We start from the raw sequence: 72,089 nt of genomic DNA, 5'->3' as shown, positions 1-72,089 counted from the left end.
ATAATAAAAAGATTAAAAGACAGTCTCAGAGACGTCACTGATAACATTAAGCGTACCAACATTCGAATTATAGGCATCCCAGAAGAAGAAGAAAACAAGAAAGGGTCTGAGAAAATATTTGAAGAGGTTATAGTGGAAAACTTCCCCAACATGGGAAAGGAAATAATTCACCAAGTCCAAGAAGCACAGAGAGTCCCATACAGAATAAACCCAAGGAGAAATACACCGAGACACATATTAATCAAACTAACGACAATTAAACACAAAGAAAAAATATTAAAAGCAGCAAGAGAAAAGCAACAAACAACATATAAGGGAAAACCCATCAGGATAACAGCTGACCTTTCCACAGAAACTCTGCAGGCCAGAAGGGAATGGCAGGATATCCTGAAAGTCCTGAAAGAGAGAAACCTACAGCCAAGAATACTCTACCCAGCAAGAATCTCATTCAGATTTGAGGGAGAAATCAAAAGCTTTCCAGACAAGCAAAAGTTAAGAGAATTCAGCACCACCAAACCAGCCTTACAACAAGTGCTAAAGGAACTTCTCTAAGTAGGAAACACAAGAAAAGGAAAACACCTACAAATACAAACTCAAAACAATTAAGAAAATGGTAATTGGAACACACATGTCAATAATCACTTTAAATGTAAATGGACTAAATGCTCCAACCAAAAGACACAGACTGGCTGAATGGATCCAAAAACAAGACCCTTCTATATGCTGCCTACAAGAAACCCACTTCAGACCAAGGGATACATATAGACTGAAAGTAAAGGGATGGAAAAAGATATTCCATGCAAATGGAAGTCAAAAGAAAGCTGGAGTAGCAATACTCATATCAGACAAATTAGACTTGAAAGTAAAGACTATTAAAAGAGACAAGGAAGGACACTACATAATGATCAAGGGATCCATCCAAGAAGAACATATCACAATGGTAAATATCTATGCCCCCAATATAGGAGCACCTCAATACATAAGGCAAATGCTAACAGCTATAAAAGGGGACATCGACAGGAACACAATAATAGTGGGAGACTTGAACACCCCACTTACATCAATGGACAGATCATCCAAACAGAATATAAATAAAGACACACAAGCTTTAAATGACACATTAGACTATCTCGACTTAATTGATATTTATAGGACATTCCATCCAAAAACGACAGACTACACGTTCTTCTCAAGTGCACACGGAACATTTTCCAGGATAGATCACATCTTGGGTCACAAATCAAACCTCAGCAAATTCAAGAAAATTGAAATCATATCAAGCATCTTCTCAGACCACAACGCCATGAGACTAGATATCAATTACAGGAAAAAAATTGCAAAAAAGACAAACACATGGAGGCTAAACAATTCACTCTTAAACAACCAAGGAATCACTAAAGAAATCAAAGAGGAAATCAAAAAATATCTAGAAACAAATGACAATGAAAACACAACAACCCAAAACCTATGGGATGCAGCAAAAGCAGTTCTAAGGGGGAAGTTTATAGCAATACAGTCCTACCTTAAGAAACAAGAAAATGATCGAATAAACAACCTAACCTTACACCTAAAACAACTAGAGAAAGAAGAACAAAGAAACCCTAAAGTGAGCAGAAGAAAAGAAATCATAAAGATCAGGGCAGAAATAAATGAAAAAGAAAGGAAAGAAACCATAAGAAAAATAAATAAAACTAAAAGCTGGTTCTTTGAGAAGATTAACAAAATTGATAAACCATTAGCCAGACTCATCAAGAAAAAAAGGGAGAAGATGCAAATCAACAGAATTAGAAATGAAAAAGGAGAAGTAACAACAGACACCTCAGAAATACAAAACATCATGAGAGACTACTACAAGCAACTCTATGCCAATCAATTGGATAACCTGGAAGAAATGGATACATTCTTAGAAAAATACAATCTTCCAAGACTGAACCAGGAAGAAATAGAAACCATGAACAGACCAATCACAAGTACGGAAATTGAGGCAGTGATAAAAAATCTCCCAACACACAAAAGCCCAGGACCAGATGGGTTCACAGGCGAATTCTATCAAACATTTAGAGAAGAGTTAACACCTATCCTTCTCAAACTCTTCCAAAATATTGCAGAAGGCGGAGCACTCCCAAACTCATTCTACGAGGCTACCATCACCCTGATACCAAAACCAGGCAAAGATGTCACAAAAAAAGAAAACTATAGACCAATATCACTGATGAATATAGATGCAAAAATCCTCAACAAAATACTAGCTAACAGACTGCAACAGCGCATTAAAAAAATCATACACCATGATCAAGTGGGGTTTATCCCTGGGATGCAAGGATTCTTCAATATACGCAAATCAATCAATGTGATACATCATATCAACAAATTGAAGGATAAAAACCATATGATCATTTCAATAGATGCAGAAAAAGCTTTTGACAAAGTTCAACATCCATTTATGATAAAAGCTCTCCAGAAAATGGGCATAGAAGGAAATTACCTCAACATAATAAAAGCCATATATGCAAAACCAAAAGCCAACATTGTTCTCAATGGAGAAAAACTGGAAGAATTCCCCCTAAAAACAGGAACAAGACAAGGGTGTCCACTCTCACCACTATTATTCAACATAGTTTTGGAAGTCTTAGCCACAGCAATCAGAGAAGAAAAAGAAATCAAAGGAATCCAAATTGGAAAAGAAGAAGTAAAATTGTCACTCTTTGCAGATGACATGATATTATATATAGAAAAACCTAAAGACTCTACAAGAAAACTGCTAGCACTCATTGATGAGTTTAGTAAAGTAGCAGGATACAAAATTAATGCACAGAAATCCCTTGCATTCCTATACACTAACAACGGAAGAGCAGAAAGAGAAATTAAGGAAACTCTCCCATTCACCATTGCAACAAAAAGAATAAAATACCTAGGAATAAACCTGCCTAAGGAGGCAAAAGATCTGTATGCAGAAAACTTTAAGACATTGATGAAAGAAATCAAAGATGACACAAACAGATGGAGGGACATACCATGTTCCTGGATTGGAAGAATCAACATCGTGAAAATGTCTGTACTACCCAAAGCAATTTACAGATTCAATGCAATCCCGATCAAATTAGCAATGGCATTTTTCACAGAACTAGAGCAAGAAATCTTACGATTTGTATGGAAACGCAAAAGACCCCGAATAGCCAAAGCAATCTTGAGAAGGAAAAATGGAGTTGGTGGAATCAGGCTTCCTGACTTCAAACTATACTACAAGGCCATAGTGATCAAGACAGTATGGTACTGGCACAAAAATAGAAAGGAAGATCAATGGAATAGAATAGAGAACTCAGAAGTAAGCCCAAACACATATGGGCACCTTATCTTTGACAAAGGAGGCAAGAATATACAATGGAAAAAAGACAGCCTCTTCCATAAGTGGTGCTGGGAGAACTGGGCAGCAACATGCAAAAGAATGAAATTAGAACACTTCCTAACACCATACACAAAAGTAAACTCCAAATGGATTAAAGACCTACATGTAAGGCCAGACACTATCAAACTCCTAGAGGAAAACATAGGCAGAACACTATATGACATCCATCAAAGCGCCATCCTTTTTGACCCACCTCCTAGAATCATGGAAATAAAATCAAGAATAAATGAATGGGACCTCATGAAACTTAAAAGCTTTTGCACAGCAAAAGAAACCATAAACAAGACTAAAAGGCAACCCTCAGAGTGGGAAAAAATAATTGCCTATGAAACAACGGACAAAGGATTAACCTCCAAAATATACAAGCAGCTCATGCAGCTTCATACCAAAAAAGCAAATAACCCAATCCACAAATGGGCAGAAGACCTAAATAGACATTTCTCCAAAGAAGACATACAGATGGCCAACAAACACATGAAAAGATGCTCCACATCACTAATCATCAGAGAAATGCAAGTCAAAGCCACAATGAGGTATCACCTCACACCAGTCAGAATGGCCATCATCACAAAGTCTGGAAACAACAAATGTTGGAGAGGGTGTGGAGAAAAAGGAACTCTCCTGCACTGTTGGTGGGACTGTAAATTGGTACAGCCACTATGGAAAACAATTTGGAGGTTCCTTAAAAAACTACAAATAGAACTACCATATGATCCAGTAATCCCACTACTGAGCATATACCCAAAGAAAACCATAATCCCAAAAGAAACTTGTACCATAATGTTTATTGCAGCACTATTTACAATAGCCAGAACATGGAAGCAACCTAAATGCCCATCAACAAATGAATGGATACAGAAGATGTGGCATATATATACAATGGAATATTACTCAGCTATAAAAAGGGATGAGATGGAGCTATATGTAATGAGGTGGATAGAACTACAGTCTGTCATACAGAGTGAAGTAAGTCAGAAAGAGAAGGACAAATATTGTATGCTAACTCACATATACGGAATCTAAAAATGGTACTGTTGGACTCAGTGACCAGAACAAGGATGCAGATACAGAGAATGGACTGGAGAACTCGAGGTATGGGAGGGGGCCGGGGGTGAAGGGGAAACTGAGAAGAAGCGAGAGAGTAACACAGACATATATAAACTACCAACTGTAAAATAGTCAGTGGGAAGTTGTTGTATAACAAAGGGAGTCCAACTCGAGGATGGAAGATGCCTTTGAGGACTGGGGCGGGGAGGGTGGGGGGGGCTTGGGGGGGGCGTCAAGGAAGGGAGGGAAGATGGGGATATGTGTAAAAAAACGGGTGATTGAACCTGGTGTACCCCCCAAAAAAATAAATAAATTAAAAAAAAAAAAAAAAGAAAAAAAAAAAGGTGATTCCTTTAGTATTTGATATTTATTTATTTATTTATTTATTTATTTATTTATTTGCTGCATTGGGTCTTCATTGTGGTACACAGGCTTCTCATTGTGATGGCTTCTCTTGTTGCAGAGCACGCGCTCTAGGGTGTGCAGGCTTCAGTAGTTGCGGTGCAAGGGCTCAGTAGTTGTGACTCATGAGCTCTAGAGCACAGGCTCAGTAGTTGTGGCTCAGGGGCTTAGTTGCTCCACAGCATGTGGGATCTCCCTGGACCAGGAATCAGACTCGTGTTCTCTGCATTGGCAGGTGAATTCTTAACTGCTGCACCACCAGGGAAGTCCATTTGATAATTATTTTAGTTGGCTGATGTGAATTTGAGGGGGGCCTAAAGGACACATGCAAGAGGGAAAAAACCTCTCCTAGCTGCATAGCAGAAGTCATAGAGAACAGGGAAAATGACACATGCCAATTTGTACCCAGTGATTTGATCTTGAAATCACCTTGTGCCTGTTCTTAATCTTCATTTGCTCTGCAATAGTAAGTTTGTGTATTATATCCAAAGTGAGCATAAGTGTTTGGAAAATTAAATTACTGCTCCATTGACTCTAAAAAGAGTCAATCTAAGACAACTAAATTTTATGGCACTATGGAAAAAAAAGACTTTTTTCCAAAAGTTTATATTTAGAATTGGTAGGTTGTATTAAATAGTATTATAGTAGATTTATCCTAGACCAATGTGGAAATCCTCAATTAATTATGTGCGAGGATTCACAGTAAATATTAATAGTGAAAATAAACAACAGAAACTTAAATTGACAGTAAAAACCACACACAGCAAAACTACAAAATTTGAATGGAGAAATTTGGATTTGATAGATTTATGTCTGCAAAAGAACACTTGAAAAGGCAAAAACTACAAAGTATAAAAGTGGATAGGACTTCCCTGCTGGCGCAGTGGTTAAGAATCTGCCTGCCAATGCAGGGGACACGGGTTTGAGCCCTGGTCCAGGAAGATCCCACATGCTGTGGAGCAACTAAGCCCGTGTGCCATAACTACTGAGTCCATGTGCCGCATTTACTGAAGCCCGAGAGCCTAGAGCCTGTGGTCCGCAACCAAGAGAAGCCACTGCACTGAGAAGCCTGTGCACCACAACAAAGGGTAGCCCCTGCTTGCCACAACTAGAGAAAGCCCGCAGGCAGCAACAAATAACCAATGCAGCCAAAAATAAATAAATAAGTAAAATAATACATTTAAAAAAAAGAGTGGATTTATGAGGGAATTCCCTTGTGGTCCAGGGGTTAGGACTCCATGCTTCCACTGCAGAGGGCACAGTTTCAATCCCTGGTTGGGGAACTAAGATCCCATGTGCCATGGCATGGCCAAAAAATAAAAAGTGGATATGGAAAACAAACTGATTAATCAAAGGAAAGCTTAATGTAAAATGTTATAGAAAGTAATGGATACCTGGTGAATATTTTCAAATAAAATTTCAATGAAGACAAAATTCTTATTTAAATATTTACATTTATAAAGAAATATCGAAGCATTCTCAGGATTAAAACAGTGGGATCAATAAAAGGGGGACAGGTTAAACATCTTCTGCATGTGCAAAATACATCTAAAACAAGTTACATTGTTTATACAAAAGTGTAACAATTTTTCTAACATTTTTATTACAATATTTGCTCAGTCTTCTTAGTGGTAGTTAAAATCATAGCTATTAAGATAGATGCTGTTAAATCTGAAAAAGTTGAAACCCAGTGTACAAATGTTCTGATAGTTATATCAAAGTGTATTGCATCCCTTGCTTTAAAAATTCTTCCATATCTGGTGTAACTCTTCATTTTATGGAGTCATTCACATTTGCAAATATTCACTTGCAAAATGTATTTGAATTGAAATCAAACTTACCTGTCACATCCTCAGCAGAGAATATCTAGGTCCCTTAAATGCAAGTGGGACTTGGTAAGTCCCCAAGATGCTTTGGTAAATTCCAAGGTGCCAGATAAGCTCAAATCCATTTTGGAAAAGGTGTTTTTCACATGTCCTGTCCCCTTCCCTACTCCATTAGAGAGACTGTTAAATAATCTTGTTTTCTACAAAATTAAAGTTATATGAATACAAAGTACTAACATTCTGAAGTTCAGGGTAAAAATTAACCTCATGTAAGCTGTTTAGTGGGAGAGGTATGACATGAGTGGGAAAGTAATGACGAAAATGAGTAAGTATATGCATGTCTTATATGTAAGCTAAGAAGAGAAACCACACTCAGCACATTTTTAACGACAGGGCCATGAAACTGGAAAGACTTTGAAGGATATGATGTACAGTTCTTCTTAATGTGTATGTTGAAAATGGAATGCACTTCTCTGCCTTTAATTTAGTTCTTCTCCCGCAAAGCTAAGCACCAGCGAGAGGTTTATTTAAAAATGCATTTGTCATTGTACAATCCACAGATCACCCCATTTGAGTGTTTAAGTGACTCTTAGTCCCGTGTAACAGAAGAGAAATAAAACCACACCAGTATATCAAAGAAAGTATGTTTAATCTTCTAAACTTTATGTGCCAACTCCGTCATAAAGAAATGAAATAAAAATTTTACTTAAAAGTTATTTAAAACAGTAGCACACTTTTTCTTAAAAGATCAAATCATTCTAATGTTACACTGACCTGAAGAAACTATTGACAGAGAAAAATAAGCAAAATGTATATATGAAACTTCCTGCCTATCAACAAAAAAGGGGGGAAAAGATACGAAGAGTGTGCAGAGGTCTTTTTTACAAATGGGAACATATAAGCTAGCCAAAAGTCTTTATACAATATTAACTTTGATGAGTGTAGATAAGAGAAAGTGGAACATATCATTTTGCTCAGTCCATTTACCACTTCACAGTATGGGCTAACCCATTTGTTTATACATGCTGTTAGTATTTTAAATTTGTGTACTTTTTTTTTTTGTACTTTTTAAGTGTTTGGTTTTCCTTTTCTTTCACTCATAATTATTTCTCCAAGTGTGAAACTTTTTATATATTTTTTTTTGTATCACTGCTTCCATCAGTATAGAGCCTGATTTTGATTATCTAGTTTATTTACGCTCCATGCAGGAGGAAAATTACCCCCATATATTAAGACCTCTGTAGATTTAGTAGAAAAAGCATCCCCAGCAGCTCTTGAGACATAGCAGCTGTGAGTTCCTAAGAGTAAATTGAGTGAAATTAAAGCACAGGTAGGTCATTTGGCACAAGTAGGCAACTGTCACGTTAGCTTTTACTTTCTTAGGTAATGGAATTGGTTACATAATGCTTTATAATTCCAAGAGAAGTACTGTTTGGTCTTCTGAAATCTAAACTTCTAAGATTTAAGACAGTGATGAAAGGCAAATGGCAACTTGGCTGACTTCTTAGCTGTTTAGTGTGGTGTGTGGTGTTTTGTGATGAGAACACACTACTAAGGAACTGTTATCAAGATTGGCTCTGGCAGTGCAGTGGAGGATGTGAGATGGAGAGATGAGAGCCCAAGCCTCACGTTCAGTGACACTCAGGATCCTTTAGTGTCTGTGGGATTAGGATGTTCTGGGAAAAGCAGAGTACCATTTATTTTAATTTCAAAGCTTATACAAGTCTACTTGCCTTGGCCTCTGTTTTTATGTCGTAAAAATTTCAACAATTGCTATTAAATATGATAAAATAAAACTTAAAGCAAATAAAATCAGGAAATTACTATTGTTATGGCTGTTACTACTAAAATCTGAAACAGTGGCGAGTCAGTCCCTTGTGGAGGCTGAACATCCTTGCACACGGCCCATCCTTAGAGTAGGAGCAGGGTACGTATAAAGGATAATATTATGCAGGCCCAAAGATCTGCATCCCCAAAAGCAAGCATTCATTTTGGGCTGCACCCAACACGTTTCTCAGACTCTTGAGCAGAGTCTGACCCACTGGTCTAAAGGAAATAAATACTCATCTGAAGCAAATATTCATTTCAGCAGAAGCAGAGCATATAACCAGGGACATGTATTATCCTATAAAAGTCCAGTCAAAGATTCTTTTTCTGCAGAATCTTCTGAAAACAATTGGGTGAGAAGCTGCAACGTCTTGTATTTAATTCGTGCCAAGATCACTTAGTCTCGGGGAGCAGACATTTGCACGTGTGTCATTATTCCCGCCTCCCACAGACATGGCAGGTATTGCTATGCAGTCTTTTTTCAGGCAGCCAGTTCCAATAAACCGGAGGGTCCTGCAGATTAAAATCTTCTGACTATTTTTGATCTAGTCCAGCAAATTTGATGCTGAAATCGGATGGCCCTAGAGACTGACTTAAATTTAGTGAGTAATGTAATTAGCAAAATACTTTGTATGGTTGAAGCATAAAATGTGTATACCCTTGAGGAGCTTTGAATCTTGTAGGAGAGTTAAGACACAGACTGTAATCCTGAGGTACGAAGTGACAATTGAGCAAGGTGGTCAGGAGGCTCCCACAGGAAATCTAGATGAGAGGAGAGAGCTGGAAGATGTTAAAGGTTTAAGGAAACAAACAGCAGTGATCAGGGAAGTTGGCTAAGGGGGGGCGGAATAGAGAAGTAAGGAGGTAAGATCCAGAGTGGAAGAGAATTGCTAGGAAGAGCTCCAGGGTTAATGATCCCTGATCCTGAAGAGCAGGTGTTTACTGTCTGCTCCACTCTGCGTTGTCTGTTGGCACGTAGGTGCCCAGAGTTAGAAAGAAGGATTGTTGGAGCCACTGATGCTTCAGGGTTTCTCTAATGCCTAATAATATAAGGAATATGTTTGGATTAATTGAAGCTGTTTTTTTTTTTTAATGGACAACAAACAGTGAAATCAAACCCATTCTTGAATATTAAGTTTTATAAGATTGGGGAACACTAAGGCATTTTGATACTATTAGTAACTAGACATAGAAATGTACCTTTGTAAAATGTATAATTAATTAAATACTTTATGGATAGCCTTTGTGTGTATCTTTTACAACTTAAACCAGATATTCTCACTGTACATTTATGAGAGGAAACAAATAGTTCTTTATGTGATTTGTAGAAATTATTTTTGCCATGGAACTCTTCCTGAAGTTATCTTCGAATTTTCTTTTCCCTAGCACATTCCACTTATGCTACAGATACATTGTAAGTGCTCCATTCAATACTGCTGCATAGGCAGCTTTCTTTCAGTTCCAGTGATTAAATTTACTGAAAGTAACTATGTAAACTTATGTTAATTCTAAAGAACAAAAATTATCTACTATTATATCCAAAAAGACATTAATTCTATGAATATGCCAAAGTCAATGTCTGTATTTGTTGAACATGTTACAGACTCTGTTTACTGATTGATATCTCCAACTAACCTTCTATTTTTGCAGAAATGCACAATGTCTAATTGTATGCAACTGGATATAAACTTCAAAAGTGCTTACTTGGGTTATTCTCTTTGGGGAAAGGAAATTTCTATGAATATAACCAAGGTTTCTCTTTTATCTAGTTTTAAAATAGTTGAAAACATAAAGCAGTGGATGCTCTATATTTGAACAGATTTCCTAGTGGGATCTCAGAGCTTAAATACTGTTACCAGGATTGCAGATCGTCAGTCTATGTGATACAGCCTATCAAATTACCGATTTCATACATGGGCAGATGGCAGAGGGGCCTGGCAGAAGCTCAGTTTTCAAGTTGTGAGAGAGAGAGAGAGAGTGTGTGTGTGTGTGTGTGTGTGGTGTAACTGCTAAAGAACAAAAGTCTTTTACTCTGAAAGGCAAAAATAATTGCAAAGGTTACCTAGGAAATATTTGTCAGCCCAACACTGAAAACTAACTCTTGAGTCTTGGACTTATGCATGCAAAGAATACTTTACCTAACTAAAACAAAACAAAACAAAAAATTGTAAGGCTGCTGATTTACCTAAACTATGGTATCAATTTTCTATAAAAACCAAAAATAAAACAATGGTGAACACATGAAATAGTTGAAGGATGATTCAATTTGTAAAAAAAATTGGAATTTAACATTAATTTTTACTCTTTGAAAACTGGAGAATTATATTCTTCATTAGTAGAGATAGATTGTAATTTTAAAAAAAATGTGCGTCTTTCCATGTATAAGAATCTAAAATACTCTTTTTTATAAGCTCCCATTCTCTGTCTTTTTAAAAAAATAACAATTCTTTATTCAACTTGAGCTCATCTCTTCTGAGAAATAAATGAAAGACTTTCAAAGAACTGTTAGCTGCAGAGCAGCCCTTGAATCCCTTGTGCTCCTTTGCTGTGTCTGTGGAGGATACAGTTGTTTCATTAGCTCCTGGGGCTCATTGAGCTTCTGGAAAACCTCAGCTGTTTTCCTTTTAAAATTATTCTGTCATCTGACCAATTTCAGTCATTTTTCATGAGAACGGTCAGAAACGAGGGATTTTTTTCCCTCCCTTTTTTTCTGACCTAAGATGTGGTAAGTAAGCAAACAAATTTCCAGTCAAATTTCTGGTGGAACCTGTCCCAGGAAACAAGATATTTTGAGGAGAAAATGAGTTGGCCCTTGCCTGGAGGCTAGATGTGGGTAAACCATCCATCTTCTCTGGCGATGGAAGACGGCCACACGTTTGGCAGCAAATGCTCCGTCGGCTGACAGAGCGGGCAGTTGACAGAGCAAGGAAAGTGCACATGGTGCATTGTCAAGTATCGGGGTGACAAGCAGCAGTCGTAATTAAGCTGTACTGAACAGCTCATTGCCTTGGGTGATGATAACTACGACTTCCCAAAGGCACCCTCCTGTTTTGTCTCTCGTGTCCTCACGGAGACAGGCAATGATGTCAGAGTTGTCATCACCAGCACAATTCATCAGCCCTCTCCTTAATTAAAACCTTCCCTCTCGTCTTCACATTAACATTTTTATGTTTCCCATCTTTAGAAATTACTTCCGTTGCTCTTTGGAGACAAATCACTGTATAAATCCCCAAACACAAGCAAATAAGTCAGCCCAATTACGTGTTGTAAGGCAGTTCCTTCATTTATATGTGCCTATTTGAAAGGAGAAAGAAAATTATTAGAGAAACTTCTGATGAATATCAAAATACTCTATTTTGATAGATAGAAGCACTAAAATGAATTATGCAATGAAATGACATGGTATTCTGTAAAACCAGTATTATATATATCATCAAATATCTTTGCATAAAGATTGAGTTGTTTCTGTTAGAGGTAAAAGAAGAGAAAAGAAGTTTACTTAGCAGATAATTAGAAAAAATATTTTTACAAAACTAATGTGTCTTTATTTTAAAAAGCATAAAATTTGAGTCAAGGTTAAATATTGAATTAGAATTCCATATTCAAGGGAAATAAAATGTATTAAGTTTGATTAAACGAGAAACCAACACACATTTTAAAAAAAGCAGCTGTTCAAAGAGTGTTTATGATATGGCAATTAGTCCCTGACCAAATGCATAATAAAAAACTGAGAGTTCTAATTAATAAGGATTCTTCTGAGATGTTTCAAGGTTGGTATTTTGAGCCAGGTACTAAATGAATACAAAATATAACTTGTTAATTTCTTCAAATATATGCAAATTATGTGACATTTGATGTCCCTGCATAATAAAATGTTACTTTTGAAAGTCAAGTAGAAAGGAATAAAGTATGATCGTTCAGGTTCTGTTACAAAAAAAACTGAGGGTTCTGTGAATTCACTGTATGTAAATTTCTCATGAGTTTTCAGGGAAGAGTTTTTGATCTGTATGTACCATAGAAGACCAGGCATTAAACAACAGACACATCAGGGCTGTGGACCTCATATTCCTGAAAAATCCAGGTGGCACACAAATCCACAGTGGTTAATATGGTTATCTTTTGCTATTATTGTTATTGTTTTGTTGATGTTATTATTGTTTAGTCGAAACTCAAGTAAAGCTGCTCCTTCCATAGTAATTTATTTGCTCTGGAGCAATGCCAATCGAATAAGCATGTGATGCAGAAGATTGAATAGGATATTCTCCCCTGATTATTTCTAGTCCTCACACAGGTAGGACAGGTACTAGGGAAGAGCACTACTTTCACTTGCTGAGTGTCTGTCTTTTCACCAGGAGTCAAGATAGTTAATAAGACAAATGCATTTGCCTGGACCCGGAGGGGAAAATATTCTCCATCATTTCCACCTCTCACTTTTCTCCTCCTTTTTGTTTTTTAAAAATAATCCCCACCATTACTGAAAAGTTTGCTGGTAGGTAAAAGAGTCCCCAGAAGACTCCCACAAATCTGTAATGGGGGATTTTTTATTTACCTATAATGGACTTGAATGAACATGCGAGTGAGAAGGTGGAAGCTAGAATATTCTCCCATCTTGTATGAATATATCAGTCCCCTCTTGCTTCCCACTGCATATTCTTGCCTATGCATATCAATCAGTTTAAGAGCAGGAATTTTGGGGAAAGTTCTAGGTTTAAGTACTGGCTTCTGCCCTTATGGGTCATGTGACTCTAGGCAGGTCAGTTATACTTTCTGGGCTTCGGTTACCTCATATGAAAAAATATAGGATCATGATAATACTGACTTTAGAGGCATATTGAGACGAATAAATGAGACTATGTAAGGAATTTAGTGTAGTCAGGCATATATAAACACTGAATAAATGGTACTTATTATACTTGGACGGCATGAAAAGAATTTCCCATTACCGAGGAAAGGAAAATTATTTTTCACAAAATCATTCACTCTGGCAATTAACAGTGCATATGAAAAAGATGAAATATAGTAATGGATCCTCAAGGGCAAATGATAGGAAAAAGAATTGCTTTGGGGGTACCTACATTTTGTGTCAGAAAAGAACAGCCTTGTGGGCAACCCAGTCAAATACACAGCTATGGGAACCCTTGTCCCAGCTTTGGGGGCACAGTGTTACCACCCCAGATATTTTGGAAATTTAGCTCCCATTAAGCTTGTGGCAAGGTCCTTGATCTACCGTGAAAGCTTAAGGCTGTCCTGTGAGCCAGCATGAGAGAACTGAGTTTAAGTGTATTCTTCATTGGGATTGAGCTTGTGATGGATTAGCCTTTTTAGGGCCAGGATGGGCCACTTGAGTGTCTCAGAGATGCCCTGGGCTACCCCACCGAAAGATATTATTTGATAGCTCTCTGTGGTAGCATAACACATCCTGTGGTTTGTTATTTATTCTGCTATTGTCCCCAGTCCAAACCCAGCTGATTTTTGGCTGACTAAAGTTCACTGCCTTTTCAAGCCTGATAAATTTTTCTGCTTTGCTCTCTCTTTCATCGCTGACCTCCTTTTGTCCTACCTATTCTACCTTCCTGCTCTGTGCTGGTAAGACTATTCTAGGTTTCCTTGCCTGAGCATTTGGTTTGATCCTTACTGTCAAAGCTTTTGCCCATATTTGTAAAGTTTCTGACATAAATTCAAGTACCACCAGAGATAGCTCATTTCCTACTCACCTGCCCTAATGATCCGGTATTATACTCCATCTCTCTCTCCTAGCCTTGACAGTCTTACTCCTCTGTCCCTAAGTCCTAGTTGCCTGGCACAAATTTCACCTTTGTTAAACCTGCCACTTGACATATTGCACACCTACAACAGACTAGCTCAGTGAAGCTGGAAAAAAATTACACAATCACAGCTGCATTCATTATGTGCTATATATAGCTACAAGACAACGTTAAATTTATGACAAGTCTCAAAGGAACACTCAGTTAAGCCCAGCAGTCCAGTGATATTTCCTTTGTCAATCTTCCCTCACATTCCCCAAAAGATTCCCTATAAAATATTCTCTTACTTCAAACATCCAAAATCCTATCCACTTTTCTCACTCTCATCTATTGACCTTATTTCACCAATAGAATAGAAACAAAGCATAAGAAAACCAGCTTATGTTTTCACTGCCAAACCCTCAAAAACCTCTGGCTTTGAAAACCAACAGGGCTTACCTCCTAAGGAGGCTGTAGGGAATGGTGATTCTGATCTTAAAGGGCTGACGCGCAGATTCATTTACCCTGGGACTCAGTCTACAAACAGCAATTTGAAAAGAGCCTAGGCCATATGTGAAGGGGATTCATTTGCTATTCTTAAAACATCTGCCAGAAGGACAGAAGCTTGTTGGGACTCTCTCCAGGGACGGACATGCTAGTGGGTGCCATTTGTGTACTCTCACTTTAACTTGCACCCACACCCCCATGCTCTTGCCGTAGCCCTGCCAGAGGCAGCAGGTGAGTGCCCCATCCCCTGTGTCACTGCCATAATCCTGTTGGAGGTGGTGGGCGAGTGCCCACCCCTCCATGTATGTTCCTGTCACTTCATTGGACGTGGTGGGTGAATATCCTGCCTCCCCCACAAACCCCCAAAGCCAGTGGGCACACGCAGCCCACACAGAGGATGCCCCTTGAGTATCGGGCTCTGGTGGCTGGGTGGATTGCATTTCTGAGCCCATGGTTCTGAAACAGAGACACTTCAAGAGACAGCCAATAACTAGGACAGGATTTAACAATAAAGCTCATTGCCTACATGGGGCCACCTCTTCCAGACTGGGAGAGATAGCTGTCTTACCTAACACACAGAAACAAACATGAAGAGTCAAGCAAAATGAGGAAATAGAAGAATAGGTTCCAAACAAAAGAGCAAGATAAATCTCCAGGAAAAAAAAAATGAAATGGGAAGATAAGTAATTTACATGATGAAGAATTCAGAGTAATGGTCCTAAAGATGCTCACTGAACTCAGGACGAGAATGGAAGAGCAGAGAGAACTTCAGCAAAGAGATAGAAAATATCAGTAGAAGTACTAAACAGAAGTCACAGAACTGAAGAATACAATAACTGAACTGAAAAGATACATTTATAGGGGTTCAACAGTGGGCTTAGATGAAGCAGAAGAAAAAAATTAGTGATCTGGGAGACAGGACAGTGGAACGTACCCAAACAAAGCAGCAAGGAAAAATAAAAGATGGCTTAAGGGACCTGTGGAACAACATCAAGCAAAGTAATATTCATATTATAGGGGTCCTATAAGGACAAGAGGCAGGGAGAGGAGCAGGAAACTTATTTGAAGAAATAATGGCTGAAAACTTCCCTAACCTGGGTAAGGAAACAGATGTCCAGATCCAAGAAGCCCAGAGAGTTCCTAACAAGAGGAACCCAAAGAGACCCACACCAAGACACGTTGTAATTAAAATGCCGGAAGTCAAAGAGAATCTTAAAAGCAGCAGGAGAAAAACAATTTGTTATGTATAAGGGAACCCCCACAAGACTAACAGCAGATTTCTCAGCTGAAACCTTGCAGATCAGAAGGGATTGGCATGATGTATACAAAAGGCTTAACGGAAAAAACTTCCAACCAAGAGTACTTTACCCAGCAAGATTATCATTCAAATTTGAAGAAGAGATCAAAAGTTTTCTAGACTAGCAAAAGCTAAGGAAGTTCATCAACACTAAACTGGCTGTACAAGAAGTGTTAAAGGGTCTTCTTTCAGGTGAAAAGAAAGGGTACTAATTAGTAACCAGAAAACATAGGAAAGTAAAAATCTCACTAATAAAGGTAATATGTAGTAAAGGAAATGGATTAATCACTTATAAAGCTAGTATGAAGGTTAAAAGAGAAAAATAGTAAAAACTATACAATAATTAGTTAATTATGGATACACAAAAATTTTTTAATGTAAAATGTGACATCAAAAATATAAAATGGGGGGAGTGTAAAAATGTAGACTTGTAGAATGTGTTCACATTTGCTATCAATTTAAAATAAACTGTTATATATAGAGACTGTTATATGTGAGCCTCATGGTAACCTTAAAGCAGACACCTGTAATAGATACACAAAAGGTAACGAGAAAGGCATCTAAGCATAACACTACAGGAGATCATCAACAACAAGAGAAGAAAGCAAGAGAGAAGAAACAGAGAGGAACTATGAAACAGCCAGAAAAAAAAATTAACAAAATGGCAATTAGTACATACCTATCAATAATTATTTTAAATGTAAATGCACTAATTTCTCCAAGCAAAAGACATAGGGTGGCTGAATGGATAAAAAAACAAGACCCACCTATATGCTGCCTAATCTAGTAAGAAAAAGAATCTCATCTGTCTGGGCAGGTTATACAGAAGGTAACAAACAACTACTTCTGAGAGCAGACTGAATACTGCTACACAAATTTGTCATTTTAAATAGAGAGAAAATGACATTCTAGTACTGTGTTAATGTAATATTTTAGCAGTGAAGAATTCATGGTTTTTCTCTTTATCTTACAAATAAACTCATAAAAGCTGAGCCGACTTTGCCAACATTTTAATGGCTTTCATTGCTTCTCTTCCGACTCATCATTTGCAGTTATTATAAACTAAGACAGTTAATTTTCTTGAAACCGTCGAAACTTTCTCTGCCCATACAAGTTTTCTACTGTCTTCTTTAACTTGCTGTACAGAATATTTGCTTTAAGAAGAAACTACTCTTTTTTCCCACTGATAAATAAAAATACATCCCGTTACTTTGTCTACATATATAATCTTTTAATCATTGTTCCCAGAATAGCTTCAACACTCATTTTAAACCAAAATGTCCGATTTATTTTTCGCAAAGAAAATTGAAAGATAAGTAATAACTGTTTCATGCACAATCTTGTTAGCATACCAGCAAATTTCATGAACACACAAAAACCAACTACCTACAGCTACAAGCACCATTTTTACACCTTCAGAAAGTGGCAAAAATGAACATGTTAAGTAAAGAAAAATTATTTATGTGAATATGAAAGAATATGTGAATAATAAGAAAACATAAATATGTAACTAATAAGCAAATACTGGTGACCAATATTTCAGTATTCTATTTTATATAGAAATTATCCAAGTATTCAAAGATTATTTATTAATTAATCCAGTGTAATATTAGTACAGGGTTTTAAAGTTAACTAAAAAACTTGGAAACTATGTCTAAGCAGATATGCCACTGAGTATAATTACTATTGACAAAAGAAGTCTGTTAGAATTATATTTCAGTTTAATTGAATACAACTTTTTTTTTTGCATTGGTTTCACCACACCCCCCGCATGCTTCTCAAACATGTAATCTCAGAACTTCCAACCACACAGCAAAGTAGACCCTATTAGCCCTGTTTAAAGATGAATTAACTGAAACACTTGGATGGTAAGTGGTGGAACCTGTATTCTATCCTCAATCTATCTTGCTTTCCAATTTGCCAAGCTACTTCTGAATGTCTGCGTAACTTGAAAGCTCATATTCCACATTTCACACTTCAACACTTTATTATATATCCTGCCTTATATTATTCACTGATTCACGTGACCAGTCTTAAATAAGTCAGTGACATTTACTCTTTAGAATACATTAGGATCACTTAGGTGCTTACTTAAAATACATGTTTTTGTTCTCCCTGCCATACCCAAGGTTCAGTTTAGTAGGTTTATGGTAAAGCCAAGGGATGTGCATTTTAACAACTTCTTTCCTTTCCCCACCCCCATGATACTAATTCAAGTTTCTTTTTGAGATACATTGAATTAAACTAAATTTGAGGGACAGAACCATTATATATTGTGCAAGGACTCAACTGTTGGCAAATACTGATATATTTCTATTTTCAACTGACAGTTTATTGGTAGGTTATTAGATACATTGTTTTCAGCTGCACAGAACAACTCCAACCAAAGTGACTTAAATGTAAGGACACTGATTAGCTCACCTAAAAAAAAAATCTACAGTTTGGTTAGTTTAGAGGCTTAACAACATCAAGCTCCCAGTTGTTTCACGGTCCCTCCCTCCCTCCCTCCATCCCTCCCTCCCTCCCTTCCTACCTTCCTTCCTTCCATTCTTTTTTTTTTTACCTTTTCACAGCCTTCGCTCATTTCTCACACCCCTGCCCTTTGCCACCTACCAATCTGTTTTCTGTACCTATGAGCTTGATTTTTATTTTTAAATTTTTATTATCATATTTTTTAGATTCTACATATGACAGGTCACATGGTATTTATTTGCCTTTTTCTGCCTAACTTAGTTCACTTAGCACAGTGCCCTCAATCTCTGTCCATGTTACCCCAAATGGCAAAATTTCATTCTTTTTTATGGCTGAATAACATTCCACTGTATATGTATACTACCTCTTCTTTATCCACTCATCCATCTGTAGACATTTAGGTTGCTTCCATGTCTTGGCTGTTGTTGATAATGCTGTAATGAACATGGGTATGTAGATATCTTTTTGAATAGTGTTTTTGATTCCTTCAGATAAATACCCAAAAGTGGAATTACTGGATCACATGGCAGTTCTATTTTTAATTTTTTGAGGAATGTTCATGCTGTTTTCCATAGTGGCTGCACCAATTTACATTCCCACAAATAGTGCACAAGGTTCTCTTTTCTCCACATCCTTGACAACACTTCTTATTTCTTGTCCTTTTAAAAAGAGCCATTCTGACAGGTGTGAGCTGATATCTCATTGTTGTTTTGATTTGCATTTTGCATTTGATTTGCTTTAATGATTAGTGATGTTGAGCATCTTTTCACATACCTGTGGCCATCTGTGTGGAAAATAAATATTTAGATCTTCTTCCCATTTTTAAAATTGGATTGTTTGGTTTCTGTTTCTGTTTTTTTTGCTATAGGATTGTATGAGTTCTTTGTGTGCGTGTGTATATATATATATGTATATAGGATATTAATCCCTTATCAAATATATATTTGTGAATACTTTCTCCCATTGGGTAGGTTGCTTTTTGATTTGGTAATGGTTTTCTTTGCTGTGCAGAGCTTTTTAGTTTGATGTAGTCCCACTTGTTTATTTGTGCGTTTGTTACCTTTGCTCTTGGTGTCAAAACCAAAAAATCATCACCAAGACCTATGTCAAGGAGCTTACCTCCTATGTTTTCTTCTAGGAGTTTTGAGGTCAGGACTTGATGTTCAGATCTTTAATCTATTTTGTGTTTGTTTTTGTGTATAATGTAAGATAGTGGTCAAGTTTCATTTTTTTATATGTGGTTGTCCAGTTTCCCCAACACCGCTTATCAAAGATATTGTCCTTTCCCCATTGTATAGTCTTGGCTCCTTTGTCATAAATTAACTGACCGTACATGCGTGGGTTTACTTCTGGGCTGTTTATCCTGTTCCATTGATCTATGTGTCTGTTTCATGCCAATTCCATACTGTTTTACTACAGCTTTGTAATAGAGTTTGAAATCAGGAGCATGACGCGTCCAGCTTTATTCTTTCTCAAGATTGTTTCAGCTGTTCTGGGTCTTCTGTGTTTCCATACAACTTTTATAATTTTTTGTTTTCATTCTGTGAAGAATGCCACTGGTATCGTAAGTCCCCTACATATGAACCTTCAAGTTGTGAACTTTGAAAGATGCAAATGTGTTCGCATGTCCCATCACATAAGTTAGTACAGTACTATATAGCTGACTGTGTTAGTTGGGTACCTAGGCTAACTTTGTTGGGCTTATGAACAAATTGGACTCACGCAGTCTCTGAACGGAGCTCATTCGTATGTAGGGGACTTACTGTACTTTGACAGGGATTGCATTGAATCTGTAGAATGCTTTAGGTAGTATGGATATATTAACATTATTAATTCTTCCACTCCATGAGCATGGAATATCTTTCCATTTGTTTATGTTTACTTCAGCTTTTTCCTTAATGTTATGTAGTTTTCAGTGTGTAGATCTTCCACTTCCTTTGAGAAATTCACTGAATAAGAGTGTTTCTCTTTGCTGGTATTTTTATAGGTAGTTAACTCTGCCTGTTGAAGCAAGTAGCGTGGGTTTTATAGTGAAAAAAAAGTACTATCTTTCTCATCCCATATTTAATATGTTTAGAAACATATAAAAGCCTAATATTACTGACAAGTTTAATATCTTTAGTTTTTAAATTTAAATCATAAACTAGGAATCTTTAGGTTATTTGCAACAGATATCCACTTCTGCTTGCTTAAGGTGAAAGAGGAAATTTACAATGAGGCTATTCAGATATGTTGAGAAAGCAAGGAGATTTGAACAACCAAGCCTCGGGAAGAGTGAACACCAGGGTAACTCGAGGGATCTCCTGTGGTTTCTTAGCTCCAGTTGTCTCTCAGAGTCCAGTTGACTGTTGGATCTATATGGTCATCCTGGCAGGTTATAGAACAGAGCAGTAGGGGCTTACTTCACAATCAGTGTACATGGGTGGAAATATAAAATTCAGGAATGATCCTTCCTCCAAATAGATGTTCCAAAGAATTAAAACATTTTGTTTTATACACAGGTGAATGAGTCTAAGGGGATACCCTTTTTTTAAAACTCACTGAACTTATGCATCCTCTTTATCCTAGTACTTGGCTATAAAGAAAAAAGTATACAAAAATAGAACAGGCTGAGTTCAACATTTTCTTTATATTTTGTTTGGGAAAATGTCGGACATAGTGTTTGTCAGAGGCAAAAGTTTCCAGAGAGCTACAGTTAGTGGCTATAAAAAGATTAAGAGAAGCGTCATATTGAATGTTACCCTTAGCCAGTAGATCTAGCTGAAGAAGAAAATGACAAAAGAAAGGGATGTTCTAGACTACAAAGGATATGATGAAAAGTCAGAGCTCCCAGTTTGGAGAAATCAAAAAGTCCGTGTTTGAGTTTTAACGCCACCTTTCTATTTGTACTAGCAGAGGGAAATGGATTTGACAGAGCCTAGGGCGAGCCGGCCTGAAGCACTATAGTAGGTACCAGTCCAAGAAAGGTTAAAAGGATCATGTTACCTGAGGTCTCTGGAAGGGCCCAGAGGAGAGAACATTGTGCTTCATACCAGAGGCTAATAGTAGCTAATGATAACTGAGGGCTTATTATGTGCCAGATACCTACGTTCTCTTGCTTTATTTCACTTAACATTCAAAATAACTTAATGAGATAAGCACTGTACTTTACTCCAGTTCACTGAAGTGGCCTCACAGAAAGCCCAAGCTTTTGGACCATGTGTATTTATTCTGATTTTCCCTATAAACAGATGTCAGCATAAAGAATTTAAGAGGAAAACCAGTCCCTTCATTGTTAAGAGTTTACCCTAAAGTATACTAAGTGATGACAGTTTCTCAAGCAGCACCCAACCTTAGTGAAACACTAACTTTGTGCCATATTAAAGATGTGTAAGTTTGCTGGGGTTATGAATTTGATTATTTTTTGAATGGCTGGCAGTTTAGCAGGTCTTTTTTGCCAAACCCCTCAAGGCTTCTCTTGCAATTATAGAAAAGGATGCCTCACGCTTTGGCAAGTGTGAATAGTTCTCATTTGTAGCCTTATCCAAAACAGGGGATACAGCTATATGTTCTCATTTCTATTTCTATATATTAAAATCAGCAAGGATATTCATTATTATTCTGAGCATGGGTAATAAAATTATTAATGATAAAATTATAATTAAGTTAATGAATTTGATATTTCTGTAATTTATGTATTATAACTTAAGTAAAATATATAACTAATGTAATTATTAAGTACAATTAATGAATTTAATAATAATGAGATAATTAATACTTTGTAGAACTATGAACTTTCACATCCCATGTATTTTTTTCCCTTTGCGCATTTTGTGTTTCCTGAAACCTAACCTGTACTCGGATTATTTGAGTATCTCCCCCACTATCTTTTAGGCACAATTAGCCAGGGGCTATAACTTAATTGTAGACCCAGCATTTGTATCAGTGGCATCTTCCCCAGTTATGCCACGAGTTAGTAGTCTTTAATTTTTTGTGCATCAAGTACACCACTTTTACAGTAGCTTGGGGGTAATTATTTTCCACGTCTGTTTCCCTATCACAACAATGCCTTCTATTGCTTGTTTCTATTCCAGGGCCTATAAATTGCTCCGCCGTAGTATTTTTGAAACTTGACGTTGTGTACCACCTCCACAGTTTTTGCCAAATATGTCATCTATACTGTTAGCTAATTAATATTTTCTTTAAACAAATTCAAGACTTTTATCTAAAATTTATTTACGAAGGAATGATGTAACTACTGCAAATGGGAAGCCAGAATAAGGCAGGTGATTCTGGTTTCCCATTTGCAATAGTTATATAGTTCCTTTATAAACAGATCATATTTATGTAATTTATAAATATAATCATCTATCTGATAATCAGATAAACATGATACACTGAAAACAAAACTTTGACTTTATTTTCTTACCTGCCCTTAACTGAAATGAGGAGAGAGAGAGAGTAGCAATTATCAGAGAAGCATTAAATATACACTGACGCTGAGACTTTATCTTTGATGTAATAAGGTTAGTCAGAAGGAAATTTTTAAAGGAGTAATTTTCTTATGATCTAATGCTATGTTATTTAATGCCACTTTAAAAAATACCCATAATCGTCTTGTTTCCAGCCATCATCCACTTTGGGAAACATGCCTTATAACATGGTGCACAGAAAGAATGTGCATCAGCCCTAAGCTTAAATCCCCTCTTTTTAATCGCTTGCTTTTTGACAAGTTACTTAATTCCTTTAAACCTTGATTTCTTACTGTAAAAGAAGAATAATAATATTTGCATTTCAAGATGATTTTGAGAATATATGATGTAATATTCGTAGTGTGTGTAGACTTGTGCCTGGAATTTATTGAAAAAAAACGTGAACACCTACTACGTGCCAAGCACCCACCTTTGGTGCTTCAGGATCTAGAAGAGCACATGACAGAAAAGAGCTCTGCTTTCATAGAACTTAATTCTAGTAAGGGAAAATCAACCACGAGCAACTCAAGGTCATTTCAGGCAGTGACTAAAGCTCTGAAGTAAATGAAACAAGGCAAGATGAGGTTTTTTTTTAGAACACATGATCTTCTTTTAGAAACAGGGGACATTTAATTGATCATGTTACACAAATTAAATGCATTTGGGGCTTTATCACCTACTTTTGGGGAAAATTTTAGGGATTTTTGTATGAAATCCATATTATATTTATACATAGATTAATTTCAGTAGGTAATTTCTTAAGAGAAATATTTTTTTGGAAAAAATTCTAAATTTTTTTTACAGTATAAAAAATAGTGAACCACCATCTTAAACTGAACTAAATGAACCTTTTATAGACTATCCAGAAGTGGGAATTTACTGCTGAATTCAACAATCAGCAGATTTCCTGAGTGGTGCAGAGCTCCAGGTCAGAGTGCTAACGATGATAGAATGGAAAACCAAGATGCAATAATTAGATTTTGCATGTAAAGCACAGGATGGATTTATACAGATAAAGAGAAACAAGTTCTGAGAGTTCAAAGACATATTATTTGTCCTGTGAAAGATAAATTTGAGGCATTGCAGATTAATTTTGGAGGGCTAGGAAAAAAAAATTATCTTCCAATTCCTTTGTCACTTTTCCACTTTTGTCATTTGCAATGGCTTTGAGTTGTATTGCTCTTACTGGACTCTGTTAACATGTTTCCAGTGTCCCAAATGGCTTAATATTGGAATTAAGATTTTGAAGATCGACTCAAGGATGGAAGATGCTTTAGAGGACTGGGACGGGGAGGGTGGGGGGGGCCTGGGGGAGGGTGGGGGAGAGTCAAGGGAGGGAGGGAATACAGGGATATGTGTATAAAAACAGATGATTGAACTTGGTGTACCCCCCAAAAATAATAAATAAATAAAAAAAATAATAATAAAAAAAAAGATTTTGAAGAATCAATTAAAAGAGTATCTAGTTGGAGACATGATACCCAATTAGGAATATTGAAAAGGCAGCTACTCTGCTCCTGGTGTCTTTCATCTCAGCCGTTGTTGAATCTTGCTTCTCCTTCTCAAGTAACAATAACTCTTTTGATCTCTATGAAAGAAGGGAGGATCAAGTTGATCCTCAGAATCCATAAATGAATCTCTTACCCGCTCTACTTCTTCAAAGATCCAGCTAAATTTGACCTGCAGTCATGTTTTCACTGTAATTACCAGGCACAAAAGAAAATTGCTTCCTTTATTATCATAACTGAAAAGTATCATTTCTTTCTTCTTCCATTTTTTTTTAATGCTACATTTTAAATCAGTGAGATTCATGTAAAGTTTATTTTTCCTCTGGCAATTCACTATAAGAGACTTTCAAAGTAATGCCAGTTTTTGGTTTTTTGTTTTTTGTTTTTCCTGTCAGAACCCCTACCTCTAGAATAAGTAGTTCAGTGCTGCTTGTCCATAATTTACTTTAGAAACATAATGATTTCTATTTCCCAGAACAGTAATTATGAATGTTTAACAGACTAGATGATGTAGTGGAAAAAGCTCTGATCTAGTTCTGACCCCAGTATTTACTGTTCGTCCTTCAGCATGTGAAATCTGAATTCCGAACCTCCAGTTACGTATCTGTAGGACAACAGTATTTTGTCTTAGTGTTATTTGGAAGGAGAATCAAATGTGGAAATGCATATGTGCTGCTTTTTAAACAGACATGAATGCTACAAGTAAGTTTCCTGTTACCATGGCACTAGAAGAAAAACTCAAGCAGCACACAAAGGCTCATAAAGCATTACTACAATGGTTAACCTCATTTTTTAGTGTTCATTTTATGAGGCCGCTTGTGTTCATTTGGACAAATGTCATTTTGGGAGCTTGAATTATGGTGTTGAATACCTCAGTTCTGCTCTAAACGAATCCATGGAGATGACCACTGAGATACCAAACACAGGATGAAAGAGCCGTTCGGATCCACACCTACCCCCACTCTTGACGTATGTACCTTACCAGTGGACTGCCTCAAAGGCTTCATGCAAATTTACTTACAGCAATAATGACATAAGTGACATACCGTCCATAATCATACTGATTCAGTGACAAGTTTGTATGAAAACTGGGGGGTCGACCTGCCTCACAGAACCCATTTCTGTCTCTGTTTTCTCTTCCACCAAACATACAAGCCAGGAAAGCCTCTGATGCACAAGGCCACCGGGGATTTGGTCTGTGTAGCTGTATCATCCAGAAGCTCTCTGAAATCCAGATGGATTCAGTGATTTCAAGTCTATAGCAAACTGGAGACCCTTAAAAGGCTAATATTAAGTTGCATTTTACTTTGTGGAGTAGGGTGGAATTGAGCAGAGCTGACTGAGGAAAAGATTTCAGAAAACAGAGCCTAACAGGTAACAAGCCACAGTGATGGTTAATTTTATGTCAACTTGACTAGGCTGTGGTGTACAGTAGTTTGGTCAACATTAGTCTAGATTCCCAAGCAGAAGGATTTCAGCCTTAAGACTCCAGTGTAGAAGCCCTGCCTGAGTTTCTCACCTGCCTGACCAGCTTTCAGAATTTGGACTCAAGACTGTGACATTAACTCTTACTTGAATTTCTAGCCTGTTAGCTTGCCCTACAGATCTCAGACTTGCCAGCCCTCATGAACATTTAAACTAGTTTCTTATGATGAAGTGCTTGTGTGTGCTTTGTCTCTCTCCCTCTCTCTGCCTGAAATAAACAAATAAACAAATTTCAGTACAACAAAATGAAGGGGGGAAAGTAGACAACAGTTTAAGGTGTAAATTCACTCACTACATAGTCTCTTCAAATTTCATCTACTTCTAGTTTTACAACCTTTACTTCTTGCATCCCAAGTGTCTAACTTGAAATTCTGCCTCACTAAAATTCTATGTTCAAGATGCCAAGTTTCTAAATAAAAGTTGTGTTTTTTTCCTGCCAAATTCTAATCTTACCTCAAGGATAGTACCCTCTGATCTTAAATTATAACCATTTGCAGATCTCCTTAAAATCTATTTGTGTGCTTTGGCAAGAAAGCCAAACTTGCTATCTATAAAGACATAATGAAGCTATAATTCATCTTCATTCTGGGAAGCCCAAGACACCATTTTTTAAGAAAATGAAAGAACACAGAAAGGAACTAACATTTAGGAGACTGGCATAGAGTTGTTTGAAAAGATGAAGAGAAATGATCACTGTGGATGTAGTCTGCGTGTTGCACATGAACCCGTCAGGAACAAGCTGACCCAATTATCTGGCCATAACTGTGCCAGGCTCTTTGGGTACAGAAGCCTGGAATCTAATGAGAGAGACCAAGCTAACACATACTAAGCATTTACATAAATATTTTCAGGCTCACAAAACCTTTTGTTCAGATGCATGAATAAAATAGTAAAGCAAAAACCACCAAAAAAAAAAAAAAAAAAAGAATAAGTTGAGCTGCTTGTTCAAGGTTGTAGGAGTGACCAGAGCAGGGCCCCACTGGTTTCCCTCAATTTCCTACTGCTTCAGCCCTGCTCCTGGGGGCTCCGGAGGTGCTGTGGAGGGGCTACCTGAGAACCATTGAGAAATCAGTATTTCCTATTTTCTCCATTTCTAGAACCCAAGAATTGTACGTGTGTTATTTCATTTAAACACATTTGGTTGAATCACTAGGGGAAGAAAAACAGAAACACATATATACATAGAGAAGTACTTCAGTTTCAGAAATTTTTAAATTAAAAGGTGCGTGGCTTAAAGACTCCATTGCACAAAAATTATGCGAAAATGATTACAAGGCTATAGAAATTCAGAAGAGTAAATGACAGTGTGACTGAACAAATCAAGACGGCCTTCACTGGGAAGCCAGCACTCAATATGTCGGATTCGGACAAGGAAAAGGACAAGAAGGGAACCATCTAGGAGTGGTGACAGCGTGAGCATACGTGCTGGAGCAGGAATGACAGAAATTGACATTGGGAGACTCACCAGTGTGGAGGGAAGAGGCTGTGTGATGGGTAGTTGAAATAATTGGATAGATTGAGAAGCATTACTGGGGGCAGGACACCGGACGTGTTGGATCACCTCTGAACATTAAGCGTTTAGAACTTTCCCCAATACATGTTGGGTGTTTAAAATTCAGTGTAAAATGAGGAAGTTTTATTGGATTCAGGAGTTAATGGGAGAGCTTTTTTTTTTTTCAATTAGAAAAGCGCCCTGTGCTGTTTTCTCCTATAGACCTCATATTTAAACTATGTATTGTTAATGCAATTACATTTTTTTTCTTTTTACATTTTGGCTGTGCCACAAATTGAACCCACGCCCCCTGAGTGGAAGCACGGAGTCTTAACCGCAGGACCACCAGGGAAGTTCCAATGCAATTATGTTTTTAAAGTAATAATCCAATATTGATTTGAACTATTGGGTTCACAATATTATAAAAGCACACATTCCCAAACCCCCAAAACTTTGCAATTATGGTGTTAAATGGACTAGAGTTAACCAAGTACAGAGACATGTGTATTCCACTACCGCAAGTTACTTTATTTTTCTGTCATTCAAGTAGTTCATCATAGCCTTGATGGTACTTGGGATTTATTTTAATAAGGTATGGTAAGACATGCAGACTAGGAAATGAATGTTTATGAAGCAAGAACTCTCACAGATCCCTAGAAAGAGGAGGCACAGCACACCCTGCAGGGGGACCGCACAGTTGGTCAGGAGGCAGAGGGCGTGGAGGACATCATGGGCAGGAGCCTTTACTGTGGTTTCCAAGGGAAGGCACAGGTGAGGCCGTGTAAACAGGTTCACGATTGGCTAGTTTGAAGAGGCTCAGCAGTCCCTGGGGGCGTAGGGCTTCATTGTCTAGTACAGTAAATCCCCTATTTATGAACGCATCCCCTTCTGAGAGAGCGTTTGTAAGTCCAATTTGTTCGTTAGTCCGACAAAGGGAGCTCAGGTACCCAACTAACATAATACTGTACTGTAATAGGTTTATAATACTTTTCACACCAATAATATATAAAAAACAAACACAAAAAATGAGACATTTTTCATCGTATAGTACAGTAGCTTGAAAAGTACACGAGTACAGTACAACAGCTGGCGTACAGGGACTGGCATCGCGTGAACAGGCAAGAAGAGTTACTGACGGGAGGAGGGAGAGGAGGTGGGAGGTGGTAGAGCTGAAGGATCGTCCGCAATAGAAGACGGAGGGCAAGCTGCAATTTCACTCATGCCTGATGTTCATGGCACAGGTTCTGGTTCCCTGTTGGATTCAATTCTATCCACCTTCTTAAAAAAACGATCCAGTGACGTCTGGGTAACAGCTCTTTTTTTCTCATCGTAGATGACACGGTAGCACTGTATTGCATTCTGACCAGCTGCTGCAGCCTTCGTGTACCATTCTGTGTTTGGGTTCTGTGCCTCCAAAACTAGCAGTCCCTCCTCAAATAAAGAAAACCCCCTTGCCATTTCCTGTGTCCTGAATCTCTTCAATTCTTCAGTTACCTCTTCCTCTTTTGTCTCTTCGTCCTTTCTCTGGGCCTCCCATTCCATCAGGTCTTCATTAGTAAGCTCTTCCTGTTGCACAGCAAGGAGTTCAGTGACATTGTCCTCCTGCAGATCTAGCTCCAGCTTCTCACTGAGGGTCATTAAGTTGCTGAAGACCTCTTTGGACTCCTCATCCACCTTCTCAAATCCAGGAAAATAGTGAACAAACTGCAGGCAAAGGTTCTTCCAAACCCCATTCATGGCAACAGCCGTAACCTCACGCCAAGCAAAGTCAGTGTTTTTATGGCCTTGTAGATGTTATAGTCCTTCCAAAATTATCACAGGTTTGTTCCCGATTCATCACTTGCCTTTACTGCCTGACGAAAAGCGTGACATCAATAATATTTATTGAAAGTCGCTATAGCTCCCTGGTCCATAGGCTAGATGAGTGATGTAGCATTCGGTGGCAGATGCGGTACTTTGACACTGGGATGAAAGTTGTCCATGAATTGGGGGGCAGGGGGAGGTGGCCCGGAGATTGTTGAACAACAGAAGAATGTTGAATGGGACGTCCTTCTCCAAGCAATATTTCTCTATCTCTGGGATGAAGTGGTAGAAAAACCAGTCCTGGAAAATGGCCTGTGTAACCCAGGCTTTGGGGTTACTCTTCCACACAACAGGGAGAGAGCCCTTGGCTATGTTTGTAAGGGCTCTTGGATTGTCTGAATGATGAACTAAGAGAGGCTTCAGCTTCCTATATCGCTGGAAGCATTGCCACCAAACAGAGTTAGCCTATCCTTTGCTGCTGTATAGCCCGGCATCAGCTTTTCCTCCTTACTGATGTAACTGTGGTCTGGATTCTCTTCCAGGACAGACCTCTCTCATCCACATCAAAAACCTACTCAGGTAAATATGTGCCTTCATCAATAATTTCTCAAAGCATTTCAGGAAATTCTTGGGCAACTACAGTATCTGCACTTGCTGCCTCACCACCTACTTTTACATTGGGAAGTTTGGCTGTAGCCTCGAACCAATGAAACCAGCCATGGCTGGCATCAAAAGATGCGCCCTCTGATTCTTCGCCGTGTTTCTTCTTCGAGTCTTCATAAAGCCTTTTAGCTTTCTCTTGAATCAGCATTAAGCTGAGCTGGACTCGATGCTGATGCTGAACCTGCATCCACACAGTGAGAAGTGTCTCCATCTCCTCCATCACTTTTCCACACTTCTTTGGTATTATTGTCGACATCATCGGCACAGCAGACGTCACATGTTCCATGATCTTGTCTTTGTTCTTTGGAATTGTGCCGCTAGTCGAACGATTCATGTTATAAAAATGAGCGACGTCTACCATCTTTTCATCTCACTCCACTCAATTTTTTTCACTTTTGTTTCCATCGTTATGTATTGGTGCTTCTTAGCAGTACCAGCTACATCACCATCACTTTTACTCTTGCTTCTGGACATCCTGGGCTTGAAATAAAGATACTGTACTACTATATATAGTACTGTATGGTAAGGTACACAAAAGTACAACCACTTGTAGAGGATGCCCGCACCTGAAAATGTACGCCAGACACATGAACTAACGTACGTGATTAGACGTGTGAACGCATGTTTGCATCTTTGAAAGTTCGCAGTTGAAGGTTTGTATGTAGGGGACTTACTGTACCTAGCCTTTGGAGGAATTGGGACAAGGGGATATTGGTCTGGAGTGTAAGAGCCCAATAAAGGAAGTCATTGGGGATTGTTTGGTTTACATTTGAAAGATGCATGCAAGGGAGAGGTTTTTTTTGGTTTTTGTTTTTGGTTTCCTAAGAATTGGCTAACACTGGGAGGGGCAGTTCTTTCAAGCTAGCAAGGTGTCAGATGTCAAAGCATCAGAATGCAAAAAATAAAGACGTGATTAATACAGTCATATAATGATGCACGTGTGCAGTCCAGGAGTTGTGACCACCTAGTCTATAGCTCTGATCTACTAACTAGAGACCAGAAAATCCTAAGTTGTTATAAATAAAGTCGGCCCAAAACACTGAAAAACTGCCTAGGGAACCATTTATAAGGCATGAAATAGACCTAGCCTTGAAGCACTGGGACTGACTCTGATATTCCCAATATTCGTGCTGGTGAAGCTCTGTGCTACTGATAGAAAAGTCTTTCTTTAGGCTGGTAGCTTCAGGGGGCTAGATAGGGGGCAGCTGAAGAACCTGAAATGAGAATGACAAGGGCAGGAAAAGAGCTTTAAAAATGTTTATTCAAGGGGAGCCATCAAACTAAAAATATAGGAGATATGAAGACAGTAAAAAAATAACCATTCAGAAGATGAATTCATTCCAGATAAAAATGAAAAAAAATGAGCAGTCTTAAAACGACTTTGTCTGTTTAAAATGCTGTCTTAGTCTGCTCAGGCTGCCATAATGTAATACCAAAGACTGGGTGGCTTAAACAACAGAAATGTATTTTCTCACAGTTCTGGAGGCTGGGAAGTCCAAGATCAAGGTGCTCGCAGGGTCTGCTTCTGGTGAGGGCTCTCTTCCTAGCTTGCAGAGGGCTCCCTTCTCACTTTGTCCTCATATGTCGAGAGGGAGGGGGTGTGGAATCTGATGTCTCCTCTTTCATAGGGACACCAGTTCCAGTGTATCAGATTACCACCCTTCTGACTTCATTTAACCTTAATCATCTTCTTAAAGGCTCTATCTCTAATACAGTCACATAGGGGATTAGGGTTTCAACATATACAATTGGGGAGGGGACACAATTCAGTTCAAATATGCCTCTAGCCACTCCAAATTCATGTCTTTATCATGTGCAAAATACGTTCATTCTGTCCCAACAACCCCCAAAGCCTTAACTCATTCTAGCATCAACTCTTAAGTCTAAAGTTCACAGTCTAATCTAAATATCATCTAAATGAGATATGGATGAGACTCAAGGTACAGTTTGTCCTGAGACAAAAATTCCTCTCCAGCTGTGAACCTGTGATACCAGACAGTTTATGTGCTTGTGAACTACAGTGGTGGGACAGGCATAGACATTCCCCACTCCAGAAGAAAGAAATGGGAAAGAAGGATGGGGTGACAGGTCCCGGGCAAGTCCAAAACCTAGTAGGCAAAGTCCACTAGATTTTAAGGCTTGGGAATAATCCTCTTTGGCTCCATGCCCCACCTTCTGGACCCACTGGGGTGGCAGTCCTGTGGCTCTCTGCTGGGTGGGGGTCTCATCTCCAAGCCTTCAGTTGGAGGTTGGCTGGCCTGTTGAAACCAAGGTGATGGCCCTACCCTTCGAAGCTGAAGAGGCAGCGCCAATGATCTCTGAATGGCCTTTGGAGTAATGCTTCCCTTTTCTTAAAGAATAGTGTACATTTGCACCCAAATAGCTCTGTGGTCCTGTCTTGTAGAATCTAAGGTTGACAGCCTTCTTTCATTTCATCCTGTCTCAGTCTCCTTAACTGGCAGTGTTTCTGCTAGTAGAATCCCATCTCTATCCCTTGTTTTTGCTGAGGTAGCTGAATAAATTTGTGATTCTAATCCCTGCTAATCTTCCTTTCAAATGATTGTTTAGCCATACCCTCCGTGTTTTCTTCAGTACAAGCTTTCTCATTTTTTATAAAATGGGTAGACTGAGAATTTTTTAAGTCTTCAAGTTATGGTTCCTTTTTGCTTAACAATTCTTTCTTTAGTTCATCTCCCTCTTCTTGCATTTGACTGTAAGCAGTCAGGAGGAACCACACTGCTCCTTTAACGTTTTTGCTGAGCAAACTCCTCAGCTAAATACCCATTTTTTGAAATTTTATTTTATTTAAAGAAATTATTTTTAATTTATGTTTTATTTTTGTGTTGGATCTTTGTTGCTGTGAAAGGACTTTCTCTACTTGTAGCAAGCAGGGGCTACTCTTCATTGTGGTGCTGGGGCTCCTCAGTGCAGTGGCTTCTCTTGTTGCAGAGTATGGGCTCTAGGCATGCAGGCTTCAGTAGCTGCAGCACATGGGCTCAGTAGTTGTGGTGCATGGGCTTAGTTGCTCCACAGCATGTGAGATCTTCCTGTCCCAGGGCTCGAACCCATGTCCCCTGCATTGGCAGGTGGATTCTTAACCACTGCAGCACCAGGGAAGTCCCTAAATTTTATTTTTTAATTGAAGCATAGTTGCTATATAATATTATAGAAGTTACAGGTATATGATTTAGTGATTCACAATTTGTAAAGATTATATTCCATTTATAATTATAAAATATTTACCATATTTCCCGTGTTGTACAATATATTCTTGTAGCTTATTTTATACCTAATAGCTTGTACCTATTAATTCCCTCATGTCCTGTCCCTACTTGTAACCACTAGTTTGTTCTCTGTATCTGTGAGTTTCTTTTTTGTTTTATTCACTAGTCTCTTGTATTTTTTTAGATTCCACATGTAAGTGATACCATGTAGTATTTGTCTTTGTTGACTTATTTCACTTAGCATAATGCCCCCCAAGTCCATCCATGTTGCTGCAAATGGCAAAATTTCATTCTTTTTTATGGCTGAGTAGTATTCCATTGTATATATGTACATTCCGTTCATCTGTTGATGGACACTTAAGGTGCTTGCATGTCTTGACAATTGTGATTTATGCTGCTATGGACATTGGGGTGCATGTATCTTTTCAAATTCGTTTTTGGTCTTTTCAGATATATACTCAGAAATGAAATTGTTGGGTCATGTGGTAGTTCTGTTTTTGGAGGTTTTGAGAAACTTCCATACTGTTTTCCACAGTATGAATGGATGCACAGAGTGAGAAGTTAGAAGTTTTTAGCAAAGAGAAAATATAAAGAACAACCAGCCAGAGAGGAAGAATACAATAACTGAAATGAAAAATACACTAGAAGAAATCAACAGTAGACTAAATGATACAGAGGAATGGATCAGTGATCTGGAAGACAGAGTAGTGGAAATCCTGCCACTGAACTAAATACTCATTTTTACTGCTTGCAAGTTCTGTCTTCCACAAAACACTAGAAGACCAGATCAGCCAAATTTTTTGCCCTTTATAACATGGTTATTTTTTTCTTACAGTTTCCAGTAACATGTTCATTTCCATCTGAGACGTCACCAGAATGACCTTTACCGTCTATGTTTCTACTAACATTCTGTTCATGATTATTTATGTATTCTTGAAGAAGATACAGACTGTCTCTAGATTCTAGCAAGGGTTCAGAAAGAAAAGAGGAGAGTTTGAGAATACATAAATAATCATGAACAGAATGTAGTAGAAATATGGATGTTAAAGATCTTTCTGGTGAGGTTCAGAAGGCAATACTGCTTTCACAGCAATTCAGGCTTTTCCTAATATGCATCTCAAAAACTCTAGCCTCTACTCACTACCCAGTTGCAAAGCCCCTTCCACATTTTTAGTTATTTACTACAGAAGCATCCTACTTCTTGGTACCAGGATCAGAGAGGAAAAGGAAGGAATGACCTCTGTTTAAAAAGATAAAATCATATATGTGAATAGGAAAAAGATCCAATTAGTAACCCCAGAAACTATATCAGCATTTAAAAAGTCATAAAACTGAAAGTATAAACTCTGGAATGAACAAAGTTAAAGACTTAATAAACTGGAAGAGAGAACTAAGAATTATACCCAAGATGCAGCATAAAGAAAAAAATTGAAAAAGTTGTTGAGATATGGTGTTCTTCAAGAATCCTTGTTTCGTAAAGTTTTACTGGGATTCTAGCAAAATAGAGGAATATTATAGCAGCATATTCAAAGAGATAATGCCTGAGAAATTTTAATGTGTATAAATAAAAATCAATAGGGAAAACACTAGTCTACAGTTTACCAATCCAAGAAAAGTTAGGAAAGGAGGAGAAATGAAGCCGTGAGAAATTGCTGATGAACGTAAACCATGGAATAAAATGGTGAGTGTAACTCCAAATACATTATAGTGACACTAAATGTAAATGGAGTACATGATTCTGATTAAATTAAAAATCAAATTAGTAGCTTGCATATAAAAAGATCAGTTATATGCTCTTTATAGGAGACACTGACACACACATACACACATTGCCACACCCATGCATACCTACTACCCTAAAACAGAACATTTAAAAAGAAAAAAAGAAAAAGAGATATGCCAGGCTATATGGACCAAAAAAGAGCTGGTATAACAGTGTCGCTCAAAATACAAGATGAAGCAAAAGCATTAACATGAATAAAGAATATGTATGAAAAGAGTATAAAAATTATAAATTTATGTATACTTAACGTAGACAAGCTGTAAAACACACACACACACACACAAAACCTACAGAAACTCAGAATTACAAAATAAAGTTGACAAACTCATTATCATAATGGCAGAATTTAACACCTCTCTTAGAAACTACTTATTTGGAGAATATATAACAGAGGATTTGAATAACACATATAGCATGATTTTGAACGTATATGTCTCTGTATCCAAAAGAGAACCCAACAGAGAATGCATTCAACATTTTAAATGTATAAAATTTACTGTATACTTTCAGTCATAAAGAATCACAGTGATTCACATATCATCTGATCACTATGTAATTAAATTAGAAATGAAGTATTATAAATAGTAATGGAAACCCTGAAAAAATAAAAAGCCTAAACAATGAATGGATTAAAAAAATTCACAAAGAAATTATAAAATGTATTAACTGATGATTAAAAAAACTAAATTACTAAAAAAAAAAATAAAAAATTTATGAGATGTAGCTAAAGCAGTACCTAGAAGTTATGAATAGTCTTAAATGTATTTATTATAAGTAAATGAGCTAGCATTTAATCTAAGAAGCTAGATGAAGAAATCAAAAGAAGAGTAAGAAGGTTGAAGCAATGAAATTATAAAAACACATTAATCTAGGAAAAACATTAATGGAGATAATTTTAAAAATCTATTCCTTTGAAAGCTAGTAAACTAGTCAAGGCTCTAGAAAGTTTGAGCAAGATAGATATATTGGGTTGGCCCAAAAGTAACATCTCATGGGAAAACCCGAATGAACTTTTTGGCCAGTCCAATACGTACGTAGATTAATGCATGATTCTTATCATGGAATACTACTATACAGCAACTAGACTGAGTGAATCGGGCCTGCATGTATCAGTATACAGAAATCACAAAAACATATGTTAAGGAAAAGAATAAAGTTGCTGAATGATAAAAATTTCTGTTTTATCTATTCATTGGATAAAGTTTTATGTTATATATAAAAATGTATATGTGTGTGTGTGTGTGTGTGTGCGCGTGCATGCATTAGTGTGTTGCGGGTATTTATGTAACAAAATTACCTATTAACATTCTATTTCTTAAAAAAATGGAAACATACGGCAAAATGTTAGCATTTAAAAATCTTTTAAGCAATAAAATAATATACATATGCTTGAAGTCTCTTTTTCACCTTTCCTATATCCCATTCTCTTCCTTTCATCCACAGAGGTATCCGTTATCCTGAAGTCAGTATCGTTTTGTTTTATTTTACTTTTCCAACTCGTTTTATACCTCTGCATTTCGGAAAAACTCCCACTGTCACAAAGTAGTTTCTCTTTTCCCATTTTAGGAAACTATAACTCCTCCTTTGACAATTTTGTTTTCTAGTAGTTTCTTTTACATGACAAAGGAATGATTTCATTCTTTGGAAAGACTTAGCCAACCAAATGAATACTGACATTTAGACCCAAGGCCAAAAAGAAATCAGTGTCTTCCTAGCACCAGTTATGCTGTGGACATGTAAAGCATAAAAGTGGAAAATACAGTCACCATTCACTACAAATCTTTAGAGTACCTACTAGCTCATTTGGCTAGCATGGGAGGAATTATGGAGAAATATGAAAGGCATTGCCCAATCCTTTCTGAAAAAAGATGGCTTTTTGTACAAATATATACTCCATCCCCCCAATTCTTACATGTTGCTTTTGTGGAATAAAAGTTGAATATATGTATTATACATATTATATATATTTTTTCCATTCAATATATCATAGTAATTAATTACCATAAAGAAGATTAGTTTTCTCATAAAGGTAGCCTATGAATAGCTTTGTTTCTGAGATAAAATAAGATTTTCATCCTCAGTATCTTTGCTGTACTTTTGAAAATGTTTCATCTTAATTACATCATTAAATGCAGGTTGATTGATGATTATACAGATCTTACCAGCTGGTAAAGACCAATATCAGAAAGTCTTAATTGCCTTTTGTACATTCTGGATCAGACAACTGGGTCCTTTTATAGTTTATCAGTTCCTAAATTTTCTAAAATTTAATAAATTGACTTTCTCAATGATACATTATACTTGAGCATCCTGAGGGGGAAAAACATTTATTGACCATTTCCACATGGCAAGACTCTCCTCTATGAGTTACAATTGACAAATTAGTTATTTTCAGCTTTTCTTTACCTCCTATTATTTCTTCTTTTCAAATTTGAGGGACTTTTGTATATCTTTATTGGCTCAAAAACTCACAGTTGCACTGCCCAACTATGTTTTTTGCCCCTTTTATTATGGAATTGTTGCTATTTAAAAGAAATTTCACACAAGCATGTAATTATTCCCAAATACATCACACCAATATCCCATTTGTTGCAAGATGAATAAAACTAGTATATCCCAGAACCTGTGAATAGTAGACTGTGAAGATATGACTATATCTAAAACACTTTAGTCAAACTGATGTCTTATTGCCACCCACTGAAATTCCATTTGTGCTGTGTTCTACCTCTTCAGGTTTAAAATTTGCAGTCATTACCAATCTATGTAAAATTTCTATATTCTTAGAAAAGCTCACAAATTCAGACATTTTTTTAGTACACATTTAGCCAGGCGTTAAAAGTAATATAAAACTAACACAAGGTATAACCATTTACCACAGGAATTTGGATTTGTTGAGCTATGTATAAACATACCAGCATAATTCCTGATGTTGCAAAGCAGCATATGAGCCAATGTCTAATGAAATCAAATGCTCGTGCATTATTAAAAAAAAAACAATTAATTTGAGCTGGAATGGTCAAGGACAGCTTTGTGAAATTTCTAGGAGAGTAGAACCCAAGTGGCTACCTAGTTTGTGGATATGTAGAGACCAAGGGTAGTTGATAATTGTACGTAGAAACATGAGTGTATCTTGTTCGGGAAACAGTGGAGTGTCTGACCTAGCTAAAGAAAAGGTTCTACACTGGGAAATAGTGAAGAGAAAACTGATTACTGGAGCAGGTTGCATTGTGGAGGATCTTCTATGACCTCAGAAGATAAATGTAGAGCAAAGTTTATTAATATATTCATTTATTTATTCATTCATTAATAGGGTTCCTCCCAAAGGATCTCCCAGGTCAAATAAATGTGGAAAATACTGTGTTTTCTGTACTGTGGGTCTTCTCTAAGACATTAATATGTTAATGGGCATTTTGATTTCTGAAAAGAAAATACAGCATTTCCCAAACCTACGTGATCATGGAACCCCTTCTAGGAAAACAATGTGTGGATCAAGTATTCAACATGTATTGGTACTAATCTCAGTCTACAAACTGATATATGTAAGATATGTACTGTTCTATACTTTGAAATAACTCATTTGATTTCTAGTTTAATCTTTTGTTCCCAGATTGGCAGAAATTCAAGATCTGTTTTCTCCATGAGTGTGTCCATGTGCTGGAGTCTTCTAGTGCCAAGGAGTTAGGAGGTTATGGAGCGGGGAGACGACATGTAACTTATCCTCTGTGTCATCTGTGTATGCTGGGCATCTGCTGAGATGTCCTAATTCCTATCTGGTCCCAGGGAATTGGTCTGTACAACTGTTGCTGAGACGTGTCATTCAATTCCAGTGGCTTTGTTCCTTCCATACCATTCTCAGATTGATGGGAATAACTTCACTGATGTGTTCCATGTTGAGGTACAAGAGATTCTGCATGAATGTACAACACCCCATCTTTCTTAGACATGTCATTTAGTTGTTCTGTGAGGGCTTCCTGATTCCTCTTGGTTTCTGTTCAGGAAATGGGTCACATGTTCCGTACATCGAATGGTTTTGGGCTTTTCCCATGAGGTTTCCACCTAAATCTTTACTCTGTGCCATGAATTGTTTTGTTTTGTTTGAAATAAATTTTCAAAACTGATAAGCAACAAAGAGCTCTTTTCCCCTCATATTCTTCTGTAACTTCTGTTCCCTGAGGAAATGTTCTAGCTGTCTCTTAAGACAGCTTAAGACGGGGAGAAGGGTAGAGGCAAGAAATATCTGAGGGAAAAAAATCAATTATTGTTTCAGAGATATTTTCTACCACACTTCCTAACACCCCTTGGGAAGTGCTGTTCTGAAGAACGGAGGGTTGAAAGTGGATGAATAAAGGGAGGTGTGTGGTAGTAATGCTGTCGAGTTATGATTTTCATGTCTGGTAGATTACAGGAATAGCCCTCAGTAAATAATGAATAACTCATTGTCTTTGTGGTCTTTTGTGGAGTCCTCTCCTACATTGACTCTTGAAAAGCCTCTCGTGCTGTTGGGAACTCTTCTTCCACCATGTGAAGAAGACTGGCTAGCTTGTTGAAGACAATGGGGGTCGACCCAGAGCCAACAGCAACCAGCAGACATGTAAGTCAGCTCCAGGTGAGCTGCCAGCTGACTGCAGGGTGCGTAAGTGATCTTAGTTGAGACCCAGACTGCCAGATGAGCCACCACCAGTGTTAATATGAATCATAAGCAAAGAAAATGGTTGTCTAACCCACTTTTATTAATATAAAAATGTACAGTAAAATACAAAAAACATAATATGGCAGGAATAGAAGATAGAGGAGATATTTTGTGGGAAGATTTTCTCAACTATGCATCCATGGGATCAAGACAAAGAAAACTCAAATGGGATGAGCTGCGACCTTGTAAGGTCTTAACTTTCATTCAGTGATCTACAGTGTTTTCTTGGTTTAAGGTGCCTCATGTATATCCTTCTGCCAGGAAATTCATTTATTTCTGGACAGGATCTGAGGATTTAATCCAGACTGAACAAACTCATGCACATGTTTCGTGAAAAGAGTTCTCAAAGAGATATTTCTTTTAAGCTCTTTATTGGAATATACTTGCTTTACCTTGTTGTGCCAGTTTTTGCTGTACAACAAAGTGAATCAACTGTATTTATACACATGCTCCCATATCCCCTCCCTCCCGTGACTCCTTCCCAACCCTTCCTATCCCAGCCCTCTAAGTCGTCACCCATCATCCAGTTGATCTCCCTGTGCTATGCAGCAGCTTTCCCCTAGCTATCTATTTTACATTTGGTAGTGTATATATGTCAATGCTACTCTCTCACTTCGTCCCAACTTCCCCTTCACCCCCCACCCCGTGTCCTCAAATCCGTTCTCTACATCTGCATCTTTATTCTTTCCCTGTCACTGGGTTCATCAGTACCATTTTTTTAGATTCCATATATATGAGTTAGCACACAGTATTTGTTTTTCTCTTTCTGGCTTACTTCGCTCTGTATGACAGACTCTAGGTCCATCCACCTCACTACAAATAAATCAGTTTCATTCCTTTTTAGGGCTGAGTAATATTTCATTGTATATGTGTGCCACATCTTCTTTATCCATTCATCTGTTGGTGGGCATTTAGGTTGCTTCCATGTCCTGACTATTGTAAATAGTGCTGCAGTGAACACTGTGGTACATGTTTCTTTTTGGATTATGGTTTTCTCTGGGTATATGCCCAAGAGTGGGATTGCTGGCTCATATGGTAGTTCTATTTTTAGTTTTTTAAGGAACCTCCATACTGTTCTCCATAGTGGCTGTACCAACTTACATTCCCACCAACAGTGCAGGAGGGTTCCCTTTTCTCTGTATCCTCTCCATCATTTGCTGTTTTTAGATTTTGTGATGATGGCCATTCTGACCGGTGTGAGGTGATACCTCATTGTGGTTTTGACTTGCATCCCTCTGATGATGAGTGATGTTGAGCATCTTTTCATGTGTTCGTTAGCCATCTGCATGTCTTCTTTGGAGAAATATCTATTTAGGTTCCCTGCCCATTTTTGGATTGGGTTATTTGCTTTTTTTGATATTGAGCTGCATGAGCTGCTTGTATATTTTGGAGATTAATCCTTTGTCCGTTGCTTTGTTGGCAAATATTTTCTCCCATTCTGAGCGCTGTCTTCTTGTCTTGTGTTTGTTTTTAGTTTTTGTTTTTTTGGCGCATGGCCTTAGTTGCTCTGCAGCGTGTGGTATCTTCCTGGGGCAGGGATTGAACCCGTGTCCCCTGTGTTGGCAGGCGGATTCTTAACCACTGCGCCACCTAAGAAATCCCTTCTTGTCTTGTTTATGGTTTCTTTTGCTGTGCAAATGGTACCTAAGTTTCATTAGGTCCAATTTGTTTATTTTTTATTTTATTTCCATTATTCTAGGAGGTGGATCAAAAAGGATCTTGCTTTGATGTATGTCATAGAGTGTTCTGCCTGTGTTTTCCTCTAAGAGTTTTATAGTGTCTGGCCTTACATTTAGGTCGTTAATCCATTTTGAGTTTATTTTTGTGTATGGTGTTAGGAAGTGTTCTAATTTCATTCTTTTACATGTAGCTGTCCAATTTTCCCAGCTCCACTTATTGAAGAGGCTGTCTTTTCTCCATTGTATATTCTTGCCTCCTTTGGTGCTCATATGTGCGTGGGTTTATCTGTGGGCTCTCTATTCTGTTCATTGATCTATGTTTCTATTTTTGTGCCAGTACCATACTGTCTTGATCACTGTAGCCTTTAGTACCGTTTGAAGTCAGGGAGCCTGATTCCTCTGGCTCCATCTTTCCTTCTCAAGATTGCTTTGACTATTTGGGGCCAAGACTGAACCAGGAAGAAATAGAATATATGAACAGACCAATGACAAGCACTGAAATTGAGATGGTGATTAAAAATCTCCCAAGAAACAAAAGTCCAGGGCCAGATGGCTTCACAGGTGAATTCTATCAAACATTTAGAGAAGAGCTAACACCTATGCTTCTCAAACTCTTCCAGAGTATAGTAGAAGGAGGAACACTCCCAAACTCATTCTACGAGGCCACCATCGCCCTAATACCAACACCAGAAAAAGATGTCACCCAAAAAAGAAAATTTCAGGCCAATATCACTGATGAATATAGATGTAAAAATCCTCAAAAAAATACGAGCAAACAGAATCCAAGAGCACATTAAAAAGATCATATACCATGAATGCAAGTATTCCATGAATACCCTGGAATGCAAGGATTCTTCACGATACGCAAATCAATCAATGTGATACATATTGACAAGCTGAGGGATAAAAACCATATGATCATCTCAATAGATGCAGAAAAAGCCTTTAATAAAATTCAAAAGAGGTATTATAGGAAACACACAAAAAGGAAGGGTCAGGTGTGATTATGGGGAATTCTAATCTTCAGTGACTTTGCAAATTGTAGACAGGTCGCTAAAGAGAGGAAAAGGAAGGGTCAAGTGTGATTATGGAGATTATAACCTTTGGGGACTTAGAAAGTTGTAGACACGTCGCTGGGTGGACCCATGCTAGGCGGGGTCTTGGCATCATCCTGCAGTTGCGCCTTTTTGTAAATCACTGTCTCTCTCACTGGCTTGGATTCAAGAGGTTGTTCTGTTGTCACTGATGAAATGAAAAACAAACAGTTATCTAAGTATAAGCATCTTCTCTGATATTAGGCTCATCTCAATGCCTGATTAAATGGCTTTTCCTAACGGTTTCCTCAAAGCAGTGAGGTAAATGTCATAAAACCAAGAAATGTGAAAAATATGAAGGAACGCATGACACATGTCCTCAGGTTCTGAATCTAAATGCTGCCGCATAAAATGGACTGCTATCCGTTAGCTGTGATTAGCTAGGCTCAGTTAGAACTAGCTCTGATCTCACGGAAACGTCTACTGGCCCCATTAATTGCTTTTTTACAAATTTATTTTACATCCATTGTTTCATTTAATCTTTTCAATAATCCTAAGATTTAGACATTATTTTTATTCACATTTTAGAGACGAAGAAACTGAAACTGAGCTAGAATAACTGGCTGAAGTTAACGCAGCTGGTAAATAGAGGCACATGAGGTTATAGTCTGGAAAGGCTGTTTGACGTGAAGTCAAGTCCTTTTTCTCTCAGTGATGCTGGTTCTTTTCAACCTATTTCAAAGACACGGGGTACCTGTGGTACGTCAGGAACCACTGACCAGAAAAAGGAGAGAGAGGGGAATAAACCAAGCAGTGCTCTGGGCCTCTCACTCTGGTTTCAACCAGAGCACATGTGATACATATATCAGTCCCATTTAAAGTTTTGTTTGAAAAACCAAATGCTGTATTATACCGTGATGTCTCCTAATGCTGTGCTTGCAACTTCTTGCAGTTAGATCTGTCTCATCCTTTCTTTGCTCTCACAACAGTGTGAAACCTCACCTGACCTGGAGCACATGGAAATCGTTGCCCTTGGGATGTGCTTTAGGCTCCAGGACAGCACAGTCTAAGGATCTGCCGTGACCCCTGGCAGCCTTGCTGTCTTTCTCATCAAGGCCAGTTAAATTATTCACAGTACCTGCAGCCTTCTCACGGCTGTCAGTGATATCACTACTATCACAACTCATTGAGCTCTCTTCAAAGAGGGAAGTGATATCTTCTCCAAATATCTTGAGGCAGTTTTCAATGAGAAATTGTACAAAAGAAATCTGTTACACAAAAGGGCCAAAAACAAGGTATTATTTTACATATGGCATAGTGGTAAATCACACTTCATATATGAATCTTGGCTCTAACAAAAAAGCAAAATAATCCTGAGAGAAATTGACTTGATTAAAAAAAAAATATATATATATATACACACACACATACATATTTATAAACCAGTTTTCTCTAAGAAATAACCAATACTTTCAAGAGGACTTTGGGCACAGATTTTAAAATTCCTTCAATCAGTGGGCTAAAGTTATAATTTGTGGGCTAGTTTAAATAGCGAACATTTTTGTAATGATGGTTACGTCTTTAATACTAGGATAATTTTCAAGTAACCCACATAGAATGTTTGGGGCCAAGGTGTATATTCTCTTATTAAATTTTATTTATTTTTATTTAAAAATTTTTCCAGTTTTATTGAGATATAATTTATATATAACATCTTATTAAAATTTATAAAGTATCCAATACAGAAAAACTTGTGTGGTTTACTTCAGTTAAGAAATATCTGAAATATGGGAAGCAGAGATTTCAGTGGTTTTTTGTGAAAGAAGGAAGCAGCTGGAGAGAAAACATGTCTGCTTGTCTAACTGCATTGCCTTGCCTCATGCTTGCTCTGGGTAAGCTTGGGGGAAGAGCTGTGATCCTATTAGGCATGTTGTGGCTCTGTTAGGATGTTCTGAAATCTTTTACTAGTTTCTTCATCCTGTAGTGGAGGTGAAATAGCAGCCAAGTATTTCTCTGAACGAGCCAGCGGGAGGCCAGCATGTGTGGAGCCACAGGTGCTCACGTTGCCCGAGCCACCTAGGATGTGCCAGCAGTGACCGGAGCCACAAGGTGTTGGCATCACTATGTAATGATGAAACCATGGCTTGGAAACTTTGCCCAAGTTTACACATCCTTCAGTGATTAGGCTGAGAGTTGAACCTTGGCTCTCAGACTTCAAAGCCCAGATTCTTTTCTATCATATCATCCTACTCTCATCTTTCTATTGTTTGGGTCTCCTAGATGGAAAAGGAGAAGTGACTCAACTGCTCTCAGCTTCCCGCTTAATAGCCCACCTTCCCATATCCCACCAGAGAAGGACTCTGCCACTCCAGGGGAGTGTAATTAAAATGTGCACTTTAAAAAACTGGTCCATCAGAGTTAATACCACAAACTTCAGGTCGAAAGCGGGGACTCCTTCCCATAAGGCATAAAAATGAGAGATCTTATTACCTTTTTTCTGAAGTCGTTTTCTAATGCTGAGCTGCCAGAACTAGGTGGGCAAAGAATGCTTGGGGCTATACACACTGATAAATTGTGAGCTGTCATCTGATTGGATGAGGAATTCTGCTCAATGTTGCGTAACACTCCAAAAAGGTATTGCAAGAGAACTACATTAGCTCTTGGCAGCTGGCCTAAAAGACTAAAGGCAGAAGAATGCATTTCTAAATAAAACAAGTCATTTTGCTTAGGAAGTGGAAATACAAAGACAGAAAATAGAGGACTTCTTTGTATACTATGTACACATTCCACTCTCACAGAGTTGCAGGCGTGAATGCATACAAAAATGTTTCATTGAATTTAATTCCTGATCCAGATAAGAACTCCTCTGGTTACTTATGTGTTTGACAAAGTTAAAATCAAATACCCCTGGCAGATTGGTCCTTTAGCATCTCTTTTTAGACCAGTGGATTTCATCTCCAGCAGTTTCATGTATTTAGAAGGTATAAAAGGGTCAAGGATTCCATATTAATAAGATTAGGAGAAAAACACGAATTCAATATCAGCAGTAAGGCATGTGTCTATTTTTTATACTGGCTGCCATGGTTAGGATCAAGTGGAACCCTTTGACATTGGTCATTATTTTAGTGGACAAACCTGTAAACTATAAGCTAAGATTTTCCTGAGAGTATGTTGGTTGCATTTTTGAGGTGTGAACAGGGTTGAGTAATTATTGCATCATTACCTCTGGGCTGCAGCTATTTTCTCCTCCTCGTTCCCCTGGTCAATAACACCAAGCCATTTATCATAGAGACTGGCCGAAAATATACTTCCTTGGATATTTCGAAGAAAATCCTTACGTGGATAAAAATATATATATATTAATCTTAAGTTAAATATGTTGGAGAAATTACAGAGAAAACATTTAGTTGCAAAATTGAGTTCAATGCCCATTTCCTTCACAACTACACAAACTGTGATCCACACAGAGCTTGGCTCTGATTCTCCATAGACTTGCACATCCAGAAGCATTGCTTGGATTTTCTGCAACTGAAATTAGAAGCATAAAAGTAGAGTCGGGGCTGTAGAGAGAGTGAAGCTAAAGCCCCTTCTAAGACCCTGGAACTTACTCTTTGTGTACACGTTAGCACAGTAGCACAAACTGACAAGGTCTGGTGATAGCTCATCCTAAATTGTATTAGTTTTTTGAAAAGAAATGCACATACCCATTTTGCTTGTTTACTTTAGACACAGTGCTTGCTCTTAATTCAAGCAAGAGAAGTTCTGAAACAAAAAAATAACCAAAAAACACACTCCCACATGCTCTTGCATCTTAAGAGAGAACTGGGCTTTCTGACTTGAGGTATGTGTGCTCCTTGGGAAAAAACTACTCTAATAATAGTTTCAGTCTTCCTTTTTTTTATAACTATATAAAAGTTTGTTCTGCAGACTTCTAAGCAGCAGGTGTTGAAATATATCCAAATCCCCAGTGGGTAACTACATGTTACCTCTTACACCTCCTTGAATGGAACACATCCTCCTAAAAAAAGGAAATTAAAAATTTAGATATATAGCAGCTTCAGGCCTCTGAGTATCAGGCTAGTGATATGCAAATGTAAGTTTGCCAAGTGGAGGCCTGGAAAATTTGACCCTTTAGAGGGCTGAGGAACAAGTCTTAATATCATAGAATTGGGCCCATTAAAATTTATGAAGTTGTAATCTTCTGTGCAAGACTGAGGGGAAATTATTGCATTGCCTTGCTAGTTTCAAAGGCACACCTTGCTTCCACTGATCTTAATATATAGCCCGACTTCTCTTAGTAGTAGTTTGTCCAGGAAGTGCTTCTAGGCAACTATCATGATTATAATCCAGTAACTGTCCACTTGTTCTGATACTTATTGAGCTACTCTTTGTGCCAGACACTCTGCTGAGTACTGGGGATAGAGCAGTGAAGACAACGGACAAAGTCTCAGTTCTCTCAAACCTTCACTGTGTTATTGGTATACAATACCCACTCACGGTCTTTAAGTTCTTCACTGTTTCCTACGGAGTGACCCCAGTGTCTTTGGAGAGAAGCAGCACTCCAGCTTTGGCTGGTTCTGGGAGTCTGGGAGGGTGCAGCAGGGCCTTTGCCTCATGTGTACCAAACTGCATGCACTTGGAGTGTGTGTCTCCTCTCTTTCCTGGACCCTGTGCTGCAGAGTCCACTGGTGGGGCTGAGTGTCATTAAGCCAGAACATGACCCATGCAGAATATGCCAAGGTTATCTGCTGCTGGACCTCTGTTTACAGAAAGTTTAATGGCAAACTCGGTGCGGTACGCATGATACATTCATTTCTGATTGAGGCCAACTCTCTGGTTAGTTTGACACGTGGTATCATCAAGGTCAAGGCTGCAAAGTCTGATCCCACCAAGGTCCGTCAACTTTAGGAAGAGAAAACTTTGGGAATGTCTAAGAACCGTACCCATGAGTAGCCACCCTCTTGCTAGTCTGTGCTTATAACATGGAAATAGGTAAGAGCCTACTAACTCTTGCTAGAAAATCAAGTCAGTTCCATGTGTGTACCTTACAGAGGGCAACACTTAGCTTGCTGTTTGCCTACCTAGTGTGTATTATTATGGTGCGAGTGTAGTAGCAGTCAACTCTAAGTCATTTCTAAACTGTCGCACTTTATCATATAATTGAATTATGACCGAACAGTAATAGGGGACAGGGAAAGACCACATGTTACTGAGTTCCTAAGATAATTTTAATAACCTGTTTACTACATTAACATATTTTTGTTCAGAGCTACTAACAAGTAGAATGTAACTAGACACTTGTAATTCAGCTGTATCATTTCAAACTCAATCTATTTTTGTATGAATCTATTGAATTTTCAGAATTCCAAACTGATTTTGACTGCTGCACCCACTTTAAAAGTCAGATTTATAGGAAAAGGCACGTGGGTAGGAGCTGGTTACCATGTAACTATAACCGCAGGTGGTGGGTTAAACATAACAAGTATTAACAAAGGATGCCAAAGGTGGTACAAGGAGGAAAAAGGAGGAACTAAGGGTGGAGTCATCCCTACACTAACTTTAAAGTAAAAGGCATTGAGAGACAGGGGAAGGAAGATGAAATGGTCAGCGATTTCAGTGGCCTCACTGAGCATTTTTTGATTTATGGTAAGGCAAATGTTTACTTACTGTGGTAAACTTCTGTAACTGTTTCCAAAAGCTTAATATGAATTTTCTTTACTATGAACTTTGCCTTCATTAGTGGCGAGGAAGTCATTACAAGCAGGAAGCTTGTTTTGGTAAACACTCTGTGTGTATAAGTGTGTGTTTTGACATTTATTATTTTTATTCTTTTGCATAGAGTGTTCAGGAGTAAATGGGGGAGGGTGTTGTGTGATGAAAAAGGAAAGTATATCTAACATGTGGGGCTTTTAACACCCAAAGTAGCTTCCTCCAATTCTGACTTGGTGAAGTTTTCTTTTTTTTAAGAACTTTTATTGAGATATAGTTAACATACAATAAACTGCATATATTTAGAGTGTACAATTTGGTATTTTTTTCTTAGTAATGTATATATGGCAATCCCAATCTCCCAGTTCATTCCCCCCAACCCTCCCCACTTGGTGTCCATATGTTTGTTCTCTACATCTGTGTCTCTATTTTTGCCTTGCAAACCGGTTGATTTGTACCATTTTTCTATATTCCGCATATATATGTTAATATACGATATTTGTTTTTCTCTTTCTGACTCATTTCAATCTGTGTACCACATCTTTTTTTTTTATATTCAAATTGTTGTTTTATTTTTTATTTATTTATTTTTTTATTATTTTTTTGGGCGTACACCAGGTTTAATCATCTGTTTTTATACACATATACCCGTATTCCCTCCCTTCCTTGACTCCCTGTACCACATCTTTTTTATCCATTCATCTGTTGATGGACATTTAGGTTGCTTCCATGTCCTGGCTATTGAAAATAGTGCTGCAGTGAACATTGGAGTGCATGTGTCTTTTTGAATTATGGTGCCCTCTGGGTATATGCCCAGTAGTGGGATTGCTGGGTCATATGGAACTCTAGTTTTAGTTTTCCAAGGAACCTCCCAACTGTTCTCCATAGTGGCTGTATCAATTTACATTCCCACCAACAGTTCAAGAGCATTCCCTTCTCTCCACACCCTCTCCACCATCTACTGTTTTTAGATTTTCTGATGATCCCCATTCTAACCGGTGAGGTGAGTGAAGTGTTTTTATATTACGCCTGTTAGGGTTCTTGGGCAGTCATGATGCAGGACCAGTCATATAGCTTCAGAGTTACTCTGTGTGGATAATGCTAGAAATTTCCCTACCTTGAAGACGGATGCTGCCACAAGAACGGATTCCTCATCCAAGTTCACTTTGTCCCCAGAGTTTATCTTCTCCTTTAGGGCTCTGCATGATTTTATACCGCCTGGTTTACTGAAGATGCCTTCTGTGAGTGGCCCTTTTTGATTGATAAAGTAAAGTATATCCTATAGAGAAAAAAAAAGAAAACTGTGCAGCATTTCATATCTACAAGCTCAGAGCACAAGCTTGCCCCCTTTTTGACAGAGCTGAGGTGTATGAGGGTACAGTGCTAGAGCTGCAAGGACTGGAGTCAATTTGAAATTTTTTTTCAGTGTCTCTAAATATATTTTCTACCCAACAATCCATTTTACATTCATACACTGAAACATTTGACACACTTGCTTAATCAGATTTTCCTTTTTAGTAAATTTACACTAAGTCAAACTTCTCTGCTTTGAGGCGTTAGTAGAATCATCCTCTCCTCCTCCACTGTTCCTTTCTCATTATTACCTAATATAGATGCTCCTTCCTAAGTGTAGAAATCTTTTTCCATACTCATTTCCCATTTGTTTTTTCTTTTTTCCGTGACTGTACACCCCATTTCTACTTCCGGTATTTCCTCCACTCTCTTAAAACAGGCTCAAAACCCTTCTCCTCCTTCTCTGATCACATTCCCTTCCCATCAGTCTTTCATTTCCTTTTGCTGTGTCTTCAGGTCCTGTACTTACAGGGTAGAGAGATAACAGATGTTGAAGTCAGGTAATCCAAGCACTCAACTCTGTTATGCTACTCATCTGCTGTGTGACTATGGGCACAGCACATACTTTATTGAGGCTTTTTTATTTTTCATTTATGAAGTGGGGATGGTAATTATCATAGTTAGCCCCAAATTTGCTGTGAAAGGTGCAAGGACTGGGGTAGGAGCTAGCATGTACCTATTAATAGCGTGATACATTTCTTCATAGATAGCGTAAGAATCCCTGCATCTAGGACAGTGCTTGGAGGGATAGTGGACCGTGAACAGATGTTAACACTGACAATTCAATACACTACTTTGAGATAACAGAGGCCAAACTCTGTGACTTTCATTGGACACATTCTGTCAGGATTAAATGATTCGTATTTGCCAGAGGATATCTTTATGCTTAAGCATGTGAATTACAAATGAAATCTCTGTGAGATGTTTTGAGTGGTAAGGTGGAGTAGACTCAGCTGAAGGAGACTTGAGACTTGTATGGAGTTCAAGGAAGGAGATGAGACTATGAGGATGAGGTGGGTTTTCAGAGATTCATATGCACAGAGCCCGTTACAGTTGATCTGACCAGGTGCAGGTGGGTCTTTGCTGAAACCAGTGGAATGGCCAAGAACATCTTTTCCATGTTGTATTTGCCTTATGACTCTGCGCTACCTAAATCAGATCCTATTCTTTGAAATAGTGTTAACAAAACTTCTCAGTCAGAGCCAGGGGCTGTCTAATGACGTCTCCATTTGAGGGTGGATTTGGATGAGAACACGTGATCTCTCAGAGCTCCCCTCCTCAGGAGGGCTGCAGAAGCCCAAAATGAGACCTACTCGGATTGGGGTGGGCAGGCTGCCATCATCGCACACATCCTCCAGAGAAACTCCGAAGAGCTGTTTTGGCTTTGTGGGTGGTGGGGCTGGGCCCTGGCTGTCCCGGCGAGTCCTGAAGCTCCGCCAGAAGGCCCAGTTTTTGGCAGAACTCTTCTTGACTGTCTTTTGGCCTGCATCTAAGGAAGAAGTGAGATTATTACGAATAGCAGTGTAGTTTATTTAACCTGATTTCCACGGTTTACATTTTACAGCATATTCATTGCAGTGGCCGGAAGAGAGAACAACTGAGTCATTTGTTGTACAGAATTTCCCACATTCTGAAATTGGCTACTTGCATCCTTGTGGTGTTCATGTGTTCTTCTTCAACGTATCCTGCAACCCAGTATTTAAACTTAGAGGCTTGATTAGACTCAGGACTGATTCTCCCAGTGACAGTATTCCCCAGACAGTGCTATCTACTGCCTCTTAACTGTGTCCTGAGGCACTTAACCTCTATTATACAAATTTCCTGATGTTAAGTGTTATCAGTGGATTCAGGTGTCAGATCTCATTTTAAAAGCTAAAAAGATTTGGTATTCAAATCAAGCAGAGTTTGGTAATCATTTACTGTTGTAGTAGGTTTCTTCCCACTCTTAGATTTCCTGTTTGGCTGAGTACCCAACCATGGTCAACTTTCTCCCGTCAAAAGGATCTGCCTGTCATGACACATCCTGCCTGACCCCACTTCTCAGCCAGCTTCTGGACCTCTCTTCTGGGTGGCCACAACCCTCTGGCAGCTCTATAGATGACTTTCTGCAGTCAGGGTCCTTGGGAAGTAGTCATTAAATGCTGGCTATATGGTAAGATGCCAGGTGGCCATCTTCCTGTAACACCCTACCCAGCTACCCAGGCCCCTGTCAAAGGAAAGCTGAAGACAGGCTTTTAAAGAAAAAGTGATCATCAATGAAAAGCTGAGTTCAACATTTCTACTGCCTAACTGTGAGTATTTTCTGGATATTTGCTTAAGTAACCTGTTTAACATTTACTTAAAAAACCTGCTGAAATAACCAACTAAAAAAGTCAACAGAGGTGCCAAGTTGTAGGAAAATAAACAGATGAGCAACATTTTACCAAATATCCTTAAACGCCCATCCACTTGGCTTTCCTGAGACATAGTGAGTGCATCACCATGTCCACTCATGTGGACGGAACACTTCTGGTTCTGGATGAGAGAACCAGAAGGCTCCTGTTCTGCCAGCTAGTTGGATAAGTTACTTTAAACTCTTTGAGCTTTGGTTTGCTCAAATTTAACATAAATGATGCTACCTACACTTCATTGAACTACATAATGTAATGTACTACTCAACACAAGACATGGCTCATAGCAGCCTTAGCAGAGGTAATTTCCCCCCCCTCAGAGAGCCTAAGGCAGCCTAGACATCAGTCTCCTCCCTGCAAAGCAGACCCCACCCCCATTCTTCAGTTGATTTTGCAGCCTGCAGATGTGCAGTCATGAACGAATGCCACCAGTCCACCTTAGGCTCTTCCTGCCCTGGCATGTATACCTCCATCATTTTAAAAGGAGAGAATGAAGAAAGCAAATACATTCTTAAATCCAGGAGGAGATTTTTCTACCTTAACATGTACAGAAGTTTAAGATACATGTTTAGATAGGTTGAGTTGTTTTATGCAACCTGGTTTCCCTATTCTTAACCTGACTGTATTATTTTTAAAGCTATCCAAATGTACTCATGTATTCCAACTGTATTCATTCACTGTTCAGCTTTAATAAGAATACTCCTAAGAAGAGTGCTCTATCCCTTGCTGTAAAGCTATATATCCAGCTACTCTATGAGCATAGACAGAAAGCAAAATAGACATTGAGTCCTATACTTTCTCAAAGATACTTTCAGGCTTAGTTGGACCTCTCATAATGTACATTAAAGTTCATGTTGCCTCTGTGACCAATCAAAATATATGCTATAGCCATGAAAAATATGGAGACTAGTAAACAAGCTAACCTTACAACCTCATCTTTCTTACACAGTCTTGGCAAGGTGTAGTTTAGTGTTTCCTGATGCTCAGATTAGGGTTTGAATATTAAAAAAATATATAATTTTTGAAACTTTTTGCTTACAGAATAACAATCATAACAATAAAAATACTTTAAGTAGGAATTCTATTCTGGCCCCAGTACTTCCCAGATTAATTAAGAACATTTTATTCAGAGAAAGAAATATTAGTGAGACACTATTGGAATGGTAGGGGGAGAAAATTGCAAGAGGGAAGATTTTTAAAAACCCCAGCCATAAACGTTCAGTTCCAATCGCAACCTGGGTCTGAAGCAAACGTGGAAATGAGACTGCTGTGGGGGTAGAATTAAGAGTTCAATTCTAACCAGAACCCCCAGAGCCACTTCAGCCTAAGTCCAGAATAGATTTGAAGTCTTTTCTAAGCCATACAGTCATCTAACCACCTCCTGTGAAGGCACGAGATGCTAGACACAACATGGGGAACATGTGTTCCCAGGCCATAAGAAGCTCATACTCTAATAAGACACACAGATGCGTAGAGATGTAATTATATGTAGGCAGTGCTCTGGGGATACAGAGAAGGGAGATGTGTACCTGAAGGAATTAAAAAACAAAACAAAACCAAAAAACCAAAAGCCAAAACCTTCCTGGAAGTGAGTTGGATCTTGATTTCAGACCTTTGGTGTTTCTCTGAGCTTGATTCTGTGGGTATTGGGGCCTGCCTATACGGTTCCCTTAACCCCACATGGAGAATCGGCTGTATGTCATGAGTTTGTTTACAGCAGGAGAGACAAGAGCCAAGGGAAGACACTTCCAGGAAAGGAAGGGGCTCACCTTTCCCCTGCTGATTCCTGGCTTGGTTCCTGGCTGTGTGCTTGGGTTTCAGGATAAACCGGCCTTGGATCTCTTGGGACTCCTGCTGCAGTGGGAAGGCCTCCTGGAGGGCAGAAGGAGAGGTGGAGTCCTCCGATCCCCGCTGCAGGAGCACAGTAGCTGGAAGATGGCTCATTTTAATTCCATATGGATATTCATGCCCTATGTGGAGAAAAATCTACATATAGATTCAGGCTGATATGATGGGTACAGTCAAACCTACCTTACCGTGAGCAAGTGCCCCACACTGGTGTGGCTGCTGTTCTTCTGGGGCTTCTGGGTAGAGAAGGCTGTACTTTCTGAGTAGGATGTGCACTGTCATGGGGGACACCCTGCAAAAAGCAGGTGCCCAAGCAAATGAGTTTAAATAGTAAAGAGAAGAATGTTTTGAGACACCTTGCTTGGTTTGGAATGTATATATCCATCCCTGCACTGCACAATGTTGACTTTTGTTGTGTTTCCATCTGAGAATATTGAAGGCCTTCTAGTTTCTGCCTTGACACTCACTAGATTGTACTTCTCAGGCAAGCCTTACGTTCTTCCTTTGAAATGCTCACCCTCACATAGACTGATAAGGAGCAAAGTAAATATATGAATAAACATTGGTGCTTAATATTTTTAAAATGATTGGACTATATACGTTAAGAATTGCTCTGATCACTGTTCTCTCACACATGTCAGTTTAACACACAGATTTTTCATTTCCTTTTGTCAGTTCAACAGCCAGAGCTATTCCAGAGCAGCGGGGTGGTTTGCCCTTATGTTTCCCTCCCATTGCTGCCTTCCCTCCGTGGGGGCGGTTCCTGCGAGGCAGTGATCAGAGGCAAGGCTGCGCGGTGGTGGAAACCCGGAAGCAAAGTGCAAACCAGTGTTTACAGAGTGGAAAACCACACCAGAAATCCTCAGGAGTTGCCTGCCAAGGGATTTGTTTTGCTCTTTCATGCTTTACATTGCTTCCTCTCCATAGAATGCCCAAAGACCCTGTGTTGTGACGTGGATTTCATTTTTTAAGAATAGAAGGAAAGTTCCTTTTCTTTTGTTTCTGATTTATTATTGAATGTAACTTGGGGAGCTCTTGCTTTTGCTTTTCATCTAACATAAGTGCAATGTCAGCGTTCTGTTCAGAGCAAGAATCACAGTGACTTCCATCCTTTAAAGCAAAAGAAGCTTCCATGACAGCAATAAAATACAACCAAATCACCAGGATAACCAGGAGCTAATCCGTAACTGTGAGTTGAGAGCAGGTTAGGAAATGCATTCAGGGTGACTGCTGAGGTAGCATCATGAAGGCCAGGCTCTTAGGAGTCCTTAGAGCCAGCCACGGTGCGTGAAGCTGTTCTAAGCCTAAAGATTGTCATTTACATGGTTTTGTTTAAATGAATGCATTTCATTAAAATAAATATATTTAAGTATTCGATTTTTTTCACCTTATTGCTGGTGGACTTTTACAAAAATGTCAACATTAAACAAGAAAAACACATGAAATAGGTGAGGGGAGTTTGTCCTCAGCTTGGTGCTTGGTGACTCCATGTATTTCTGAGACTGGGAATATACATATCATAGAAAAAGCTCAGTTGATTAGATTTTCTAGATCACTTGAAAACGTTCTTCAGGTCACTTGAAAGAGTAAAAGCCTCACAGGATTATTGAAGAGATTAAAAAAAGAAAAAAGAGGGAATGCTCTAAGATTTCTAGCAGAAATCATTGTCACCGTTACTGTATTGCAAGTTCTGCTACAGGTTTTGTCCTTTCCTTTGTTTTATTCCCTCCTTTTTTCACTGACCACACTGAACAGACTTGCTGATCTAAGAAAAGCAAGTCTTTCCTAGCTTTAGAAAAGCTAGATTATTTTTAGCTATTATTATATTATTATTATTTCTAACTATTATATAATAACTATTGTAGGAAAGATGGAATCTATGTATCAAAAACCTCAAGAGCAATGCTGGTAAACAGCTTGAGAAACAGCAAAGTACAGGTGGTTTAGTCAGTGAAGACTTGAAGAATCTGAGTGTGATTATCTCATTCTCTTTATGATGCTGAGAAAAGTTTTGGGCACAGAGCAGATTATTAAATAAATGTACTCGGGTACAGAGGCATGGCTGGATTTTAGAAGAGTCTCACAAAATAGAGACTGCTTAGTAGTTAGGAAATGGATCAGAGGACTTCAAGACTGGAAAATGAAAAGTATAGGGAAGGTGGGAAGGAGTTGCAGGAGGGAGAGGATATGGGGATATATGTATAACAGCTGATTCACTTTGTTGTACAGCAAAAACTGGCACAACAGTGTGAAGCAATTATATTCCAATAAAGAGCTTAAGAAAAGAAAAGTAATGTATGAGAAAAAGAAATTCCAGTTTGTGTTGCTTTCATACCTAAGTAAGTAAGTACGTAGGGAGGTAAATCAATGTTTTCAAGACAAGTCTGTTTGTCAAGTGAAAAAAGTAAAGAAGAAAAATTCCCATTTCTCTCCCCAGCTAGACCGTAAGTTGCTGAATGAAGAGATGTTATTAGTGCTCAGGATAGAGTAAGTGCTTGGAATTCGTTAATAAATGTATGAATAAATATTGCATGAGATTTTCATTTTTCAGGGTATTTAAGTTCAAGACTGATCAGCTATTACTTTGAGACTTTAGAGTTACAGTTTTGAACCCAATCAACCCCATCTTGGGTTTTCCCTGACACTTACCGATGAGTGGGTATGAGGCCTCTTTCTTACCAGAACTGGCCCACAGCTGGTAATCTTTCTCAGAGCCCTTGGAGACAAAAAGAACTGTGTGTCACAGCAAATCTTCCCAGTAGGTACTTGAAGAACCCATTTCCTTAGCACTTTTATACTTCCAAAGAGAAAGAATTTGGGCCAGTATAAATGCTATGTGGTGCATGGGGGTGGCTACAATTTTTGAGTTAACAATGCTGATTTCAGGATCTCCTGTCTCTTTTGCAGCCTCCAGTGGACCTTCTGAGATTCTTGTCCTTTTTGGTAAAGGGTGGGGATCTATGGGACCACAGTGCAATTAGCCCCTCACTTTGTGGGCGGCCCATGGCATAAAAAAAATCGCAGTAATGCCCCTTCGCTGTGGAGGAGAAGTCTAATCTCAGGAGTCCTGCTTTCTGCTGTCTCTAGATTCCTTGGAGAATGTTGGCTTTTGGCTTCGAATATCCCAGCCCAGACAAGCATGTTGTCCAGAGAGCCACACACTCTGCCATGACCATTCCTGAGCAAAGTACAACTTGAAAGGCATCATAAGCTCAGCAACCATGAGCAAAAGGAGACAGATGCCCAAGAGGCTTTGAGTAGATGGCAGAATCAAGTCAGCCCACTGGCTCTGATGCAGATGAGTGCCATTCAAGGGAGAGAAGGGACAAGGACTGTAGCCTAGAGAGTGTCAGATGCAGAAAACAATCACTGCCTAGGAATATTGGATATCCCATTTGAAACAAGCCTAAATTATAAAAAATGCTGAATTAAAGAGTCCTCCAGGAGAGGATAAAGCAAAAAAATGTTTGAAATAGAGTTGTTGGTGATAGGTACTATGCTTGCCCTTGACTTCTGATTAAAAACCATGGCCTTGCCATGAAGGAGGCAAGGCCCCAGGTAGTGGAAGCAGTCACACACACACACACACAGCTAAACCTGCTCAAAATTGTATTGCAAATAAGAAGTGAAAGCTAATAAAAAATCTTTTCTTTTAAGGTAAAGATTGAAAAAACTGTGTTGGAATCCCTTAAATCAGGCATACACATATAGGCAAATAACCCCAATTCTTCATTAAAATAGAAATTTTTTCTTGTCTAGTGAGATTGATCACTTTAAGCAAAGGAAAATTACAAAAATGAAATAAAATGAGCTCTAACATTAATGAGTCTCCCCAGCCTTATCCCTAAAACCACTCTCTTGTAAGATTTAATTCTTATTCAGGACATACGTATCAAATAGGTTAGAAATCAATGCAGAGGGGTACTTCACCCAGTGCATATAAATTCAATTTTATTTATAATGTATTATTAAATTCCATTTTTACAGAATCAACGCTTTCTTATATCACATTCTGGCTGCCCTGAGTTTTTAAGGGGCTTTATTATACCACTGAGTCAGACAAAACTTAAATACAAATATTTTAATTATGTCATTTCACAATAGCAAGACATTTTCGCATTTATGTATATATATATATATATATATATAAATATATATTCATATTTGTATATATAAATTTTATATAAGGAGCCGTGCTTTACAAGTGCTTTTTTCAATTCTGTCCATCTGAATGTCCCTCTCCCTCTCTTTTCCCCTATGCACCCTCATCCCCATAGCCATCCCTTTCACCAAAAAATTCTTACAAGCCATAACAGTCCTATCAAAACATAAAGGAGAGGGAGTCGTGGGAGGGAGGGAATATGGGGATATGTGTATAAATACAGCTGGTTGACTTTGGTGTACCTCAAAAACTGGTACAAGAGTGTAAAGCAATTATATTCCAATAAAGAGCTTTAACAAATAAAATAATCAAAATATCAAAAAAAAAAAAAAAAGGAACAGACACTTGAAAGCAAAACAAGATGAAAGTGATGTGTACACAGATGCCCCCAGATCCATGGTCTTACTCAGAACTTCTCTTCTTTACCAGTTCACAGGTGGCATTAGCCATCTAGTTCTCAGGACCTGCATCAAGGGGATGTAGTGTCTAGCCAGGTGGTCTTTATGTCAAATTTACAACAAAACATATCATTTAGGATTTCTGATGCTGAGATTGAGTCCTCAGGTGGCAATCAGGATAAACAGGGATGGGACTAGAGGAATCAGGAATGAAGATACAGAAAGAACAGTCCTAGAGAGGAGGAGATGTTTAGAATCTTATAAGATTTTATTGTCTATATATATAATATAGACAATAAAAAGCACGTTTTCATTAGCACTCTAAAATTATAGCCCGATTTCATTATGCTGTGACTTTCAACTCACACAAAATTTAAAATGAGAATACAAGAATAACATGCATAGGCTAATAATATAGCTTTGCTGCCTTCAACTTCTAAATTTAGGGGACAAAATATGACTTACATATCTGTAATAATCAGCTGTCTTATGATGGTAGGTACATTACACACACACACACACACACATACACACGAATCTCAAAAATCAAAGTTGGTTTTTAACTAAAAATAACTTTCAGGTACTTACAGTTATTCCTAGCTTTGAAAGTGACATGTTGATAACATCATTCACTGTGTCTGAATTTGTTACTGTTATAGTGACAGACTGCAAGAAGCAAGAAAAATTGCTATAAATAAGTTTTAAACAGGTGAGTAAATAACTATTGTCAAATTATTTATCCATATTCTAAAGGCAAAGCTTGTTTTCAGGTAATGACAATGTAAAGCGCATGTAGAACACAAACCCCTAATTATAGTTGATTTCCATTTCTTTATATAACATGAAGCTAGCTAGGAGAAAGCATTTCAGTAAAACAGATATTTCTCTTAAAGGATTTGTGGCACACAAAATATAGAAGCTTAAGTAAGAAAGAGAAAGACAGAATTCTGAGAGGGCACATGGGCTGGTCTTCAGCACCTTAAGGCTGTGTCTATAATGGAGGAAGGATAGTTTAAAAAGAAGGATCTGGACCCTCTTCTCTCTTCCTGAGTTGTGTTTTTATAGTATGGTTTTATTGCTTTGCAATTACATAGTAAAGTAAATTAGTAAAATTAGAATAAGAGCTGGCTATAAAATATATTTCTAAAAAAACTACTATTTAGTGAGTACTTTCTCTGTGTCAGGTATCATGGTTACTAAGATTTTCATGATTGAAATCTGTTGAGGACTTCCCTGGTAGCACAGTGGTTAAGAATCCAACTGACAATGCAGGGGACGCAGGTTCGATCCCTGGTCAGGGAAGATCCCTCATTCCGAGGAGCAACCAAGCCCGTGTGCCACAACTACTGAGGCTGCGCTCTAGAGCCCGAGAGTGACAACTGCTCCGCCCGTGTGCCACAGCTACTGAAGCCTGCACGCCTAGAGCCTGTGCTCTGCAACAAGAGAAGCCACCGCAATGAGAAGCCCGCGCACTGCAATGAAGAGTAGTCGCCTCTCGCTGCAACTAGAGAAAGCCCTCGTGCACAGCAACAAAGACCCAATGCAGCCAAAAATAAATAAATTAATTAATTAATTAAAAAAAAGAAATCTGTTGAGTCAATTAAATAAAATCAATGAATCTAGGAAATGAGATTGTAAATTTTAAAGATTCCAGTTCCATTTCGAACTCTGCCCGTGAATAGGGTATTTATAATAGCTCTACCACACATCACATTAAGAAACTGCTCCAAAAAAATAGGAAGACACTTTATAGAAAATTAATATGAGGTAATAATGATTAAAATTTTGCAAACTTGGTGAAAGACATAAATTTACAAATTCAAGAAGTTCAGAAAATGCCAAACAGGCAGATTCAAAAAAGACCATGCTTTGAAACTTCATCGCCACGCTGCTAAAAACGAAAAATAAAGAAAAAATCTTGAAAGCAGCCAAAGAAAAATGACAAATCACATACAGGGGATTAATGTTTGAGCACAGAATACTCATCAGAAAACACAGAGACTAAAAGACAATGGAACATCTTTAAAGTGCTGAGAGGAAAACATTTGCAAACAAAATTCTATAGCCAGCAAAAATCGCCTTCAAGAGTTAAGGTGAGATAGACTTTTTAAAAAGTCTTTATTGACTTTATTACGATATTGCTTCTGTCTTATGTTTTTTGGTTTTTTTTGACCCTGAGGCACGTGGGATCTTATCTCCCTGACCAGGGACTGAACCTGCACCCCTTGCATTGGAAGGCAACGTCTTAACCACTTGGCTGCCAGGGAAGTCTCCCAAAGTAAAGACATTTTTAGATAAAAGAAACTAAGAAAATCTGTTAGCACCAGATCTGTACAAGAAAAGCTAAGGACAGTTTCCTCAGGATGAAATGAGGTAGTACCAGAGGGAAACTTGGATCTTCAGGAATGAAAAACATCAGAAATGTTTATTCTGTGTAAATTATATATAAAGTTGATTTTTTAAAATTTCAAGGTGATTTTCTGTGAAAAATTCTGAGTGTATCCCGCTGCCACAAATCAAAGCTGGCAGAGATAAAGAGTGGGCTTTGCTACAGGAGAACTCTCTCGTCTCATCTCCCTCAACCATTGCATTTATCTGGTGCTCAGAAACAGATCAGAATATTTGCATGGCTTTTGCTGTTGGCCAGGAAATAACTGTCTTAAACTACCTCTTCTTCTGTCTGCAAATACTATTTTGTGTGATCTAGAGCTACTGTAAACTAGAGCAGAACAGAATGTCATAAAAAGTACCCAGAATATCTTGTCACTGTAAATGTTTTGGCTACTACAGTACACGTTCAGAAATTAAATGATATACAGATAACTGGGGCTAATGGTGTGACTTTTTTTTTTCTCCAACAGCGGAAACAAAATCAGGTAGAAATATGCTGGTAATTTCAGAGTGTCATCCCTTTCAGCTCAATTCGATCCTGACATTCTTCAGAATGAAAGACCTTTCAGAAGTCTTCTGCATTTGACATGACTAAAAGCAACACCATCCCCTTGATCCTGTACTGGAAAGGGGACAGCACTGAGGTCAGCTGACAAAATGGGAACGTGAATGGTTGATTAAAGTATTACATCAATGTTAAATTTAGTAAAGGTCATAACTGTGTGGTGGTTATATGAGAGAATATCCTCATTCTTAGGAGATACCTCAGTATTTAAGCATAAAGGGCCATGGTGTATGTATGACCCTCAAAAATAGTTAGACACATACACCTACAGAAAGAGAGAGAGAGAGGGAGGGAGAAATGATAAAGCAAATGGAACAAAGTGTTCATAAATAGATGAATCTAGGTCAAGGGTATATGGAGTATTCTTTGCACTGTTTTTATTTTTGTAGCTTTTCTGTAAGTTTGCAATTATTCCAAATAAAAACATCACAGGAAAGAAAGAAAACTGTGGAAACAATCCAAACCACAATGTATGTAAGTAGCAACAATTAGAAGAAAAAATGTTTAATTTCGATAGGAAATACCTGCTTATGAAAATTACTTTATTACAGTGAACCACTAAAGTCGTTATTAGAAGAATCCAGAGAAATATTATGGACACTTAACGGTCAGTATTCTTTCCATGCTTAAACAGTGTCGCTGTCGTGGATTCCTCTTGCTTCATATTGCCTAGGATTCACTTTTTATGAGGGAGAGTCAAAAATTATCCGCACTCCGGTTATATTAAAACTTCTGTTGGCTGTACTGTCTTATCAGCGCTTTCTGTTCAAGGCTACTGTCTCCCCAGTCACTGGTGTGGAGGTGTGAACGTGTTACATCAGTTCATTTGTAACTGCAGTGCAAGCAAAAATGGATGCCCCACTTGTGATCTGCACAAAAGAAGAGCAGCGTGCAGTGATTTGTTTTTTGTGCTCTGAGGGTGTACCCGGTGCCGATATTTATCGAAGACTTTGTGCGCAGTATGGAGAAAGTGTTTTGTTGTGACGAAGTGTGTATGAATGGATAGAGGAGTTCAAGGAAGGTCACACAAGTGTTAGCCATCAAGAAGGAGCCAGATTCACTTCTGATGAAGAAGTGAAGACAGCAGTGCATTTGAACATTTTTAATGAGGGAATATGAAAGCTTGTTGACAGATGGACAAAGTGTGTTGAAAAGCGAGGAGATTACATCGAAAAATGATGTATTTGTCTTTTCTGAAAGTTAAATTCTACAGCCAGAGTGCAGATCATTTCTGACTCACCCTTGTGTGTGTGTGTGTGTGTGTGTGTGTGTGTGTGTGTGTGTGTATTTGTGAAGACACACATTTTTATAGGAAAATACATGTTCCCACATAGTACTTTCTAAATACTCCCTCTCTCTTTCCACTCTCTTTCATTCTCCCTCCCTCCCACCCATCCCATCTCTCTCTCTCTCTCTCTTTCTCTCTCCTGTATATCTCTATCAGTTTCATTTTGCTAAGTCAAGAACTTGGAATTTCATGTTTGATCTTAAAAACACTTACACAGGCACAGTTCTTGATGTCCTCAGTGAAGATTTTGAGGGGAATGCTTTTTGGCTGGTCCTTCTCTTTGGCTAACTTGATGTACCTAATAAAATTCAGTAATAACCCAAAACAGAGTAGACGAATTAGCTATTAGCTTATTTTCAAATCAATCTGTGTTGCTAATATTTTAAATAGTCTTTTTTATTCTCAAAGCATATAGATAGACTCAACAAAATCAAATTAGGGGTTGGAAGAAAATATGCAAAAATGTTTCCGGAAAATAAGATATGACCCAGAAAATAACAGGTCTCCTTTGTCATGTGAGATGTGGGCAGCAGATCCAGTCCTCAAAGCTTTCCTGCCTAGGTTGGCAGGCCCAGTGCCTTCCTGGGTTCAAGGGTAGGAAGTAGCAGTTGCTTTGAGAATCATTCAGTACAGTCAGTAACCTGCACTTATGGAAATTTAATATATGTTTTGAGAATAATGTTAGTTCTGGCCATCAGGATGGAGAAAAGGGAAAGATGAGAGTGATCATCAGAACTTCCTCAAAAATAAGCAGAACATACATGTAAATGAGAGAACAGTATTTGCAGTAGGAGCCATGATAAATCTACACAAGAGGGTAGTCTAACAATTCCTACCAAAGAGAGGGAGAAAAGTTTGGGGGCACTGCCTTGAAGAGATTTGTATTCTTCTATCATGGATTAAAGATTTAAGATACGTATACAAAATACCTTTGAAGGAAAGAGTGCCATTTTTCCTTTAGTTTGGAAGAACTGTAATATTAAAAAATGGGAGAAAAAATTACATGAAATACTTACACTAACATATTAAGACTTGTACTAACATATCAAGTGCCATTCCAGGTAAAAATATCAGCAGCCAGTTGGTAACCGATGTGTATGCATGTGTAAGTTGTACCTTCCTCATAACTGGGCTTTTGATGGATGGACTCTGCTCTTTTTCAAGCAGTATTACAGCGATCGCAAGTAGATCTTAAGAGAAATTGGTTTGGAATCTAAAAACTTGATTGCAGCTGTGTGATGCAAGCTGTGTCATCACGGGCAAGTCGCTTAACCACTCTGAGCTTCAGTTTTCAAAACTGAAGAAGGGTTAATTATACCTCAGAGTGTTCTTGCAGCTGGAAGTGCGATTCAGGTATAAAGAACATTATTATTCAGATTACATCATACTTAGGAACTGGCATTTGGATGGAACTGTCTTGTCCCAGAAACAAGAGTATCTTTTTAGGGAAAAAACCCTACAGTATTTTATTCCTTTATGTGTATAGCGTATAGCAGATTGTAATACATTAAATTAGTTTCTAGAAAACACGTTTTTCAGTACTGTGATCCTCTGATCGAGATCAATCTACCTACTGCTAAGTTATTAAAGAGTAGTAGTTTGTCTGCTAAAGTCTGTGCAGCATTTACTATCCAAAGCTGAAAATGTTTTAAGTCTCATTCATGTGTGGACTTATCACTTACTAGCTTTTATTTATTGTAGTAAATTTCACATAACATAAAACTGACCATGAGTGACCTTCAGTACATTAACAGTATCGTGCAACCCTCACCACTATCTGGTTCTGGAGCATTTTCGTCACCCAAAAGCAAACCCAGTGTCCATTAAGCAGTCACTCCCCATCCCCCCAACCTCAGGCCCTGTACCACATTTTGTTTATACATTCATCAGTTGATAAACACTTAGGCTTGTTTATTTGGCTATTGTGGATAATGCTTCTGTGAGCATGTGTGTATAGATTTTTGTGTGGATGTGTGTTTTCATTTCCTTTGGGTATATACCCAGAATATATATGTTCTCCAGGGGCTGCCACATTTTATCTTCCCGTCCGCAACGCTGCTCCTGCCCCCTCCATCACCATTTCAGGACGTGTTTTAATCAGGAAGTGGAAATGCCCACTTATCTCCACAACCGACATATGTACATGACACACCTTCTAATTACTCATGGCAGTCTGCGGGAGAGCAAAACAGCCAATGGCAAAAGCGCTAGGTGCCAGGCATTGTCATACATGCCGTATATGTTCTTACACAGATTTTTAGCCAGTATGACACGTGTGAACCTGCCTTTCGCATTCCCCCCTCACTAGAAAACAAGAATCTTGGACCCTCCCTTATCATAATCTTTGAATATTCCCAGTTGAAACTGCTTCCTTTCACTTGCAACATGGAAAAGATGTTAAGCCATAGGAGCTGATAATCTTTCGAGAAGTAAGTCATGGAAAGTAGACATGTAGAAAATGACACAAATCATGTTTCTTCCCAAAAAGCTTTGAAAACGTTCCTGAAGTCAACAGCTGCATTCTAGAATAGAGTATAAATTAACAACTTGGCAACATTTTCGTTGTCCTGTCTTTGTGATGGTGCCAGAGATTTTGGTGGAGTGGGGCGGGGGGGACAAGAAAGAGGAGTGTTGAGTGCCTGTGATGAACACTCAGTGTGCATAAGAATGAGACTTGAGGTGTGGTTGTTCCCGAAGGGCAGGCATAAGTGTTGCGTGACCCCTGGGAACCCAGCAGTGTCAACCTAGGATGTCCACATTCCCCATCCTCACTCCAGCCTAAGGATGCGTCTTGGAAAACTGACCTGTACTCCATGAAATCATACCTTTGTTTTAGACTGTCACCCCTCTGCAGACACCAAATAAGATAACCTGTACACAGCAATTTAGGCGACCTAGTATTTGATGAAATGATGAATGTTATGTGTCTAATTAAATCCTGTTTTTAAGGGAATTAATTTGGGAATATAAAGTCAGTTTTTCAAATGTAATTGTACTTGCTCAAGAAAGATATTCTAGTGATTTAAAGACACAGATACTCCCTTGAGATTAGGGGGCAGGAAGTTGGAGCGGGTTCCTAGGGTCTTGCTCTCATGCTCCTCCTTCCCGATACACGAACACCATGAACACATGAAGATGCAACTTCCCAAGCTCACATGGCCCATTGAAAAACCGCTGGTCAAAACCAAAGGAAGTTATTCCAGTAGTTCCCACTATTTATGATCAATATGCATGTATTTGCACATAAAAACCGTTTTTGGGGAAAGTACAAGGCATACAAGTGTCATGGGCTGTCAAAAGGTGATCACTGGCGTGATATACGATCAGATTTAAGTGTTTTCCTTTTTTAACCCTTACAAATACAGGACCAAGCTGTAGGTCTTACCTGAAGGTGGCCACAAAGTTCACCGTGGGCCAGCCTAGGACAAAGGACTTCCTGGCACCAGTGTTGGCTTCACCAACTTTGTCTGTACAGTTGGCAGTCCACATGGTGCTCAGTGGTATTTCATTTTTTACCTTCAAGTTCTTTTTATACCTGCAAAGAAACAAACAACACTTCTGTTAGTCTGTTTCTTAAATGTAATGCGAGAAGCTGTGTTCATGCTAAGGATGCTAGTTCTCACTGCTCCAGGGCAAAGCATGTCTCCTTCATCTCTGTTACTCTGTGTGCACAGCATAGCGAGTAGTTTGATAGACCTTTTCAAAGTGTGTGCTGAGCAGAGGCTGGTCCAGGAAGGCCCTGAAAGCACTTCCTCGATGGCAGGAAATAGGCATTTTCTGAATGTTGAGTGTTGAGTATGGACCATCGTTTATATTTTAGAGCTTTTTTTAGAGAACCATTAACTCATTCTTATATTTGTTATTTATGACACTATATATTATATATGTATTTTTGTAATTATAATTTATTATACACTCACGTCTTGCCTACTTCAAAAAGTATTGAGGGGCTGAACAAAGATACATGGTACATGGTTTGTAAAAATAATTATACAGTCTTTTTCCTAGCAGAGACAGGCAAAATAAAAGCTGGGATTAGAGAGATTTAAAATACATTTTCAACCTTAATTTTTAAAAATATTTTTTAGTATAGGTTATTTTAAGTTTCCTTTCTCAAGATTTTGTTCATACAATTTTCTCTTTGATTATAGCTAAAACTGAAAAACTGTTAGCATACAGGCTGAACCCCAACTGAAAAATCAGTCAGTCAATCTCAGACCAGTGGCTAGGGTGTCTCATGTGTAAGTGATAGATATACTTCCCATTTATCTCTGGGGAGTCAGAAGGTGATTGTCACCAGTGAAACTGCTTTCTGACAGTTTCTGCTGATTCTCTTTTGACTTCTGATATGGAAACTACCATATCTTTTGGTTAATTCACAAATTGAACACTTAGGTGGGCCTAGGATTTAGATCTTTACAAGTCCTATGAAAGATGCCTAGGGGACTTGGGCACACTGCTCTGGAACTCCCCACTAGCCAGAACCACATGTAGAAACACTAAAGGTAGAATGAGATCAAAGACACCTCACGTGCAGAAATCCCTGTGACTCTACTGATTCATGGAACAGTTAAAGCTACAACTCTTCAGTGGGATTTATGAAATGAAAATAATTTTGCAGAAAGCCCACTTGAAGGATAATCTAGATTCAGTGGGCACTATGAATATATATATATATATGGAAACATACCTTATAATTCAAGGTGGCTTTTTTCTACACTTAATTTCAACAGTTTTACCCTATGTCTGTGTATTTTAAGATTTCTATGAAACACAATTATCAGATAAAATTCTTTTTCTACATAGTAATTCTAAAGATATTATGAAGCTAAAAATATATGGCCAATGGGGAAGATAGACACATATCTGCTGGATTTTATAGATTTTTTTTTCTGATGTAGATATCCATGTGTATTGACACCCAAAGTACTGTGCAGAAACTTCCCAATACACTGACCTTGCAAAAGTCATTTCAGTAATTCTCTTCTTAGTGAAATGAAGTGCCAAAATTATCCACTCCCTTGAAACCAAACCTAGGAGTTATCCAAAAGTCCAGAGCATGGTTTCCACTCTCCTATAACATTGAGCACTTAGCATATGCCAAGCACTATTGTAAATATTTTATAAACACTATTTCCTTTAATTGTCAAACAACCACACCAGGCAGTCTTTTTTAGCACCATTTTACAGAGGAGGAAACTCACAGAGAGGTTAGGTGAATTGCCAAAAGCAACAGAAACAGGGTTTGAACTCAGACAACCTGACTCATGAGCCTGTGCTCGTAACCACTTGGCCTCCATGGGTGTTGACCTGTAGGTCCCTGAAGAAGCCTCCTCCTCTTGCCTGTCCTCAGCCCCACCTCTTCCCACAGAGCCACCAGGCTTTCTGATGGGATTGTTCTTTTATTTGTGGAGTGAGATGATATATCTCATGATATTATACCAACAGAGCTAGATGCTAGCTTGGAAATGTTTAAACTGTATCACAACAAAGCTTTATACTACAGTGATTCTCCTAGGGTCTCATTGTGTTTCTTCACACTCAGTCACAACTCAGTGAGATTTTCTCAGTAGAGGTCAGAAAGAACAAAGCTAATGTAAACTAACTCGAGAAGAAGGGAGAGGAGGGCTGCAGTTTTCATTTCTATCGTGTGTCCCTTCCTATGGATACCCCTCTCCTTTCCTTTACCTCAACCTTTATACCAGGGAGTAAGCCCCAATGGTTTGTAGAATTTATAGGAGTCTAGGGAGATTTCTCTTTACACAGGGGTGTCCCCTTAGATGCTTAGGAGAAGGGATTGTGGTGTATTCTGTAAGTATCTGTCATTTCACTGGTAAATTAATAGTAATCGTCATCTTTTGACCTAAATAAAATTCATTTTTTCATTGTTTCTGTATTCTTCAATAACTAAACATGAGGATAGTGATGTCTAAAGACGGTGTGAGCTACGTACAGTCCCTTCCCATTTGTAAATTCTTCAGGGACCTCTACTAGTATTAATATCTTAGTATTTACAAAGCAGATCCTGTTCTAAACAACAGAGGTAATCATTTTATTTGAAAAATAACTTATTAAGCATTCTAATAAATATCAAAAGTGATATTGAAGGTTTCATCTGAGTTTAATTCTTGAGAACAGAATTTTCTAGTGTATGCAGTATGAAAAAGAAAGGACAAAAACCTCAAAACAATTTTCACTGAATATTAACATCCCACACAACTGGAGAAATATAATTTCTTTGTGAAGAAATAAACATTTTAATCCCCCTTATTATTACATACAAGCTAAAATTTACTTATTCTGACCAACTACATAGGTAGCAATCAGCTGTTTATTCCATTTGTGTTGATTTCTGTAGCATCAGTCTAAAGATGAGTGAGTTTTCACCTGAAGTCTGAAGGTGAGCTGAGGTAAAAGGAAACTTCATTCAGTCCCTCCACCCCTTCTTACGGCAAGTGGAAAAACTGGGTGCTAAACTCAGATTATTAATTGGAACAGACTGATTCAGGGCATAACACGGTCCTCCATCTAAAAAGATGAGGCACGACAGGGAAGAAGTACGTTTGTTATCACAGAAGGCTATTTCTTTTTTGTTGTTTCTTTCTGGAATAAAAAAAAACAATTTTTCTTTCATATTAATAATGATCATGACTATACCTAAATGTATTATGGGAATGATCTTGTAGGTCGTTTTCTAAAAATTGTGGAGAAAATGTGTGCAAGGTTGGCGGCACTCAGTCCTGCTAGTTATTGCAATGGAAGAATTGTGTTCCCCCCGCTCCCTGCCAACACCTTCACACCCTGACGCCCTCACTGCCAACACGACTATATTTGGAGATGGAGCTTTTAGGGTGTAATTAAGGCTTATGAGGTCATGAGGCTAAGATGCTAATCCAGTAGGATGGGTGGGCTTGTTAGAGGAGGGAGAGAGCTTTCTTCCACTCTCCCCACATCCATGCACTGAGGAAATGCCATGTGAACATACAGTGAGAGGACAGCCATCTGCAAGCCAGGAAGAGAGCTCTCATTAGAACTTCCCTACGCTGGTGCCTGATCTTGGACCTCCAGCCTCCAGAACTATCAGAAAATAAGTTTCTGTTGTTTACGCCACCAAGTCTATGGTATTCGTTGCATTTGTATTCAGGGTTGAGAGCAAAGTGCACCCAGTTGGTTCTGTCTCCAACATGTATTCCAGATCTGTCTGGCCTCATCTTTCATTTTCACTGTCAACCCCACGATGGAGCCTTTGTTCCTGTTCATCAGGACTGTTGCCTCCTCTAACTAGTCTCCCTGCTTCCACTCTTGCTTACCCAAAAATCCATCATCTTCCAATAGTTAGAACATTCTGCTAAAAATATACACTAGATATGGCTCCTATCCTAGTTAAACACCCTTCAGCAGAGTATTTCAACCCCTTCCAGGCCTGTGGAGACCCTCTGTGACCTGACTACCATATCGCATCTAATGTCACGCCCCCTGCTTTAGGCTCCAGTCACACTGGCCTTCCCTGAACTCCTCCCTCCAGGGGACTGAGCTGCACCCACTTGGGCCTAGACGCCTAGGAGACTCATGCACCTTGGCTGGGGATGGTGGCTGCTGCTCACCCCGCAGGTCCAGTTTAGAGGCTGCCGCCTTGAGAGGTTCTCCTGCACAACCCCTCTCTAAGATGGTCCCATCTTCTACACGGTACCCTATCTCCCTTGTATCAGAAGCACTCATCACAATCTGTAATTTCCCCCTCTTATTTTTATCATCTGTCTGCAAGCCCCAGGCAAGAGAGACACTGTCATATTTTCCTACAATAAGGGTTAGCGAATGTGCAATTTTATGATCCTCGGGAGAGCATGTCATGTATACGCACTTGGTATTAGATATAAGCAACACATCGCTGTATAAGAAGAGGTGCTGCTTCTGCCTCCTCCAGCCTCTTTTGAGTTCTACGGGGCTGTGGATCAGCAGGGTATGATTGGCTCCCTCAGAGGATGTAGTATTTTGGCTGTGGGTGTCCACCTCAACGGAAGGGCTTCTCCTGCAAAACACAAACACCATAGAACAGCTAGTCGCTGGTCAGATATGTGATGGAGTTTATGTTAAATGTCAAGCTCGACACATCTCTAAAAATTAGACTCAATCTCCCAAACAGGGCTTCATAGCTCAAACTCAGGAGTCAGTAAGTTATAGAAAGTTACTGAAAGAAATGAGGTCACCTAGGGAGTTGATATGGACAGAGAACAGTTTCAGGAACAAAACCCTGGGGCATGTGGACTCTTAAAGGTGGGGAAAAGAAGAAAGCAGCAAAGCTGCTCAGGAACTGTTAGCAAGAGGAGAACCAAGAGGCCAAAGGTAGAGAGTATGACAAGAAGGTAAAAACCACCACCACCAACAAACCAACAACAACCACCCAAAATAGGACAATTTGTGGCCTCATATAGATAAAATAAAAGGATATGGAGATTTGCAAAGAAGTAATTACAACAATTCAGTTTCACGTGAACATAAAAATTTAGATAACTGAGGATTCTGGAAGATTGACCCCAATCTTATCTAAGTATTCCAATTTGGGGGAAAATTCTCAAAGATCAGCAAATAATGCTGGAAACATCAAAAAGTTTCTAAGTATGGTAGTGCTTAGCTATTATTTGGTTGAGCTATGACTACGCTCTAACATAACTCTCAGGTCATGATAGGTAAAACAACTAAGTTGAACAGAAAATACTCTTTGATAAATAGAACAGACATTTTCATAGATCTACAGAAAGTTCTCCCCCGTGGAGCCAAAAAAGTGTCTCCTACTCCCCACTCCACCCCAGGAATGTAAAGCTGCTCACTTGTGTTCAGCAGCACTGAATCCTATGAACACCAGTAGCTTTTCATGAAACCAGTGCTGAAGTTAAAAATTAGTTCATATGTCTTTGAGGAAATAAAACAAAACACTTCCTGTGACCACCATCTGTTTTCATGATCAAAAATAGTATATTAAAAGACTACCTGAGGCGGCGAAACCTTGAATGACCACCAAAAAGCTCAAAGTGCTCTCTGATTGACGCGAACATCGTTTTTTCTCCAATTCTTGGCACTGAAACCAGAGTATGTCTACAGCACTTGGCAGAGTACTGTGGACAAATCCACGAAAGCTCAGGATTCCGTAGTAGTCAAGATCACTGGCCATTATGATGTCAGAGTTTTGAGGCTTATGCTATAACTGACAAACGCCATACTTGTTTCGCTGACTTTGCTTCCACCTTTTCATATTTTAAAATTACTCTTTTTATTTTGAAATAACTGTAGATTCCCATGTAGCTATAGGAAATAATACAGAGTCTATAACCTTTTCCTCAGTTTCTCCCAATGGTAACATGTCTCTAAGCTATAATACAATATCATAACTAGGATATTAACATTGAAACAGTCAAGATACAGCACATTTCCATCACCTCAGCAATCCTTTAAATTACCCTTCTACAGCTATGTAGACTTCCCTCCAACTTTTACCACCTCTTTAATCCCTGGCAACCACTAATCTTTCTCCATTTCTTTAATTTTTGCCATTTTCAAGAATGTTATACCAATGGGATCATACAGTATGTCACATTTTGGGATTTGCTCTTGTCCACTCAGCATAACTGGAGATTCATCCAGATTGTT

The 72,089-nt window shown here is 38.4% G+C and overlaps 1 protein-coding gene across 1 annotated transcript; it reads right to left on the bottom strand.

Annotated features, from left to right (window-relative positions):
- Positions 1 to 42,259: 42,259 nt before the first annotated feature.
- LOC130834492 (rho GTPase-activating protein 20-like) lies at positions 42,260 to 71,497 on the bottom strand. The gene is made up of 14 exons (XM_057704636.1): positions 71,433 to 71,497; positions 70,306 to 70,473; positions 65,830 to 65,979; positions 63,374 to 63,415; positions 62,658 to 62,742; positions 58,789 to 58,866; positions 56,290 to 56,356; positions 53,562 to 53,762; positions 50,716 to 50,891; positions 49,167 to 49,328; positions 45,564 to 45,673; positions 44,831 to 45,020; positions 43,479 to 43,608; positions 42,260 to 42,548 (listed from the first exon to the last, which is right to left on the bottom strand). The coding sequence occupies exons 1-14, from the start codon at positions 71,495 to 71,497 to the stop codon at positions 42,418 to 42,420; spliced, it is 1,755 nt and encodes a 584-aa protein (XP_057560619.1). The 3' UTR covers positions 42,260 to 42,417.
- Positions 71,498 to 72,089: the final 592 nt, after the last annotated feature.

Source organism: Hippopotamus amphibius, chromosome 13, assembly GCF_030028045.1.
Source record: "Hippopotamus amphibius kiboko isolate mHipAmp2 chromosome 13, mHipAmp2.hap2, whole genome shotgun sequence".
Lineage (NCBI taxonomy): Eukaryota > Metazoa > Chordata > Mammalia > Artiodactyla > Hippopotamidae > Hippopotamus > Hippopotamus amphibius.
This window is presented reverse-complemented; position numbering and strand designations above follow the sequence as displayed.

Coding starts and splice junctions, on each gene's coding strand:
- LOC130834492 (XM_057704636.1), bottom strand. CDS start 71,497: ATGTTCGCGTCAATCAGAGAGCACTTTGAGCTTTTTGGTGGTCATTCA. Junction 62,743..63,373: donor TGGCACTCTTTCCTTCAAAG/GTATTTTGTATA, acceptor GAATTTTATTAG/GTACATCAAGTTAGCCAAAG. Junction 45,674..49,166: donor TGGCAGCATCCGTCTTCAAG/GTAGGGAAATTT, acceptor TATCCACGTAAG/GATTTTCTTCGAAATATCCA.